At 37.0% G+C, this 72,089-nt stretch overlaps 3 protein-coding genes across 3 annotated transcripts; all 3 read left to right on the top strand.

Annotated features, from left to right (window-relative positions):
- Window positions 1–10,328: 10,328 nt before the first annotated feature.
- LOC309841303 (olfactory receptor 5M11-like) lies at window positions 10,329–22,874 on the top strand (the record flags this gene model as incomplete). Its single annotated transcript, XM_082684192.1, has 3 exons — window positions 10,329–10,574; window positions 21,901–22,618; window positions 22,756–22,874. The coding sequence occupies 3 exons, from the start codon at window positions 10,329–10,331 to the stop codon at window positions 22,872–22,874; spliced, it is 1,083 nt and encodes a 360-aa protein (XP_082540318.1).
- Window positions 22,875–36,594: 13,720 nt separating this feature from the next.
- Window positions 36,595–64,365, top strand: LOC309841302 (uncharacterized protein; the record flags this gene model as incomplete). Its single annotated transcript, XM_082684191.1, has 5 exons — window positions 36,595–37,552; window positions 38,829–38,889; window positions 57,807–57,887; window positions 59,945–60,005; window positions 63,427–64,365. 5 exons carry the CDS (start codon window positions 36,595–36,597, stop codon window positions 64,363–64,365), a joined length of 2,100 nt encoding a protein of 699 aa, XP_082540317.1.
- Window positions 50,814–51,689, top strand: LOC309872989 (olfactory receptor 5M5; the record flags this gene model as incomplete). The annotated part of the gene is made up of 1 exon (XM_082747958.1): window positions 50,814–51,689. One exon carries the CDS (start codon window positions 50,814–50,816, stop codon window positions 51,687–51,689), a length of 876 nt encoding a protein of 291 aa, XP_082604084.1.
- Window positions 64,366–72,089: the final 7,724 nt, after the last annotated feature.

The raw sequence follows: 72,089 nt of genomic DNA, 5'->3' as shown, positions 1-72,089 counted from the left end.
AGATCACAGTCCTTGCCTGTGAGGGTTTGCAGTGTCATGGCAGCAAGAGAGATACTGGCAGGTAATGAAACAGAGTGTGTTAGACAGGGATGGGGGCAGAGCCCTTAAAGCACATGGCAAAGTGCTAAGTTCTTGATTCTGTGAAGGCAGAGAAAGCATCTTTTGAGAGAGATCTATTTGAGCCTTTCCTATTTCTAGGAGCAGCTTGAATCTGATGGGAATGAGGAAGGTGCTGAGTAGAGGGGAAGCTCAGGGGATATTGAAAGCCAGAGATGCACAGGACAAAGTGTGACTGCAGTTTGAGGCACGGCAGCTGCCTACCATTGAAAGAGAGTCCACTGGGCATGTGCAGAGGGGCGTCAACTTCTACCCTTCCATGTGATGGTTCTGTGGCACTGAGGGAGTTAGTCCCTCACTGCTGCTTTAGTGGAGACTCCGTCTCTTCAGCTGGACATTCAGGATGGAGTCCTTGCCTCTTAGGGTTTGAGGACATTCAATTACCTACATAAAAGTTGTCCACACATAGGAAGTACTCACCAACCCATTTGCCAATACCCTGTGCTATTCACAGTGCTACGTATGACTAACTGTCTCCAAGACTCTGATGGTTCTCTCGGCCACATTCTGAGAGCTCTGGAGTTTAGGAGAGAAAACAGTCTTAGTGTGAAAGAAAGAAATGGAAAACTCAGATGATCATCAGAATTTTGAGATGTGGAGCACTGGGTGTGGAGCATAAAGAATGAATCTTGGAGCACTGAAAAAATAAAATCAAATAAAAAAATTTTGAGATGAACATTTTTGGTTTGCCTTCCCCAGAGATCTTAGGGCAAACAGGAAATTTGAAATGATGGAAAACAAGATCTAGACATTTGATTAGCTTTCTGATCCCAGAGTGTCCTAATGAATCTGCAGAGGCCTAATTCCCATGTAACACTCATTGATGTTATTCTCCAGATCTTCTGGGACACCTGGGTGGCTCAGTTAGCTAAACAATTGCCTTCGGCTTGGGTCATGATCTTGGAGTCCCGGGATTGAGTCCCACGTTGGGGTCCCTGCGCAGTGGAGAATCTGCTTCTCCCTCTGACCCTCCCCCTTCTCGCGCTCTCTCTCTCTCATTCTCTCTCTCTCTCTCTCAAATAAATAAATAAAATATTTTTTTTTAAAAGATCTTCTGAGACTTGCTTGATGACCTGTCTGTACCTTTCACATCTTGGTATAAATGCAGCTACATTTCATAGCTTAGAAAGGACTCAGTGAATATCTTTAATCAGAGATGAGAAAATAGGTGCATTTCAGAACCAGAAGTCTGTGTTTGTGTTTTTATGTTCTTTACTTTTAGAACAGAAAACAAGAAGAGATTGCAAAATGTCTCAAACTGAGACACAGTAATTTGCACCTTATTTGTGTGAAATATGCCCAAACAATGTTTTCTGTTCTCAGTTCCTGAGTTTAAACCTCAACTAATTTTCCTTCAAACAGGCTTTTGAAATGTCCATTGATCTCCCTGGAGCATGTGGGTGCAAAAGAAATAAGAAAGGCAAACAATACTGTTATGCTGAAAATAAATAAAAAATAAATTTAAAAAATTATATGACCCACTGGGTTAACAGGACAATTAAGTGATCAATAAAATACCCTTAAAAGCCTTAAAAAAAGGCAACAATAACTCTACTACCATAGAAAGATGCAAGCATGAGATTGAGCTTACCCTAGCAGAAAAGTCCTTATAGTGAGAGCCGGGAGATCTATGAGCCCCTTACAGTTATTTTGGTAGACTTGTGAGTGTATTCATTCAATGTGGTTTAGAATTCTTGGTTTCATTAGTTTTTTCACAGAATACATATAAAAAATAAAGAAGCTGAAAGACCATGCTTACAATGAATACTTGCTAGAAGTTTTTTTTTTTAACTTTTTATTTCTTTTTAGCAGAACACTATTCATTGTTTTTGCACCATACCCAGTGCTCCATGCAATCCGTGCCCTCTCTGATACCCACCACCTGGTTCCCCCAACCTTCCAACCCCCGCCCCTTCAAAACCCTCAGATTGTTTTTCAGAGTCCGTAGTCTCTCATGGTTCACCTCCCCTGCTAGTTTTGTTAATTTTTCTTCCTTTATTTTGGAAACAAAGTCTTTTGTCATTTGGTTATAATTGAATGGACAATAGAATTCATCCAGACAGCTAGTCTTTTGAGCTGTTTTACCCTCTAGCACATTCTTACTGGAGTGTAAGCATTGCATTGTGTTTCTTTCTCCTTCTCATTCTCTTTTTTCCACCCTCATTTTGTAGGGGTTGGATGTTTTCCATCTCCTATATTCCTAGATGACCAATAGGCATATGAAGATGCTCAACATCACTAACCATCAGGGAAATGCAAATCAAAGCTACAATGAGATGTCCCCTTATACCTGTCAGAATGGCTGGAATCCCAAAGCTAGAAAACAGTGTTGGCAAGGATGTGGAGAAAAAGGAACACTTATTTATTGTTGGTGGGTAAGTAATTGGTGCCACCACTGTAGAAAACAGTATGAAGGTTCCTCAAAAAATTAAAGATAAAAATATTGTATAATCTAGTAATTTCACTACTTGGTGTCTCCCAAAGAAAACAAAAGCACTAATTCAAAAACACATATGGATACCTATGTTCATTGTAGCGTTGTTTAAAATAGCCAAAATATGGAAGCAACTCAAGTGTTCATAGATGAATGGTAAAGAAGAAGCATAAATGTATATTATAGAATATTACTTGGCCACTAAAAAGGATGAGATCTTGTCATTTGTGACAACATGGCTGGACCTAGAGGATAATATGCTAGCGAAACAAGTCAGACAAAAAGAGACAAATACCATATGATTTCATTACATGGATCTAAAAAAAAAACAAACAAAAGAAATGAATAAATACACAAACAACAGAGATGGTCCCTTAAAAACAAAGAACAAATTAGTGGTTGCCAGTGGGGTAGGTGGTGGGAGAGGAACCAAATGGGGAAAAGCAAATTGGAGATATAGGCTTCCAGTTATGGAATGAATGAATCATGGGGAAAAGAGGTGCATCATAGGGAACATAGTCAATTATACTATAGTAGTGTTTTATGGTGACAAGAAATGGCTACACTTAGGGTGAGTATGGCATAATGTAGAAAAGCTGTCAAATCAGTATGTTGTATACATGAAACTAATATAACATTGTATCATATTATATGTTCATTACATTATATGTGTCAATCATATAGACATATGTGTATATACATATATATACATAATACACACACATACATACTCATATATATGTAATATAAAATAGTAGAGCAGTATTAATGAATATGTTATTAATGAATACAAGTTATTACTTGCACTAAATATGAGTAACAATTTAAGAAGGAATAACAAAATATGAAAGTACAGTGATGGATATTAAGGAAGTCATGTATTGCAGAGAGCACAGGGTGTTATATGCCAACAGTGAATCATGGGACACTACACTCCACCAAGAAAATGATATTCACTTACTTATGGAGCATAAGGAGTGACATGGAGGACATTAGAAGAAGGAAAGGAAAAGTGAATTGGTGTAAATCGGAGGGGGCGATGCACCATGAGAGACTGTGGACTCTGAGAAACAAACTGAGGGTTTTGGAGAGGAGGCAGTGGTAGGATGGGTGAGCATGGTGGTGAGTATTAAGGAGGACACGTATGGCATGAAGCACTGGGTGTGGTGCATAAATGATGAATCTTGGAACACTGAAAAAAAATAAATTAAGATGTGAAAAAGAAATGAATGATATACTGTGTGGTGACTAACATAACAATATAAAAAAATATTAAAAAAGAGAAAATACCAATTTGAAAGACAAATTTAATTTTGCACTAGCTAGAGATAATTGAAATGCTGTCTTTAGTGGTTTCTGAAAACTAGCAACTAGAGACACCTAGCCATATGGATATGAAAACATCCTTTAATTCACTGTGTGACTTTGAACAATTAACTTTCCCCTCTCAGCCTCAGTTTACCCCTATGCAAGTTGAAGCATTTGACTTAATCTTTTAAAAATATTTATTTATTTATCTATTTATTTGGGGGGGGGCAGAGGGAGAGAACCTTTAAGCAGACTCCCTGCTGAAGTGATCTCATGACCTGAGCTCAAACCAAGAGTTGGACACTCAGCTGACTGAACCACCCAGGTGTGCCTTGGTTCAGTTAATCTTTAAAATATGGAATATTCCATATGGAATATTTTGTGATTGGTGGGATATGGATTTTAGCACATAGAGTCTTTCATGTAGTATTCATTCAATATGTTCTATGAAATAAATGGATTTTTAAAATAGCAAAAATTAAAAGCAGAAATTTTTTTAAGTTATGGAAATGATATTAGGCTCTGGACAAGAGTGAGAATAAGAGCAGGTAGTCAAGGGTAACCAGAAGTTTCTGAAATGCATAAACAGATGAAAGGGGGTGCCACTATGGTAACAAGGATGATGCCTAGTTTCTAGGCAACTTTGGGGTAAAAGTTCTGAAGGACACCACATGCTTATCCAATTAAGGTGAGTGGAGATTGGTGAGATTATGCAAAGGCTCCTTGCTGTGTGCTGTCTGTCCAACAATACAAGTCCTCCAATTCTCTATGTGATTAATGAACATGTATTATCTCCATCAGGTGTGTTGATGGGCCATGGCTCTGGAAAGGGAAGGAAGGACCAAGAGTTATGCTGGTTGACTTCAATTCAGTGGAAAGGAACACATAAGTATGACTCAGCGACACTGTCAAATCCAAGTCTGCCTGTGGTACTTCTAGTAATGACAATATCTCACTCATATGTGTGGCCCTCAGTTGATTCAGGATCCAGAAGCAGAGTACTCAATGGTCCTTTTGAGCTCCAGGCCAGAATCTTCAAAACCCTGATATATCCCAAAACTTTAACGAAAGGATTGATCATTCTTACCACAATTGTTTTTGTTGCTCCTACTCCCAGTGCAACATTATTGAATAGTTACTGTGTGTTGCTCTGGCCTGTGTTTCTCTAGGGACATGGCACAAAATGACATTTTACTCAGACTATTTACATGAGGAAAGTTTAGTGAAAGGATATACAGATTACAGGCAAAATTATAGAAATCAATCAGAGAAGTTGAAGCATCTGGAGGCTAGCAGCAAGAAGTAGTGGCCACCCCTTGTTCTGAAGTGACCAGGCAGTGACTATAATTCCCAGATCCAAGGAGAGCTAGAAGCAGGAAGCGTGTCTGTGACCACCATCTTCCCCAACACACAGCTCAGCAGGAGTTTTGCTTGGAAAGATGCAGCCACTCTAGCACCTTCACTGTGAATCTGGAAGAAAATGAGAAATAAATGGAGCTACTTTTCTCTTTCTCCCACTTCTGATATCCTCTTGGTTTCTCCCATTGGCCAAACTCTGCTGAAACTGGACACCAAAGGAACTCTATTGATGTGATCCATAAGGGTTAAGCTCCAGGGAGACAAAGGAAGGTAGAGAAGAACAGGCAGAAGTCTCGGTGGGGTGCGGTGACAAAGGGAGAATCACCAGCCCATCTGTATTGCCTGTATATCTGTCAAGTTTCCACAGTACATGCATAGCTGTATGCATTATAATTCTTATTAAAAAAAAAAAAAAGCATGTGGCACCTGGAAGGCTCAGTTTGTTAAGCATCTGACTCTTGATTGCAGTTCAGGTTGTGATCTCAAGGTCCTGTAACAGAGCCCCACTTGGGCTCCACTGCTGAGCGTGGAGCCTGTTTGAGATTCTCTCTCTTCCTCTCCTTCTGCCTGTCCCCCTACGCTCTCTGTCTCTGTCTCTCTTTCTTAAAAAAAATAAAAAATAAAGATAAGGCACAAGGCTCAAAATTAGTAGATAACTAGCCCAAGTTCAACAGAAGTCAATTGATCTTCCAATGGCACGCGGGACAGACTGCAAAATTTTCTCTTTTTACCAGCCACCATTCTACCTTACATGTTGTAAACAGAAGAACCTATTATACCCCCAGTGGAAAAATATTAAGATATTCAAGCATAATTTAAAATAAATGATGAATCCCAATCCTTCATGATTCCTGGGAGATTTGATTTCCTGTTGACATTGGGGAATGGGCCAAAATCATGTCCTCAATGAGCTTAGGATTTGCCAGAGGATAAGAGAGTGACTATACGTAGTCTGAATGATTTGTTGCTAGAAATAATTAAACCATAGGGATTTGGTCCCTGTATGACATTTCTATTATAAACTTTTCAGGTTCTTCTATCCATTTTATCATTGGGAAATTGTGCTTCTTTCACAGGTAGGATTTGATATTGTGAAAATATATTTTGAAATGTAGAAGTAAATATTTAGTGAGTAAAAATAAAATTATGGACTGAAGAATTAGCAAATATCTTGATTTAAATTCTAATGATCTTCTAAAAATAAAAGTATTTATAAGTGTTCAATAGAGCAAAAGTTCAAATGGAAACAGAACTAGACTAAAAAGAACACTCATTCCACATTTAATGACTGAGTGTCTCCATTTGGGAAAGCATTGTTCTAGGTGCCACTGAGGCTGTAACTAATGATGAGATAAACTCTGGTCGTTGAGACTCACACGTAGTTGTTGAGTGTCATTTTATTTTATTTTATTTTATTATTATTATTTTAAAGATTTTGTTTATTTATTTGAGAAAGAACAAGCAGGAGCAGTGAGGTAGTAGGACAGAGGGAGAAGGAGAAGCAGATTCCCCACTGAACAGGAATCCCGAATTGGGGCTCGATCCCAGAATCCTGAGATCATGACCTGAGCCAAATGTAGACACTTAAATGGTTAAGACACCCAGGCACAATGATGTTGAGTGCTATTTTAGAATAGACCGGGATTTTCCACCCAATATAATAATGGCTATGACTTATTAAGTGCTTTCTCTATGTCAGGCACATTTTAAAGTTTTTACCTGAATTAAATCCTTCATATGAGGGACTTGGTATGAGAACCAAATTTTATGCATGAGGAAAATTAGACACAGAGAGATAAAGAAACATGGTCAAGCCCCATAGCTAGGAATTGGAGGATGTGGGCTTTCTGGCCAAAAGGTCTCTCTGCAAACTCCCAGTACTTTTTCACATTGATGATTCTTTTTTTTTTTTTTAAGATTTTATTTATTTATTTGACAGAGATCACAAGCAGGCAGAGAAGCAGGCAGAGAGAGAGAGGGGGAAGCAGGCTCCCTGCTGAGCAGAGAGCCCGATGTGGGGCTCGATCCCAGGCCCTTGAGATCATGACCTGAGCTGAAGGCAGAGGCTTTAACCCACTGAGCCACCCAGGTGCCCCTCACATTGATGATTCTTAAGACCTAACCATGTATACTGTCTCTTACTTCATGAAGAAAATTAGTGAGTGATGTTGAATATAGTTCTGGTTCCTTCCAAGTTAACAATGCTACTCTTCATAATTACAAGCATCCTATTGTATAATGCCCTATGTCCCTTCATAGAGAATCAGCCACTCTTAGGTTTATGATCTACATTAGTTATTTAACGTTAATTAAAAATGCATTTCATGCAAATGCCTTCACTAAATCTTTTTCTACTTCAAACTGAATGATGACCACCTATCAGGAGACATCTTCTTAAAATAAAGACCAGGGGTGCCTGGGTGGCTCAGTGGATTAAGCCGCTGCCTTCGGCTCAGGTCATGATCTCAGGGTCCTGGGATCGAGCCCCACACTGGGCTCTCTGCTCCGCAGGAAGCCTGCTTCCTCCTCTCTCTCTGCCTGCCTCTCTGCCTAGTTGTGATTTCTCTCTGTCAAATACATAAAACATTAAAAAAAAATACTACCCCAGAACCAAAGAGTATTTGAAATATACTAAATAAGTATGATTATATTGATTTAGGTGATTAGTCTTGCATTTTATTATCCTGGTCAGTAAGTCCAAAATGCACAAGTGTACAGTAATGCACATGGGACAATGCATGGACAACACAATGGACAAGAATGTCAGAGACATCTATGAAGTGCCTTACAAAATGATCCTTGTCTCCTTGGCCTGACAGCCATCAGTAGGAGGCAGTGTGTGTTATTGAAGGAAGGTGTAGGTTTCCCTTGATGGTCTTTATGTTACATTTATCCTGCAGAAATGTGGAGAGATGCATTTGAGGGTATTTTATGTCTTAACTCAGTGGTATGATCAATGATTATTATTTCAGTAAGATCATTTACATCTATTGAAAAACTTAAATAAACTTTATGTTATATAATTTTTCTTAATTTTTACAAGAGGGAAAAGGAGGCAGAGTTATAATAAAATTATTATACAGTATGAATATGTTTGTCAATCTTTTTTTTTATTTTTATTTTTTTAAAGATTTATTTATTTCTTTATTTATTTGACAGATAGAGATCGTAAGTAGGCAGAGCAGCAGGCAGAGAGAGAGGGCGAAGCAGGCTGCCTGCCAAGCAGAGAGCCCGATGTGGGGCTCGATCCCAGGACCCTGGGATCATGACCTGAGTCGAAGGCAGAGGCTTTAACCCACTGAGCCACCCAGGTGCCCCCAATCTTTTCTTTATTATTGTCTCCTCATCATCATTAGGGAGACTTTTAATACATTGTTTTCCCTTATCTCTCTTTTAATGAATACTTGATATCCCAGATATATATGTATGTGAATATTTTACACATATGTATGTATAAATTCTCTCTGTGTGTGTGTGTGTGTGTGTGTGTGTGTGTGTGTATAGTATGTACTCTACATGTATCTTTTTTATACCAAGAATATGATTGAGTTTTGTGTCTCATGAACCAATTTTTGGCCTTGATATTTGGCATTAATACACAAAGCAGAGGAGATCCTAGGCTAAGCCTTAAAAGTTAAGTAGGTTATAGTCAGGATCTATAATGAACTCCTCAAACTCAACACACACGAAACAGGCAAACATATCAAAAAATGGGCAGAAGATATGAACAGACACTTCTCCAATCAAGACATGCAAATGGCTATCGGACACATGAAAAAATGTTCATCATCACTAGCCATCAGGGAGATTCAAATTAAAACCACATTGAGATATCACCGTACACCAGTTAGAATGGCCAAAGTTAACAAAACAGGAAACAACATGTGTTGGAGGGGATGTGGAGAAAGGGGAACCCTCTTACACTGTTGGTGGGAATGCAGGTTGGTGCAGCCTCTTTGGAGAACAGTGTGGAGATTCCTCAAGAAATTAAAAATAGAGCTTCCCTATGACCCTGCCATTGCACTCCTGGGTATTTACCCCAAAGATAAAGATGTCGTGAAAAGAAGGGCCATGTGTACCCCAATGTTTATAGCAGCAATGGCCACGGTCGCCAAACTATGGAAAGAACCAAGATGCCCTTCAACAGATGAATGGATAAGGAAGATGTGGTCCATATACACTATGGAGTGTGCCTCCATTAGAAAGGACGAATACCCAACTTTTGTAGCAACATGGACAGGACTGGAAGAGATTATGCTGACTGAAATAAGTCAAGCAGGGAGAGTCAATTATCATATGGTTTCACTTATTTGTGGAGCATAACAAATAGCATGGAGCACAAGGGGAGATGGAGAGGAGAAGGGAGCTGAGGGAAATTGGAAGGGGAGGTGAACCATGAAAGACTATGGACTCTGAAAAACAATCTGAGGGGTTTGTAGTTGCGGGGGTTGGGAGGTTGGGGTACCAGGTGGTGGGTATTATAGAGGGCACGGATTGCATGGAGCACTGGGTGTGGTGAAAAAAATGAATAATGTTTTTCTAAAAATAAATAAATTGAAAAAAAAGTTAAGTAGGATTTGGTGATAGGAGGGCCTTGTGAGTAGAGGAGTCACAAGGAGAAAGGACATGAGTTGCAGAGTTAGGGAAAAAATGGCTTGACTTGGTCTTGAGTTCAGAGGGGCAGGAGGACAAGTTCTGCAGGGATGTGTGTCCTTCCATTCAGTTGTGCAAAACAGATGAGGATTTATATACAACGTCAAAAATATACCGAGAAACAAAGGACTGCAATGTTCAAAACACAATAGCATTTAAGGAAATTGTAAGTGAACTAATGTAATAAATCTTGCAGAGAATATAAAGTCTTCTCAACATGAAAAGACTTGCAGAAAAACATTTAAAATATGACTGCCCCCCCTAAAAGGAGCGCTATACTATTTTAGAGGCTTAAAATATCAATTGCTTCCTCAACTATTCCTTTGTGTCACAAGTGTTCTTACAAGTTTTAGAGAAGACTGATCAGATCATATGATGGGGGTAAGGGACACGTGACAAAAGACATACGTTTTTTATTTCCTTTCTTTTAGCCCTCATTTGAAGCAAAAGACACACAATGCTAAAGAAAAACAACACAGTGGTGACTGAGTTTATTCTCCTGGGACTGACAGATCGAGCTGAGTTGCAGCCTGTCCTTTTTGTAGTCTTCCTAGTCATCTACCTTATCACGGTAATCGGCAACGTGAGCATGATTTTGCTGATCAGAAGTGACTCAAAACTTCACACTCCAATGTATTTCTTCCTCAGTCACCTCTCCTTTGTGGATCTCTGCTACACCACCAACGTCAGTCCGCAGATGCTGGTTCATTTCTTATCCAAGAGAAAATCCATTTCCTTTCTTGGTTGCCTTACACAATTCCACTTTTTCATTGCCCTGGTGATCACTGATTATTATATGCTCACAGTGATGGCCTATGACCGCTACATGGCCATCTGCAAACCCTTGTTGTATAGCAGCAAGATGTCCCGATGTGTCTGCTTCTCTCTCGTGGCTACACCTTATGTTTATGGCTTTGCAAATGGTCTGGCACAGACCATTCTGATGCTTCGCCTCTCCTTCTGTGGACCCAATGAAATCAACCACTTTTACTGTGCAGACCCACCTCTCATAGTCCTTGCATGCTCAGATACTTATGTCAAAGAAACTGCCATGTTCGTGGTGGCCGGTTCCAACCTTACTTGTTCACTCACCATCATTCTGATCTCCTACATTTTCATTTTCTCAGCCATTCTGCATATCCGCTCTGCTGAGGGGAGGCGGAAAGCCTTCTCCACCTGCGGGTCCCATTTGACGGCTGTCACCATCTTTTATGGGACACTGTTCTGCATGTACCTGAGACCCCCTTCTGAGACATCTGTAGAACAGGGTAAAATTGTCGCAGTGTTTTATATCTTTGTGAGTCCTATGTTAAACCCTTTGATCTATAGCCTTCGGAACAAAGATGTTAAAAGTGCAATCAGGAAGGTTTTCCAAAAGAAGTTGTTATATTAAGTAGACACTTAGTATATCTTGTTAAGTGACCAACTAATGTGCATTTAAAGTTAGCAAGTCACCTTCTGTCATTATTTTTTTTTTGTCTTTCTTAATTTGTCTATGAGACTTAGAAGTAGTTAGCAAAATATTTGCTGACATTTAAAGTGCCACCTTAGTGAATAATAATAATAATAATAATAAGCATTACATAGAAATTGAAAGGCCAGACTGAGGTCTTTGCTATTGCTCTATATATCAACAAACTACAAGAGTCTATCAATATACTTGTATTGGTACAAAGTTATAAAAGACAGAATATCCAGATGAATTTCGTGTCAACAATCAACTGTTCGATTTTCCTAGTGATTAGTAATTTGAAACTAATATACAGAAACCTTTTTTCTTAAAATTTTTATTTATTTATTTATTTTTAATATACTGAAACTTCTAAACTGTAAGCATTTTTTCTTGTTTCTTTTTGTCTTTATAGAGATCATAGAGTGATGCAGATCTGTGGGTTTCACTTTGTACAGATCATATAGTGATGCAGATCTGTGGGTGCCATAAGAAATATCTTTACAGTGATAATCCTGGCTTGATGGAATCCTCATTCATAAAGGTTTTGATGGAACAACACAGTTTACGTAGACGTTTTTTTAAAGAATCCAAAGTCAGCCTCATGATAAAAGTAGCTTTGTGGTTTCACTTGTTAATTTTTTATTATGGACCATTTCCAACACATATACAAAAATAGAAGATAGTGTAAAGGCCGCCCGTACAAGCATGAGTGATCATCATTAAGTCTTCATTTTTTTCACTTTGCTTCAGACGTTTCCCATACTCAGATCTTCTCAAAGTGAGCCCTCCCTGCCTGATTCTGTTCCTCTCTCCATTGCCTGCATTCAACTGTCATTGAATGTAATGTTTTTATCCCCATGGAGAGTTCTAACAGTTGCTGGTGTTTATGTATTCACAGAATTAAATAATGTTATTTAGCAAGATTTAAAATTTGGTAATAACGAATTATGCTCTCCTTCTGCAAATTATTCTATTTTCAGTAAATATGGTTAGATTCTTCCCTGCTGGTTCATGTAGCATCAGTTTTCACTGAGATAGTCTACGTGAGTGTATACACATACCACACACTATCTATCCATTCTATTATTATTTTTAAAATTTGATTTATTTATTCGACAGAAGGAGATCACAAGTAAGCAGAGAAGCAGGCAGAGAGAGAGGAGGAAGCAGGGTCCCCACTGAGCCGAGAGCCCATGCGGGGCTCGATCCCAGGACCCTGAGACCATGACCTGAGCTGAAGGCAGAGGCTTTAACCCGCTGAGCCACCCAGGTGCCCCTCTATCCATTCCATTATTGATAAATGAATCTATTTTCCTGTTCTGGATAATATGAAAATCTAGCAATGCTTTTTCCTCTGAAATTCTGAGTGTGTATCAGTTCAAGAGATCCTCTCAGGTACACTCCCTGGAGGGTGATTTCTGTGTTATAAGAAAAGAACATCTTTAAATTCAGAGAAAAGGGCCAAATTACTCAATTCATCTGCTCTCCTGCAAACAGTGTGCAAGATTGGTCTTTACTCCATCTTCTTATCAATACTATATATTATCAGACTTCCAAAATGCTTTCAGGTCTGATGGGTTTAAGGGAGTCTCCTTTCTTGTTTTAGCTTTTGCATTGTCATTTTAAGTGGAAAGAAGTGTTTTAAGTGCTTTGATGCTACCTGCAGAGTTTTCTTTTCTTTGGTTGTATGTCTGTATTCTTTGTTCATTGTTCAGCGGGGTTATTTTATCTTTATTTTGTACATTTGTAGTAGCTCTTTATAAATTCTATACTAGATACTAGCCTTTTAATGATTTCTGCAATGTCTATATTTCAACCTGATTTTAGCTAGTACTTTGCTTTTGTCCTGATAGACTTGGTGGGATGGAAATTTTTCATTCTAACATAGTTCAAATTTTAATCTTCTCTTTGTGCTTGTGCTTTGTATGTCTTGTCTAAACAATTCTTTCTTAATATAAAGATGTTCCCTTATATTTTCTTTCAATGGCTTTACAGTTTTGCATATTTGTCTTTATTTTTGTTGATATCCTAAATGTTGCAAAATAATCTTTCATCTTGATTTTTAATGAAAATAATACATTGTATCTTCAATACTGCATCTGTTTCTCATTAAGGTTTTAGTGAAAATTCTGTCATGAATCAAGTTTTGAATTTGTATCAGTCTGGTTCTCTATCATGGGACCAATCTGTCAATTAATAGTCAATTAATAGTCATCAATGCTGACTATTTTTATAAAAATAATTTTACCACCCTTCTTCTCGAAGTTTGAACATTGGAGAATTTTTCTGAAGGGTCTGTGACAGAAGATACGAATAAGATGCATAGAAATACTTTATTTCGCAGAGGTCATGACTGTTATTTTCCCAGAAGGCAGGTGATACCCACTTCAATGAACCAATGGCAGTGGCTGTGAGAATGAGCAAGAGAAAAAGCTATTTATAGTGTAAGCTGAGGTCTGTGCCCACCCTTTTGTTTGGGACTTGCAATTACAAGTGTTTCTGACCTTGATGTTAGCATATGTTGCAATCTGTCATCAGTTCTGTGTGCCATGCTCAGCTTTTCTCTCTTTTGTAAACCAGGTTTTCCCAAACTTCACTCTGCCACATCTAGGTATAAGTGTTCAGAAAGAATGTGGCAAGAAAAGTGGGGCATTATTGTTTTTACCTCCTCAGGTATTACGGGTGGTTCATTTCTTGCTGGACAATTTGCATACTCCTCCGTATCATGATACCCTCCTGCTCACCTTTGGGGTTTATTTCTCACTTATTTATTTTTTTAAGATCTTATTCATTTATTTGTTTTACGGAGAGAGAGATCACAAGTAGGCAGAGAGGCAGGCGGTGAGGGGGGTTGGGGGGGCACAGGCTCCCTGCTGAGCAGAAAGCCCGATGTGGGGCTTGATTCCAGGACCCTGGGATCATGACCTGAGCCAAAGGCAGGGGCTTAACCTACTGAGCTACCCAGGTGCCCCTTAACTAAGTCTTCATTAGTCATATTTGCTTGGAATAATAAAATGGTTATGGAATATTTTATTTTTTTATTTTATTGTATTTTTTAAAGGGTTATGGAATATTTTAATTCTGAGGACTCCTGCTTCTATATCATATGGTATCATAAAGAAGTATATAATATATGGTTGGTAATAAATTATCACTTAATAATAAACTGTTTAAATATTGTTATACATGACTGCAATTATAACTTTACTGAATATTTATTTGTTATTAATGTTCCTTTAATATTAGCCATTTAAAAAAAATTTAAGATTTTATTTATTTATTTGACAGAGATCACAAGTAGACAGAGAGGAAGGCAGAGAGAGAGAGGAGGAAGCAGGCTTCCCACTGAGCAGAGAGCCCCATGCGGGGCTCAATCCCAGGACACTTGAATCATGACCTGAGCTGAAGGCAGAGGCTTTAACCACTGAGTCACCCAGGTGCCCCAATATTAGCCATTTTTGTCAATGACTCTCTCACTATTCCTTTTGCAACCACTTTTCATCCTGGGTCTAGTTTTCTTGTACATGACTTATACCCCTAATTATAAGTTCTCAATGACAGTTTCTGTGAGAGAAAGTCTGTTTTTATTTGTCTGAAACTGTCTCATTTTAACTTTAACTCTCCAAGAGGAATTCATTCAGATATGGATCTAGATAGAGTCGTATTTCCTTTCAATACACATAAAATATTTCATTTACTGGCCTGTATTAATTTGTTTTAGAGAGGAACATATTACTAGATTATCTGTTATTTTTCCATAGGTAAATTTTCTTCTCATCTTAAATTTGGCATATTTTTAGTTTCAGAGTTTGTCTTTTGGTATCAGCTATATTTATCCTGCTCCATCTTTGGTGGCTCCTTGGCTGATTTCTCCAAGTTAGCTCTCTCCTCTGAGATTATGTTTTCATGGTATAATGGAACTTTAATGTAGAGGACTTTTCACAACTGTAAGTTTGCATTTGTATGATATTTGCATGATTTATTCATGATTGTGTCATGCCCAGATTGCCAGCTCCAGAGGGCAAGGTCCATATCTGGTTTTGCTTGCTATTTTAAAGCCAGTATTTTCCCCAAAGCTAGAATATAGATAATTCTCAATAGATAGATATTGAGTTAATAAACTATCATTATGCCCTTGGCATTATAGTTATTTGATGGAAAACACTACTCTGCACTACTTTCCACCATGGTCTTTATGAATCTGACAAATCGGAAACCTTACTGCGAAACTAAACTTTACATATCCTTGCTTCAGAACAGAAACTGTTGAAGGACACAAATCTTTCACTTTCTCTTATACTCTCTATGTTGACAGTACAGTGGTAAATATGAGGCTTTCCCTGAATGTTTTTAACCTTGTGGATGAATGAATGAATGCATGTCAGTAAACCCACAGAATGTTTAGCATGGTGTGAGCTTGTCACATTTCTTTGCTTAATGGTCAACAATGTGGTATCAAGGACTATCCATTGGCCTGTTTGAATCCCAGGCTCACAATTTATAACTTGCCTCAACCAGGGCAAGTTACTTTATCTCTCTTAGCCTCAGTTTCCCATCTCTTAAGTGAAGGTGAGAGTACCCCATGGAGTGGTGTGAGGAATTATTGAACTACTGCTTGCAGGGTGCTAAGCCTAATACCGGGCCCACACTGAGTGTCCAATGCCTGTCACCTATGATTAATCATACCCATTCTGATGTGTTACCTGTGGATTCTTAAACTAATTAGTCACTGATTCCATTTCAACTCCCTACAGATTTCATGTGTGAGGAAGAAAGAACCATGCTTCATAAGACACAAAGTTACTTGGGAGGGGGTTGGATAATCAAGATTTGTTGTGTGTTCACTGAATTAAGCAAACATTTCACACTCCTTATATTATCCAGCAAGTATCTGTTGATAAGCTACCATTGTGCAGGGACTGGACTAGATGCTGAGATTACAGTCCTTGCCTGTGAGGGTTTGCAGTGTCATGGCAGCAGGAGAGATATTGGCAGGTAATGAAACAGAGTGTGTTAGACAGGGATGGGGGCAAAGCCTTTAAAGCACATGGCAAAGCGCTAAGTTCTTGATTCTGTGAAGGCAGAGAAAGCATCTTTTGAGAGAGATCTATTTGAGCCTTTCCTATTTCTAGGAGCAGCTTGAATCTGATGGGAATGAGGAAGGTGCTGAGTAGAGCGGAAGCTCAGGGAATATTGAAAGCCAGAGATGCACAGGACAAAGTGTGACTGCAGGTTGAGGCACGGCAGCTGCCTACCATTGAAAGAGAGTCCACTGGGCATGTGCAGAGGGGGGTCGAGTTCTACCCTTCCATGTGATGGCTCTGTAGCACTGGGGGAGTTAGTCCCTCACTGCTGCTTTAGTGGAGACTCCGTCTCTTTAGCTGGACATTCAGGATGGAGTCCTTGCCTCTTAGGGTTATTCTGAGGACATTCAATTACCTATATGAATGTTGTCCACAGATAAGAAGTGCTCACCAAGCCATTTTCCAATACCCTGTGTTTTTCACAATGTTACCTATGACTAACCATCTCCAAGACTTTGATGTTCCTCTCAGGGCCATTCTGAGAGCTCTGGAGTTTAGGGGAGAAAACAGTCTTAGTGTGAAAGAAAGAAATGGAAAACTCAGATGATCATCAAAATTTTGAGATGGAGATTTTCTGGTGTGCCTTCCCCAGAGATCTTAGGGCAAATAGGAAATTTAAAATGATGGAAAACAATATCAAGGCATTTGATTAGCTTTCTGATCCCAGAGTGTCCTAGTTATTCCACAGAGGCCTGATTCCCCATGTAACACTCATTGAGGATATTCTGAAGATCTTATGAGACTTGCTTGATGACCTGTCTGTGCCTCCCACATCCTAGTATAAAGGTGGCTATATTTCATAGCCTAGAAAGGCTCCAGTGAAGTTCCTTAATGAGAAGTGAGAAAATAGGTGTATTTCAGTATCAGAAGTAAGTGTATGTGTTTTCATGTTCTTTATTTTTAGCCAAGAGGAGATTGCAAAATGTCTCAAATTGAGGCACGGTAATTTGCACCTTGTTTGCGTGAAATATGCCCAAGCAAAGCCTTCTGTTCTCAGTTCCTGAGTTTGAACCTCAACTAATTTCCTTAAAAATTTCTATTGATATCCCTTGATAATATTTTACAGATCTGTCACAGGTACAAAAGAATCAAAAAAAGGCAGAAGTTCTACTTGCTGTAGAAAAACACGAGGACATTTTCAGGCATGTGTGAGCGTTTACCCTATCATAAAGTTCTTAGACTGGAGCCAGGGGATCTAAAAGCCCTTTACTTTTATCTATCACCTATCATCCATCCATCCATCCATCTATCTATCTATCTATCATCATCTATCCTCTATCTATCTATCAACTATCATCTACCCATCTTCCATTTATTTATCATCATCATCTATTATCTATTTATTTATCTATGTATCTATTTATCCAGAATCACCTATCTATCTATCATCTATCTATCTAATCATTTATCACCTATCTATTTCTTTACTTTTTGGTAAGATTTTGAGTGTGTGCATTTATCCCCTTTGTGGATCTATAGTTACATTGGTTTCATTAGATTTTTATGAAATTTGTATTAGAAAAAAAAAGGAGGAAGTCTAAGGACCATTCTTCCACTGAATTCTTGCTGAGGGTTCTTCCTTAACTTACTTCCTTTTTCTTTTTTTTTTTTTTTTTTAATTTTCAGAAACGATATGTTTTCTCATTCTCTTGTAACTGAACAGGCTACAAAATTGATCTAGACAGCAACCCATTGAGTCGTGTTGCCCTCTAGCACATTCTCACCAGGGCTGAATCTTTGACTGACTTTTTCTATTTTTTCCTTTTCTCCTTTTTCTTCTCTTCACTTCTTCTTTTCACCAGGGTGCTACCCTCCTTCTATATCCCCATTATCAGCTCTGTTGTGTTCCAGAAACACCTGGCTTCATGAGCAAGCATCTTGTGCAGTTGAACTCACCTGATTTCAGAAGCATGTTAAGCTAGGTTTCATGCCCAGCTGTCGCCATCCTGAAATGCTTGATAATTTTTGAACACAGATAACTAATAGATAAAACATAGATAACTAATATTCTTATTTTGTACTGGACCCTGTTTATTAGCTAATCCTAGTTCCAGGTTTTACCACTTGCAGCTTTATACTGTCCTTTTGCAACTCCTTTGTTGGTTCTTTCTTCATTAGTTAGGGACTTTGCTTTGTTGTAAACTACTAGAGCCACAACTTGTTCAGAAGATACTCACCTTTCACTCTAGCTTGACACAGGCTGCTGGGTCGTCTGTGATCTTCTTTCTCTGCAAACACATGTTATTCATTGTCTTTTTGGTGCCTGTCTAATAAGGACTTCTGTGCTACTTTTGAGTGGATATTTCTGGATCCCAACAAGTCACTGAGTTCATGGGTCCAGACTATTTCATATCCCACAGGCAGTCATTAAGTGATATGCAATAAATGAGTTTTTCTGCAACGGAGACTTTTAAGTCCAATTTCCTGCCATGCATTTTATAAATCCGAAATTTTGTATGAAATCCTGATCTTTTTCTTTCCTTTTTTCTCTGTCCTGGGAACACTGTCTACACTCTTTCTAGGGTTTCCTGGGTGCAAATGAATATGAAATTATCTCCTTTGCCACCCTTTTGATGTCATTTAAAAAAATATGCTGTTTAATGGGTAATTTCCTGCTAGACACTTCTGGAAGTGTAGCTGCAACTCTCTACTGACTTTTGTTCTGCAGTGAAGGTCATTTTTATTCTTGGTAGAAAATTCATAAGTGGAGATGAATCAGGCTTCCAAAGAAGTGAATCATTTACATTTTAGGGAACATCTAATCTGGGACTTTTGCAACTCCTCTGCATGAAACCTGTACACATACACACATCCTTAGCAGTCCCAAAGAAAGATCACATATGGTGCCTTTGTCTCCGTTCTTTATTCTTCCTAGAATACCTTCTTAAAATAAGTTCACTGCTTGTGCTCATCCTCCTTCAGTTTGTTGCTAAAAAAAGTCACCGTTTCACGAGTACTTCAGTGATGTTACTGTTTAAAAGTTGAACACCCTCTCCACAAAACTCCATTTGCTTTTTTTTTCTTTTTTAAAAATTTTATTTTGTTTTTCAGTGTTCCAAGATTCACTGTTTATGCACCACACCCAGTGCTCCATGCAATCTGTGTCCTCCTTAATACCCACCACCAGGCTCACCCATCCCCCCACTCTCCTCCCCTCCAAAACTCCATTTTCTTAATTTTTCTCTCTAACACTGCCATTTGCATCACCATTTACTTAGTTGCATTCCTCTTTGTCTCCGTCTACTAGATGCGAATGCTAGAAGGGCAGGATTTTTTTTTTTTTAAGATTTTATTTATTTACTTGACAAAGATCACAAGTAGGCAGAGAGGCAGAGAAAGCGAGAGATAGAGAGAGAGAGGGAAGCAGGCTCACCGCTGAGCAGAGAGCCCAATGTGGGGCTCGATCCCAGGACCCTGAGATCATGACCTGAGCCGAAGGCAGAGGCTTAACCCACTGAGCCACCCAGGTGCCCCAAGGGCAGGGATTTTTGAAGGTTCTGTTCATTTTGACATCTGCAGGGTCTTAGCCACATGATGTGTGGAATATCAATAAACACTTACTTTATGAACATCTAGTTTGATGTCCACAATGACTTTAGGGGCAGGCAAAACAGATGTTCTCATTCCCATTTACAAATAAGGAAATGAAAACTCATGCTTAAGGATCGTTGGTCATTATCAGTAGCTTTTACTAGTGCATTCAACCAATGTTAAGTACTTACCCTTCTGGATAAAGGAGATAAAGCACAAAAAGGCACCGTCATTGGCTTTCTAAAACTTAGACTAAACTAAGTTTCAGAGACTCATTTTGAAATGAGATAAGAATCGGGCAAGTTTTTTTTTTTTTTTTTTTAAATTGAATATAAGAGAAGGGAGAAGGCAAACAAGAAAAGGCATTTGAAAGGAAGGAAGAGGAAATTCAACATCAGTAGTGATGTACAGGGAGCTAAAAAGCCATGAGGATTGTTATACTATAGATAGAAAGAAGTTGTGATTAACAACATAAATACGGACTATGCAAAACTTGTTTCTTTATTGGCCCCTTATATCATTACTGTAGACTGTTTGCAAAATACTGAGTGAGCATTAATGTGACCTGATGATTCTTTGTTCATTTATTTGCCGTAAGTTTATGAGAACTCTATGACTGTGCCTTTTAAAATTGTGAATCTGGGAACATCTGCTTCATAATCTCCTGGGTAATTGTTACATATGAAGATACCCATATCCCACATAAGAGGTTCTTAAACAAACTTTCTATGACTTTTCTTGATAGAAGCTTTCTAAGAAATATCTTTGTCCATTAAAATTCAAAAGCTCTTATTTCTCCTAAGGACATGCTGTCATGTCAAGTTCCGTGGGGATACGCAGATGAGTAAAACACTTATAAGTAATTCATTTTTCATGCTTACTCTATTTTTTCTTTTATTTTTAAAATTCAGTACGTTAAAAGTACTTAGAAGTCAAAGTATGCAGGGCATCTGGGCGGCTCTGTTGGTGGAGCATCCAACTCTTGATTTCGGTTCATGTTATGTCTCAGTGTTGTGGGATTAAGCCCTCTATCCAGCTCTCAGCTCAGCACAGAGTCTGACAGAGATTCTTTATCTCCTTCACCCCTCTCCCATTCATTCCCCCACTCACACACATTCTCTCTAAATAAATAAATAAAATCAAAAAAGAAAGAAAGAAAGAGAAAGAAAGAAAGAAAGAAAGAAAGAAAGAAAGAAAGAAAGAAAGAAAGAAAGAAAGAAAAAGAAATCACAGTGCAATAATGAGCTAGACTTTGTCCCTGCCCCTGAGGAAGGAGTATATGAGGAGTAGAAAGTAGACACATTATGGTGATGTAATGTGCTACAGAATGAAAGAGAAGTAGGCAGCTTTTGCTGGAAGCATAAAACATACCAAGCCTTGTAGGATAAGTAGAGTTTGAGAAGCCAAAAATACTGCAGAGAAAAAAAGGATATGTAGCTCAGTTGTATACATGGATATAGGAATAGATATAAATATTGTTATCCTTAGGTATAGCTATAGGTATAAATGTAGGTGTCTATATAGAGAAATATAATAGTAATTCAATACAAAGACAAATGAAATAATGGATTAGTAGAAGTACAGAATCTGTTTAGGGTAGTATAATATGAATGATACATGGAGATAATAAGAAAAATCATTTCAATAGTCAGTAATATGATTTGTACCTTCCTGTCTCCTTTATTTCTATTGTTTCTAGCACAGGTCCAGACCCTGAGAAAATGTCCATCACAAATAAGAGTGTAGTAACAGAATTCATTCTCCTGGGCCTTACAGATAGCCCCAAACTCCAGCCTCTCCTCTTTGTGCTGTTTCTGGGTGTGTACCTCACCACCCTCTTAGGCAACCTGGGCCTGATATTATTGATCAGGCTGGACTCTCACCTTCACACACCCATGTACTTCTTCCTCACTAATTTGGCCTTTGTAGACGTGTGCTACACCTCAAATGCCACCCCGCAGATGTTGAGTAATTTCTTGTCAGAGAAGAAGACCATCACCTTTGCTGGCTGCTTTACACAGTGTTACATTTTCATCGCACTTCTCCTCACTGAGTTTTACATGCTGGCAGCAATGGCCTATGACCGCTATGTGGCCATATGTAACCCTTTGCACTATAGTATGAAAATGTCCAGGCGCGTTTGCATCTGCTTGGCCACATTTCCTTATGTCTATGGTTTCTCAGACGGGCTTTTGCAGGCCATCCTGACCTTCCGCTTGAGCTTCTGTAGATCCAATGTCATCAACCACTTCTACTGTGCTGACCCACCACTCATTAAGCTTTCTTGCTCCGATACTTATGTCAAAGAGCATGCCATGCTCATATCAGCTGGCTTCAACCTCTCCAACTCCCTCTGCATCATCCTGGTGTCCTACACCTTCATTATTGCTGCCATCCTCCGGATCAAATCAGCAGAGGGAAGGCACAAGGCATTCTCCACCTGTGGTTCCCACATGATGGCTGTGACCCTGTTTTATGGGACACTCTTCTGCATGTATGTAAGACCACCTACAGACAAGACTGTTGAGGAATCCAAAATCATAGCTGTCTTCTACACCTTTGTAAGTCCACTGCTTAATCCACTGATATACAGTCTACGGAACAAAGATGTAAAGCGAGCCTTGAAGAATGTCCTCAGAAGAAATATGGTCACTAAGATGGAACTGCCTCCAGTTTCCGGTAAATCATAAGTGAACCTTTGGCTCAAATATCTTTGCATCATGATGATGTATTTTGATATTTTCTATGAATATGTCTCAAATGTCTCAGCTAAAAATCTCAAGTCTGTAAAAAATGAGTTTCACTTATTAATCTAGGCTCTTGTCCCTCAACATGTGCTCCACAGATCAGCAGCAACAACATCACCTTGGGGTTTATTCGAAATTTAGCACCACATTCTGCACTTAGATCCACTACATCCAAATCTGGGTTTTGATTACATTATAGGTGATTTGTAAGCATATTAAATTTGAGAAGCACTGCTCTAAGAGAAAATTCCTACTTAATATGTCATAGGACTTTCCTGTGTTCTTATTGTTTACAACAATAAACAGGATAAAGATGCTCTTAGCTCAGTTCCTTGGATTTATTTTATTCCTATTACCGTCTATCTTTTGGGACTAGGAGTCTTTATGAAGCATCTTTTTGTACTTCTCTGACCTACTAAGTAAAGCTAAAACCACGAGTCACGAGATTGATTCCTGTTTCTTGTGAATGTGCTTTTAGAAAAGGTCAGTAAAGGAATGGGAAGAGAGGAATATAGCTTTTTTTTTTTTTTTTTTTTTTTTTTTTTTCCCTGCTTCAGAGTTTGTGGATCTTGTCTGTGGCCTCTGAACTATAGGGAATGACTTCTTCCTTCTGACCTGCAAGGCTGAATTTACACACTCAGGTCTAAGAAAAGAAAGAATACTTTCTGTGTCACTTGAATTTTAAAAATTGAAAATTTCTTGGCATTATCATTTATCTTCTTTTCCAGAAGATTTTTAAGTGAAGGTTTAGATTATTGATTTGAGTTTCACTTCTTTTCTCAGATAAATGTTTATACAGTTTACCTAAACATGACTTTAGTTGAAAACCACTAAATTCAGTACTTTTTACATTCAGTTTGCAAAATATTCTTATTTTTCCCAATGCGGCCTTCTTTAGCCTATAGGCCATTCAGAAGACCATGCTTAATTACCATGTATTTGGAATTTCAGAAGATATTTCATTGTTATTTATTTGTCATTTAATTTTGTTGTCTGAGAGCATATGCCTTATGATTTGAATCTTGGAAATTTACTAAATCTAGTGCTTTTTTCTAGCTCTATTGAGATATAATTGACATATAACATTGTAGCGGCTTAAGGTGTACAATTTGATGATTTAATACACGTATATGTTGTGAAATGATTATCAAAAGACTATGAGTTAACACATGAATTGTGTCATATAAGCATGATTTGTTTGTATGTAGTGGTGGTAGTGGTGGAAACACTGAAGATCTATTCTCTTAGAACTTTCCAGGATACAGGACAGTATTGTTAACTATAGTCACCATGTAATACATTAGATTCCCCAGAGCTTATTCATCTTATACCTGAAGACTTGTTGCCTTTGACCAACATCTCCCCATTTCTCACGTCCCCAGCCCTGCCACCCAGCATTGTACTGTTTCTGTGATTCTGACATTTTTAGATTCCACATAAAAGTTAAATCATATAGTCTTAGTCTCTCTGACTTATTTCACTTAACCTAATACCCTCAAGGCTCATCCATGCTGACACCAATGGCAATTTACACTTCTTAATGATGGGATAATCTTCCATTGTATATCATCTGTGTTCCTTCATCTGCAAATGGACACTTGTTTCCATGACTTGACTACTGTGATTAATGCTGCAGTGCATGTGAGGGTGCAGACATCTCTACAAGTTCATGATTTCATTTCCTCTGGATATAGCCCCAGAAAGAGGGCTTACTGGATCACATCATAGTTCTATTTTTGATTTTTTGAGCAAGTTCCCTACTGTTTCCATACTGACTGTACTGATTTACATTTCCATCAGCAAATGCACGTGTTGCTTTTTCTCCATGTCTTTTCCAGAACTTGTTATCTTTCATCTTTTTGATAATAGCCATATTAATAGCTGCAAAGTTATAGCTCACTGTGGCTTTCATTTGCATTTCTCTGAAGCACTTTTTCATTACCTGTCAGTTATTTGCATGTTTTCTTGGGAAAATTTTATTCAGATCCCTTGTCCACTTCTTAATTAGTTCTTTGTTTTTTGTATTGAGTTGTATAATTCTTTATATATTTTGGACCTTAACCTCTTCTTGCATATAATGTTTGCAGATATTGTCTCCCAATCCATAGGTTGTGTTTTCATTTTGTTGATTGTTTCTTTTGCTGTGCAGAAGCTTTTAAATTCAATATGGTCTAATTTTCCTTTTGTTGCTTGTGCTTTTGGTGTCATTTACAGAGAACCATTGCCAAGATCAATGTCAAATAACCTATTTCCTATGGCAGGTCTTAGATTTAAGTCCTTAATTCATTTCAAGTTAATCTGTCTGTGTGTGGGATAAGATAGAGATCCAATGTAATTGTTTGGCATGTGGTTATCCAGTTTTCCCATCGCCACTCACTGAAGAAACTATCCTTTCCACATTGAGTATTTTTGACTCCCTTGTCAAATATCAGTTGACCTTACATGCATGGGTTTATTTCTAAGCTCACAATTCTGTTTCATTGGTCTATGTGTCTGTCCCCCCGCCCCCCGGTTTGTTTGTTTTGTTTTATTTTATGCCAGTACCATGCTGTTTTCATTATTATAGCTTTGTAGAATAATATGAAACTAGGAAGTGTGATACCTCTGGCTTTGTCCTTTCTCATGTTTGTCTTGGCTATTTGAGGTCTTTTTGCGGTTCCATATGAATTTTAGGACTCTTTTTTTTTTTTTTTTTTGACTGGTATTGAACTCACAGATGAGTTTTGGGAGTATGGACATTTTAACAATTTTAACTTTCTTTGACTCCATAAATCCTTGGTATTTATTTATTTATTTATTTTTTCAATTTCTTTAAACAAAGACTTGTTTTTAATTTACAGATCTTTATGTATTTAAAAATTATTTATTTATTTGACAGAGAGATCACAATTAGGCAGAGAGGCAGGCAGAGAGAGAGGGGGGAAGTTGGCTTCCTGCCAAGCAGAGAGCCCAATGTGGGCTCGATTCCAGGACCCTGAGATCATGACCTGAACTGAAAGCAAAGGCTTAACCCACTGAGCCATCACCCAGGCGCCCCAAGATCTTTATGTTTTGGTTAAATTTGTTCCTAAGTATTTTATTTTTCTTCATGTTATTTTAAAAGGGATTTTTTTCTTTATTTCTTCATCATATACCATTGTTATTACTATATAAAGCTGTAGCTTGGGTGCCTGGATGACTCGGTTGTTTAAGCAACTGCCTTTGGCTGAGGTCATGATCCTGGAGTCCTGGGATCAAGTCCCACATCAGGCTCCCTGCTCAGCAGGGAGTTTGCTTCTCTCCCATACTCTCTCTCATTCTCTCTCTCTCAAAAAAAAAAAAATAAAATCTAAAAAAAAAAAAGATGTAACTTATTTTTGCATTGTAATTTTTCATTCTGCATAAACTTACTGATTCATTTATTCTAACAGTTGTTTGATACTGTTTTTAGGGTTTTCTGTGTATAAGATCATATCATCTGTAGAGACAATTTTACTTTTTTCTTTCTGACTTCCAGTATTATGTTGAATAAGAGTGGCGATAGTGGTCACCTTTGTCTAATTTCTGACCATAGAGAACTTTCAAGTTTTTACCATGAAGTATGATATTAGTTGTAGGCTTGTCAAATATAGATTCTATTATATTCATGTAGGCTTTTTCTATACCCAATTTGTTTAGAGTTTTTAGGATAGGACGTGAGTATTGTAAAATACATTTTATGCATTTATTGAGATGATCATAGAATTTTAATATTTTATTCTATTAATGGATACATCTTTTCTTCACAAATAACAAACCCCTATAGACAAAGTGTACTATATAATAGATAATGGGTACAAATGAATTTGAATTTTGCTTTTAAAGTTTGATATGTGTAATTTGAACAAGGGTTTTAACTTCTTTTATCCTTAGCTTACTTTTGTTTGATAATAATAATAAAATATTTTAGGTTTTTAAAAATATTACTTTATTATTGTGTAATTTACATGCAATAAAATGTGTCCATTTTAAGCACAACTCAATGTGTTTTGACAAATGTGTATATCTCTATAACTGCAACCACAATTGATACATAGAACATTTCATCACTTACAATACATTTTTTTATCCCTTTGCTGAAAGTTACTTTCTCACATACCTAGCTTTTGATAATCACAATGTACTTTCCTAACTTATTTTTATTTATTATTTCTTAAATATTATTTATTAAATATCATTTATTATATAAATATTTAAATTTATATTTCGTATAAATGGAATGAAACTATATACAGTATATGTGTGTATATTCTTGGACTAAGCAAAATATTTCTGAGAATCATCTAGTTGTTCTATGAATCCATAATTTGATATATTTTCTATTAATGAATAGGATTGCATTTTTAAAATTTACCTCAATGTTTATCCACCCATCCATTATTGGAATCTGAGTCGTTTCATTAAGTATCAGACTTGTCTTCAGTGTCAGTCTTAACAAAGGAGTGATTTCAAGTGCAAACTAAGATTCTCCCACCAACCTGAAATAAATTCACATGGAACTGAGGTGATTCAATTAAAAACCATGACTTTCTATCTTCTTATGTAAAAACTGCTTTTTCTTTCTTCCTCAACTGATCAAGTCACCATGGATATAAAGTCATCACCTCTGAGATACCTTGCTAGACTTTTGTAGGCAGAACTGATCATTTTCCATACGAATGTTCCTATTCTACTTTGTAACTAAAATTTTGGGTGCATTTCTGCTATATTCAATAATAGGGCCAAAAAATTAAATTAGGTTGTGACGTTGGAATGGGTAATTAGAAGATAATAATAAGTTTAGGGATCTTCAGCAAACCACAGAGCACTTGCCCTGTAATGTAGGAAGCTTCTCCTCAGCTCTCATGTGCTTCCATGCTAGAATGCAAGCCATGCAGAGTCGGATTATACTGATCTTAAGAAGAATTTCATGATTTTGTAATTAGTGCAACATGTGTCAATTTAAAAATGCGATGTCATCCAAAGGCATTGGTAGGTGAAATACGGCTCTATTTCTTCAGTAAATTCACTCAAAATTTATGTATGGAGCCCTTAGGATGTTTGAGTCCCTGTGCTAAGTGTTGTGTATAGAGTGAATATAAAATGTCAGTCTCTGATCCTCTCGGAATTCATGGCGTGGAAGGAAAGACAAATCTTGAACCAACAGACATTCCATTTACAATTAGCATTGTAATGAATGCCATAAAGGAACTGAACAAGGTCACATAAGTGAGAATAGTAACTGTGGTGAGGAGGCTTAATGAGGTGGAGGAATTCCTCTCTCAGAAATTGACATGGAGGCTGCCGTCTAAAGTATGAGCAGGCATGAACCCTAGGACGTTTGGAAGAAGTGGTATTCAAAGCAGGGACACGGCTTACCAGAAATTTCTGAATTTGCAAAAAATTTGGTCATGAGACCAGCACGGCTAGACCAGTGAATGAGGGAGAGATTGACAGAGAACATAGAGGAAGATGATATTCGGAACTTTGATTTCAATACATCATTTGCCGAATGTGCCACAACTGAAGACTTCACAGTTGGACTAAGGACTATGAGCACATGGACTGTAACATTTTATCTTTGTATCTCTTCAATGAGTGGATAATTGCACACTTGGTAAATGGTAAGAAAAGAGAGACGTACTATTTTCACATATAGCGTGTTTGTTTTCACTTGTGGGCCGATGAACAACTTGTTGTTAAATGATATGTTCACCAAGTTTTTCATGAAATATTATCTTCTAACACCGGGACTTGACATCTTGAATGAAATCTGCTGTGGCTCATTATGATATCTTATCCTAATGGTTTTACTCACTGGGTTTAATAACCTTACCTCTTTAATCTAGATATCAAAGTCCTTTCAGCAAACGTTCATTCAATAGCAACTATGTGGACAAAACACAATTCAGACTAGGGAAAATCACAAAACATAAATCCCATGGATTATATTATTATTTTATGTCTTTATTAATTGTCCTTTTACCTAACTAGAATAAATGGTGATCCATAACGCAAAGACTCCATGAGAATAAACTTCTGATCACTCAAAGCAATCAGCTCAAAATGATCACAAACTGGGGGTGCCTGGGAGGCTCAGTTGTTTAAACATCCAGCTCTTGATTTTGGCTCAGATCGTGATCTCAGGGTCATGATCCCAGGATTCTGAGATCCAGCCCCACCATGGGACCTGTGCTCAGCAGGGAGTCTGCTGCAGATTTTCTATTTCTCCCCCGCTTTTCTTCTGCCCTTTCCCCACCACGTGATTCTTTCTCCCTCTCTCAAAATAACTAAATATATCTTTAAAAAAAATTACTACTAACTGATGCAAACACATTGTGAAAAATCCCAAGACTCTAATTAGTTATCTACATAAATAACTATTTCCCTGGAGTTTTCTCTTTTAGTAATACTGAAATTATTTATTCAGGGTAGGTAAAAATATTTTAGGAATAAGAGTTTCAAATTACAGTTTGGGTATAAATCACTCCCAGGAACTCATCCCTTGGACCACTAGTTCTCTGAGTCTTTCCTGGGGTCAGGTAGGAATGACAGCTCTGACTTCTATACCTGCACTTTCTCTTCTTGTTTCAGTTTTGGATTTTAATCAGGAAGAGTTAGGTGACAACAAAAGCAACTTTATTTCTTGGCTAGTTAGAAGGAGTTGGTGTGTATTTTTTTTAAATTATTCACTAGAAACATAAAAGTCTCATTGGAATTATGTGTTTACACTGATCATTTTACTTTAAAAATATTGTTCTCCCCAGTCATTCAATAATTTAACACACACTGAATAAGCATATTAGACGAAGCACCTGATAATCTCGTAATTTTGCAAAATAGTATCTGTTGAATGAATACCCTCCCAAAAAACTTAAATCATTGAAAAGAGAGGGATCAGGAATTGTTATACTCATTCTGGAAAAAATAAAGCTCTTATAGAACTTAATAAATCTTTTAAAAAATTATTTGAGAGAGAACTTTTGGGGAAAATTTATATTAACTAAGAGACACATGGCTAGTAATGAGTGTAGGATTTGTAACTACATAAATGCTGAGTCAGAATGTTATCAATGATGGACATTTTAGAATTTATTTAGTCAAAGTCCTGATATTGAATAAATGGGGACTGAAGTCCAAATAAGGAAACTCACTATAACAAGATAAAAAAAAATGTTTTCTAAATGAAGACTCAAAAGAGTTTTTACTGATAGTATTCGTTGGTATGAAGCCATCCTGTGTAACATGATCCAAAATTTAGGTTCATTCATTGTAATCAGGTAATGTATCTTGCTCTTAAATTTGTGATACTTTGGAATGGAAACTGAAGAGGAAGATGCTGGAGTTCATTCTGGTGGAGGAGACAAGGAAGATGCTCCTTCTGGAAAATTAATATTCACACGAGATGATTGACAGCTCCACCAACTAACTGACTTGTTTGCCTGTTTCTTCATTTCCTACCTTAAAATATTACTATTTTTCCAGATATTCCTGAACATTTATCTATCTATATGACCCACTGAGGTTGTCTGTATGCTGGATTACTGATCCTATACTTCAATAATCCTTATTTCTCTTGTCTGTGGGCCTTTCCTTGGCTTCAGTTATCTCCTAGTCTCACACTCAATCCATCTTATAAAACAACAAAATGGTGACTTTATGCACATGGAATAGTTCCTATGTATAACGGCAGCTCAACCTTACCTGCTCCTTTGGACATGTGCGTTTTAAGTGGACCCTGAAGAGGACAAACTTTTCCCCAAATGAACATTTCAACATGCAGAGTGTCAGGAACCAGTGATAACTTACAGAAATGAGCTTTGCACTTTGACTTTAAGTGGGAGAATAGGAAATTCTCGGAACTCCACATTTTTACCATATATTCATCATGTTTACTAATTTACCACATATGGCATAATTTTTTTGCTCAATAATCCCTACTAAATTACAAAGTAATGTTTTGTTTTCTTGCATTTTTATGTAATAAAAATACATATGCATATCCACATCCTTGTGAATCAACTTCAAGTGGGCCTGGAAAAATCTGTGTAGTCTATTATTTTGTTTATCTATGAGCATTCCAATCCAGAGAAAAGCAGATTTACATTATTGAGGCAGTGAAACCTTATGCTGAGTTTTATTTTCATTACATTTTTTTAAAATAAAGGACACAGATTTTTAAAAAATCATTGCTACTTACATTGACTTCTAATTACCCAGAAGTTTCCAATTGGACGCCGATGTCGTAAGGAGACACTTGTTTAGGAGGATGTCTGGTTCCCTTCTTCACTGAAATTTAATTATTTTTCTTGGTGATATTTCTCATACAGGCAGCAAAATATGCATGAGAGACCTCTCCAATAATTCAGTATGAATTAGACGCCGATGTTGTAAGCAGACACTTGTTTAGGAGGATATCTGGTTCCCTTCTTCACTGAAATTTAATGATTTTTCTCGGTGATATTTCTCATACAGGCAGCAAAATATGCATGAGAGATATCTCTAATAATTCAATATGAATTAGTTGGCACTCTATGTTGAAATAGGAGTTAAAAAATGAGAGTCGTGGAGGATAAATTTGCTACTCCTTGAATAATTATCAAATAAATGAACCATCTTTCTACTACGGGGCATCCTGGGTCAAATAAACTTAAAGAGGAAGCTATCTATGGCAGTTCCCACTATCTACAAAATTTTGTTTATAGAAATAGAAATAACATTCAGTTGAATTTCTAGCAAGTCTCCCAAAATCATTCAGGGACTTATTTCCAGTGGAAAAAGGCTTTAGTTCTAAAGCAGCAAATTTGAATTTACCATTGAGGTCTACCAAAGAGATTTTAAATTTGCCAACAGTATTTGTCAAATACACATTTCCAATCTCAAATGTCTTCATTTTTTTGAGATATTGAGAATCATGTTCTCAGATACTTTTGGTCTTCATAAAATTTGAATCAGGCAAGAAACTCAGATTGATTTTGGAAATGAGAGTCATGGATGGCAAGATAGGGTTATAAAAAGACGGGAAGAGCTACTAGGGAGGCATGATTTTAAAAGAACATGTGGTAGTTTCAACACAAAAAAGTTAAAATATGTATAAATTATATACGAGTACTTAAAATATTTGGAACATAGTTTTATCCACATATATGTAAATTACTATATACTTTATCCCAAGCACTTAATAAGCAACCATTATTATTTGTTTGATATGATATAATGTGCAAATAGATGTTCGTGCATAGGGTGCTGCTGTGAAGAATATGCGTTTGGCAGTAGAAAAGTCCTGTGCTACCTGCGATTGATAGACAGAGCTCTGTTGTCACATTGCATTCTATAGCCCTGGGAGCGCTTAGATGTTTTTCTGCTTGTTTCTATTCCTTCCCGTTTATAGAGTTCCTCTTCCATGCTCAGTAGTCCTTCAAACAGTTTTTTCTTTTTTCTTTTCTTTTTCTTTCTTTCTTTTTTTTTTTTTTTGAGACCATGAGTGAATGATAAATTCAAAAGTGCTTTAATAGTGTACCAGGGGCAAATGGCAAGATTTCATTTCTTTTGATGGCTGCATAGTATTCCATTGTGTATATATACCACATCTTCTTGATCCATTCATCTGTTGATGGACATCTAGGTTCTTTCCATAGTTTGGCTATTGTGGACATTGCTGCTATAAACATTCGGGTGCATGTGCCCCTTTGGATCAAGTGGGTAGGAGAAGAATAAATGAAACAAGATGGGATTGGGAGGGAGACAAACCATAAGTGACTCTTAATCTCACAAAACAAACTGAGGGTTGCTGGGGGGAGGGGGTTTGGGAGAAGGGGGTGGGATTATGGACATTGGGGAGGGTATGTGCTTTGGTGAGTGCTGTGAAGTGTGTAAACCTGGTGATTCACAGATCTGTACCCCTGGGGATAAAAATATATGTTTATAAAAAATAAAAAGTTAAAAAAAAAAAAAATTAAAAAAAAATAGTGTACCAGGGGCACTACTGAAGGAAGGTGTTTTCCAAATAGTGCAAAATAGGTCTTACATCCCTGTATTTTGTGTTGCTGCTGAGGTGCAAGGATTCTAGAAATCTCTGGTACTCAGTGTGGAAATTAGGGATTCTAAGAGAACACTCGAGATGCTCCAGGCCCTTTGAACTAGTAAGCTTGGGAAAGGCTGCACGTTCTTGCCCATCCTCAAAGCTTCACAATGCACTGTGGGCATATAAAAGGCTCTGAGATCTGAGATTCCCTGCAATCCAGAAACCCATTTTCCTTTTCTTTTGCAAAACTCAGCATTATATTTTAAATTAAGAATCATTTTATTAAAAATCAAAGCACCACAAACATTTCTTCGTTGGTTGGTTTCATTGTGAGCATATTAATTCATCGAGTCATTCAGATAGGATGATTTTTCTTCAAATACTTAATCTTCTTATGAAAAATGAAGTATAGTTTTTCCTCTCTTTGCATCTTTCCTTCTGTTCCCAGTCATTTCTTATAAAGTATATCTTTTTTTTTGTAATTTATTTTTTTCAGTGTTCCAAGATTCATTGTTTATGTGTCACACCCAGTGCTCCATGCAATACATGCCCTCCTTAATACCTGTCACCTGGCTTGCCCATCCCTCCAACCCTCTCCCCTCCAAAACCCTCAGTTTGTTGCTCAGAGTCCATAGTCTCTCGTGGTTTGTCTCCCTCTCTGATTTACCCCAACTATTTCTCCTCTCCATCTCCGTATGTCTTCCATGTTATTCCTTATGCTCCACAAGTAAGTGAAACCATATGATAATTGACTCTCTCTGCTTGACTTATTTCTATCAGCATTTTTCCAACTTAATTTCACCATAGACCTATTTTGTTGCCTGATATCCAGTTATTCTGCTGCACATAGTTTTGAAAATACTAATCTAAAAATCCAGGTGTCAGCACATTTAAGATTTGTGGGGACCTCATTTGCAATTGTTCTTGCTCTATATGACTTGTAGCATTCTTCTAAAGCTAAAATAAAACAGAATAGCCTCATTGCTTTGAAAACCAGAAGTGCGTATGTGTATAGAAAAAAGTACTGTAATCAGAATGTAGTCCTTTCTTCCTAAATGTAGAATGTGGTTGGTAAACTATTTAAGGGGAACTGAAGCAGACAAGTTAAATTCCATCTCCCCTTATATATATATTTAGAGATTTTATTTATTTATTTGACACAGAGAGAGAGATCATAAGGAGGCAGAGAGGCAGGCAGAGAGAGAGAGGGGCAAGCAGGCTCCCCACGAGCAGAGTACCTTATGCTGGGCTCAATCCCAGGACCCTGAGATCATAACTTGTGCTGAAGGCAGAAGGGTAACCCACTGAGCCACTTAGACACCCCTCTCATTTATCTTTTTATTGTCTTTATTTTTGTTAAATATAATATGATGGCCAAGCAGATGCTAGCATTTAGGGCATAGTTATACAGACTATACAGATTTAAAGATTAGATGAATCTCATAATGCCATCAAAATGGAAGATTTTCCTGTGAAAGTGAATATTTTCCAAGTGGAGTCATATTTCTGGTGAGTGAGGAAAAGCCCTTTTGCTATTTATACAAATCCAGATTCTCAAATTAGAGTGATTTTCTTCTCAACGGCCAAAGTTGTAGACTTAAGCCCTGCAAATTACTTCCACTTCAAATTAACAGGGAATGTTGGTTCCAACCCATCGCCATAATTTAGGTGTGGTGGATATAGACCTACACACCCCCTCAGATATATATCCTAAAGATATGCTACCATGTAGATTTCAGGAGTCATCATACTTTTTGGCTTGGGATAAGGACTTTAGTTTGACTGCTTACCACTTCGTAAATGTTTTATTTGGCACAATAGGAGACCCATCTCTGCATCTATGTGCAATATCTTTGATTTCTCTGGCAAGCCTCCTATCTCTGTATGTAGCATTTACACCCTCTGAAAGTCCTCCCTTCTCTTGCCTTTCTAGAACTTAGTTATCCAGCAAGTGCCGGTTAAGCGTTATCAATCTTTGATGCTATCCTGATTTCTGAACACATTTACTATGTTCAAATATTTATTATCGAGCCCATTATAACCTTAATTTCCTCTTCATATGCCTCCTTTACCATGAAGATACCAACCAGTGCTCTCCTGAGAAGCACTGTTATCCACTACCTCGTCTGCCTAAACATCATTGAGCCAAAGTAGCTAACTTTGGACGGTACTTGCTTCCATCTTCAGGAACAGCTCAGATACTAGAATAGAAATACAGTTGGTGACACTGGCATTGAATGATATTACTATTTGCATCTCAGTGGATCAGTCTTACAGGCTTTTTTTGTAGTACTCTGGTAAGGATAAGTTTACAAATGGAAGTATTTGCCAACATTGCATGTGGTAAGTTTCACATTACATAATGAATTCTGATTCTTGTTTAAATTTGGAACTCTTAAGCTCTTGGCACATGGAGCCCACACCACTGTATAGTAACCTGAGTGGCTGCTGGCTCTTTGATACACTTCTGCTCACCTTCAGACCCAGCCCACGTCACTCATTCTTATTATCCAAATGGCTCCCAGAGTCATTTGAGTTCTGATCCCTTATCTTACTTAGTCTATCAATTTAAAAATAGCACAGGAAAACACAAAGAATCCATGACCCAAATACATTCTCCAGATTCCTGGAAAAATTATTCATCATTTAATTTTTAAATTATAATTCATATTATAATGAACTGATAATTTTATCTAAAAGCGTAATGCTTTTGTTATAATTAGTATCACCTGAACTCTGTGCTAAGAATGATTCTTTCTCTCCTCATTGATTTTTGCTTTATAATTTCTGGGCATTGTAATTCTGTAGTGAAGAAAATTGAACTATTTACATAATGCTGGTAAAAACTTTAGAGTCCAATTTGTGTTGCTTCAGTAGCACACACATGCAACTATGCTGTAAACTTAAATGCTTTCTAAGATAAATTTTAAAAAATGGATAAGCAAACAATTCTATAATCTTAAGTTTTGGCCACTTCTCTTCCCCCCAATACCCATATCTCCCTTTCTTGATTCATACAAGTGCTTCAGAATGAATATCCCTACTTTAGTAATTTATATTGGGCTTTGTTATTTTCAAATTTGGGATCTTTATCTTTGGTCTGCTTGCATAGGAATACCACATTTCCCTGTATTTTATTGATAGAGCAGCAAAACAGGTTCCAGAGAATTTCCTTCAAACCGCTATAATTTGGGGTTCTCTCATACAGCCAGTCGGGGGTGCAAGTCTCAAAAGTTGAGCTTCTAAATATGCAAACACTGTTGACTATTGAGTGTTTTCAAACACATGTCACCATTTTGTCTGGCACCATTCCCAGGATCAATGATGAAGCTTATGATTTTATAGTGAACCATAGGTGACAACTGGTCATTCAGTCCATTCGTAGACAAACTTTTTTTGTCATAAGGCCACCCCGCCCCCATTCCAGAACAGGCTGTGTCACAGGGTCTGTTGTCTTGGGAATCATCTGCACATTACACACCCAGCTCATAAGGGCTCCAAAGTTCTTTTTTTGTTTGTTTGTTTGTTTGTTTATTTGACAGACAGCTAGAGAGAGAGCACAAGTAAGCAGAGCATCAGGGAGAGAGGGAGAGAGAGAAGCAGGCTCTCTGCTGAGTAGGGAGCCCGATGTGGGGCTCGATCCCAGGACCCTAGAATCACGACCCGAGCCGAAGGCAGCCACTTAACCAACTGAGCCACCCAAGCACCGCAGGGCCCCAGCATTCTTAAAAGTCTCACCTCTTCCAACTGCAGACACTGGTAATAGTTTTGTGTAAGGATGATAGAGAGTGTGAGAATGAATGAGAGAGAGAAATATATAATGGATTTCTCACTCACTTCTCACTTTATTTTATTCATCTAAGTGAACACTGCTGGCAGCTAAGAAAATGGTCAGAGGAAATTCCACCCTGGTGACTGAATTTGTTCTCTTGGGATTAACAGATCGTCCAGAGCTTCAGCCCATCCTCTTTGTGCTATTTCTGGGTGTGTACCTCACCACCCTCTTGGGCAACCTGGGCCTGATATTATTGATCAGGCTGGACTCTCACCTTCACACACCCATGTACTTCTTCCTCACTAATTTGGCCTTTGTAGACGTGTGCTACACCTCAAATGCCACCCCGCAGATGTTGAGTAATTTCTTGTCAGAGAAGAAGACCATCACCTTTGCTGGCTGCTTTACACAGTGTTACATTTTCATCGCACTTCTCCTCACTGAGTTTTACATGTTGGCAGCAATGGCCTATGACCGCTATGTGGCCATATGTAACCCTTTGCACTATAATATGAAAATGTCCAGGCGCGTTTGCATCTGCTTGGCCACATTTCCTTATGTCTATGGCTTCTCAGACGGGCTCTTGCAGGCCATCCTGACCTTCCGCTTGAGCTTCTGTAGATCCAATGTCATCAACCACTTCTACTGTGCTGACCCACCACTCATTAAGCTTTCTTGCTCCGATACTTATGTCAAAGAGCATGCCATGCTCATATCAGCTGGCTTCAACCTCTCCAACTCCCTCTGCATCATCCTGGTGTCCTACACCTTCATTATTGCTGCCATCCTCCGGATCAAATCAGCAGAGGGAAGGCACAAGGCATTCTCCACCTGTGGTTCCCACATGATGGCTGTGACCCTGTTTTATGGGACACTCTTCTGCATGTATGTAAGACCACCTACAGACAAGACTGTTGAGGAATCCAAAATCATAGCTGTCTTCTACACCTTTGTAAGTCCACTGCTTAATCCACTGATATACAGTCTACGGAACAAAGATGTAAAGCGAGCCTTGAAGAATGTCCTCAGAAGAAATATGGTCACTAAGATGGAACTGCCTCCAGTTTCCGGTAAATCATAAGTGAACCTTTGGCTCAAATATCTTTGCATCATGATGATGTATTTTGATATTTTCTATGAATATGTCTCAAATGTCTCAGCTAAAAATCTCAAGTCTGTAAAAAATGAGTTTCACTTATTAATCTAGGCTCTTGTCCCCCAACATGTGCTCCACAGATCAGCAGCAACAACATCACCTTGGGGTTTATTCGAAATTTAGCACCACATTCTGCACTTAGATCCACTACATCCAAATCTGGGTTTTGATTACATTATAGGTGATTTGTAAGCATATTAAATTTGAGAAGCACTGCTCTAAGAGAAAATTCCTACTTAATATGTCATAGGACTTTCCTGTGTTCTTATTGTTTACAACAATAAACAGGATAAAGATGCTCTTAGCTCAGTTCCTTGGATTTATTTTATTCCTATTACCGTCTATCTTTTGGGACTAGGAGTCTTTATGAAGCATCTTTTTGTACTTCTCTGACCTACTAAGTAAAGCTAAAACCACGAGTCACGAGATTGATTCCTGTTTCTTGTGAATGTGCTTTTAGAAAAGGTCAGTAAAGGAATGGGAAGAGAGGAATATAGCTTTTTTTTTTTTTTTTTTTTTTTTTTTTTTCCCTGCTTCAGAGTTTGTGGATCTTGTCTGTGGCCTCTGAACTATAGGGAATGACTTCTTCCTTCTGACCTGCAAGGCTGAATTTACACACTCAGGTCTAAGAAAAGAAAGAATACTTTCTGTGTCACTTGAATTTTAAAAATTGAAAATTTCTTGGCATTATCATTTATCTTCTTTTCCAGAAGATTTTTAAGTGAAGGTTTAGATTATTGATTTGAGTTTCACTTCTTTTCTCAGATAAATGTTTATACAGTTTACCTAAACATGACTTTAGTTGAAAACCACTAAATTCAGTACTTTTTACATTCAGTTTGCAAAATATTCTTATTTTTCCCAATGCGGCCTTCTTTAGCCTATAGGCCATTCAGAAGACCATGCTTAATTACCATGTATTTGGAATTTCAGAAGATATTTCATTGTTATTTATTTGTCATTTAATTTTGTTGTCTGAGAGCATATGCCTTATGATTTGAATCTTGGAAATTTACTAAATCTAGTGCTTTTTTCTAGCTCTATTGAGATATAATTGACATATAACATTGTAGCGGCTTAAGGTGTACAATTTGATGATTTAATACACGTATATGTTGTGAAATGATTATCAAAAGACTATGAGTTAACACATGAATTGTGTCATATAAGCATGATTTGTTTGTATGTAGTGGTGGTAGTGGTGGAAACACTGAAGATCTATTCTCTTAGAACTTTCCAGGATACAGGACAGTATTGTTAACTATAGTCACCATGTAATACATTAGATTCCCCAGAGCTTATTCATCTTATACCTGAAGACTTGTTGCCTTTGACCAACATCTCCCCATTTCTCACGTCCCCAGCCCTGCCACCCAGCATTGTACTGTTTCTGTGATTCTGACATTTTTAGATTCCACATAAAAGTTAAATCATATAGTCTTAGTCTCTCTGACTTATTTCACTTAACCTAATACCCTCAAGGCTCATCCATGCTGACACCAATGGCAATTTACACTTCTTAATGATGGGATAATCTTCCATTGTATATCATCTGTGTTCCTTCATCTGCAAATGGACACTTGTTTCCATGACTTGACTACTGTGATTAATGCTGCAGTGCATGTGAGGGTGCAGACATCTCTACAAGTTCATGATTTCATTTCCTCTGGATATAGCCCCAGAAAGAGGGCTTACTGGATCACATCATAGTTCTATTTTTGATTTTTTGAGCAAGTTCCCTACTGTTTCCATACTGACTGTACTGATTTACATTTCCATCAGCAAATGCACGTGTTGCTTTTTCTCCATGTCTTTTCCAGAACTTGTTATCTTTCATCTTTTTGATAATAGCCATATTAATAGCTGCAAAGTTATAGCTCACTGTGGCTTTCATTTGCATTTCTCTGAAGCACTTTTTCATTACCTGTCAGTTATTTGCATGTTTTCTTGGGAAAATTTTATTCAGATCCCTTGTCCACTTCTTAATTAGTTCTTTGTTTTTTGTATTGAGTTGTATAATTCTTTATATATTTTGGACCTTAACCTCTTCTTGCATATAATGTTTGCAGATATTGTCTCCCAATCCATAGGTTGTGTTTTCATTTTGTTGATTGTTTCTTTTGCTGTGCAGAAGCTTTTAAATTCAATATGGTCTAATTTTCCTTTTGTTGCTTGTGCTTTTGGTGTCATTTACAGAGAACCATTGCCAAGATCAATGTCAAATAACCTATTTCCTATGGCAGGTCTTAGATTTAAGTCCTTAATTCATTTCAAGTTAATCTGTCTGTGTGTGGGATAAGATAGAGATCCAATGTAATTGTTTGGCATGTGGTTATCCAGTTTTCCCATCGCCACTCACTGAAGAAACTATCCTTTCCACATTGAGTATTTTTGACTCCCTTGTCAAATATCAGTTGACCTTACATGCATGGGTTTATTTCTAAGCTCACAATTCTGTTTCATTGGTCTATGTGTCTGTCCCCCCGCCCCCCGGTTTGTTTGTTTTGTTTTATTTTATGCCAGTACCATGCTGTTTTCATTATTATAGCTTTGTAGAATAATATGAAACTAGGAAGTGTGATACCTCTGGCTTTGTCCTTTCTCATGTTTGTCTTGGCTATTTGAGGTCTTTTTGCGGTTCCATATGAATTTTAGGACTTTTTTTTTTTTTTTTGACTGGTATTGAACTCACAGATGAGTTTTGGGAGTATGGACATTTTAACAATTTTAACTTTCTTTGACTCCATAAATCCTTGGTATTTATTTATTTATTTATTTTTTCAATTTCTTTAAACAAAGACTTGTTTTTAATTTACAGATCTTTATGTATTTAAAAAAGTATTTATTTATTTGACAGAGAGATCACAATTAGGCAGAGAGGCAGGCAGAGAGAGAGGGGGGAAGTTGGCTTCCTGCCAAGCAGAGAGCCCAATGTGGGCTCGATTCCAGGACCCTGAGATCATGACCTGAACTGAAAGCAAAGGCTTAACCCACTGAGCCATCACCCAGGCGCCCCAAGATCTTTATGTTTTGGTTAAATTTGTTCCTAAGTATTTTATTTTTCTTCATGTTATTTTAAAAGGGATTTTTTTCTTTATTTCTTCATCATATACCATTGTTATTACTATATAAAGCTGTAGCTTGGGTGCCTGGATGGCTCTGTTGTTTAAGCAACTGCCTTTGGCTGAGGTCATGATCCTGGAGTCCTGGGATCAAGTCCCACATCAGGCTCCCTGCTCAGCAGGGAGTTTGCTTCTCTCCCATACTCTCTCTCATTCTCTCTCTCTCAAAAAAAAATAAATAAAATCTAAAAAAAATAAAGATGTAACTTATTTTTGCATTGTAATTTTTCATTCTGCATAAACTTACTGATTCATTTATTCTAACAGTTGTTTGATACTGTTTTTAGGGTTTTCTGTGTATAAGATCATATCATCTGTAGAGACAATTTTACTTTTTTCTTTCTGACTTCCAGTATTATGTTGAATAAGAGTGGCGATAGTGGTCACCTTTGTCTAATTTCTGACCATAGAGAACTTTCAAGTTTTTACCATGAAGTATGATATTAGTTGTAGGCTTGTCAAATATAGATTCTATTATATTCATGTAGGCTTTTTCTATACCCAATTTGTTTAGAGTTTTTAGGATAGGACGTGAGTATTGTAAAATACATTTTATGCATTTATTGAGATGATCATATAATTTTAATATTTTATTCTATTAATGGATACATCTTTTCTTCACAAATAACAAACCCCTATAGACAAAGTGTACTATATAATAGATAATGGGTACAAATGAATTTGAATTTTGCTTTTAAAGTTTGATATGTGTAATTTGAACAAGGGTTTTAACTTCTTTTATCCTTAGCTTACTTTTGTTTGATAATAATAATAAAATATTTTAGGTTTTTAAAAATATTACTTTATTATTGTGTAATTTACATGCAATAAAATGTGTCCATTTTAAGCACAACTCAATGTGTTTTGACAAATGTGTATATCTCTATAACTGCAACCACAATTGATACATAGAACATTTCATCACTTACAATACATTTTTTTATCCCTTTGCTGACAGTTACTTTCTCACATACCTAGCTTTTGATAATCACAATGTACTTTCCTAACTTATTTTTATTTATTATTTCTTAAATATTATTTATTAAATATCATTTATTATATAAATATTTAAATTTATATTTCGTATAAATGGAATGAAACTATATACAGTATATGTGTGTATATTCTTGGACTAAGCAAAATATTTCTGAGAATCATCTAGTTGTTCTATGAATCCATAATTTGATATATTTTCTATTAATGAATAGGATTGCATTTTTAAAATTTACCTCAATGTTTATCCACCCATCCATTATTGGAATCTGAGTCGTTTCATTAAGTATCAGACTTGTCTTCAGTGTCAGTCTTAACAAAGGAGTGATTTCAAGTGCAAACTAAGATTCTCCCACCAACCTGAAATAAATTCACATGGAACTGAGGTGATTCAATTAAAAACCATGACTTTCTATCTTCTTATGTAAAAACTGCTTTTTCTTTCTTCCTCAACTGATCAAATCACCATGGATATAAAGTCATCACCTCTGAGATACCTTGCTAGACTTTTGTAGGCAGAACTGATCATTTTCCATACGAATGTTCCTATTCTACTTTGTAACTAAAATTTTGGGTGCATTTCTGCTATATTCAATAATAGGGCCAAAAAATTAAATTAGGTTGTGACGTTGGAATGGGTAATTAGAAGATAATAATAAGTTTAGGGATCTTCAGCAAACCACAGAGCACTTGCCCTGTAATGTAGGAAGCTTCTCCTCAGCTCTCATGTGCTTCCATGCTAGAATGCAAGCCATGCAGAGTCGGATTATACTGATCTTGAAGAAGAATTTCATGATTTTGTAATTAGTGCAACATGTGTCAATTTAAAAATGCGATGTCATCCAAAGGCATTGGTAGGTGAAATACGGCTCTATTTCTTCAGTAAATTCACTCAAAATTTATGTATGGAGCCCTTAGGATGTTTGAGTCCCTGTGCTAAGTATTGTGTATAGAGTGAATATAAAATGTCAGTCTCTGATCCTCTCGGAATTCATGGCGTGGAAGGAAAGACAAATCTTGAACCAACAGACATTCCATTTACAATTAGCATTGTAATGAATGCCATAAAGGAACTGAACAAGGTCACATAAGTGAGAATAGTAACTGTGGTGAGGAGGCTTAATGAGGTGGAGGAATTCCTCTCTCAGAAATTGACATGGAGGCTGCCGTCTAAAGTATGAGCAGGCATGAACCCTAGGACGTTTGGAAGAAGTGGTATTCAAAGCAGGGACACGGCTTACCAGAAATTTCTGAATTTGCAAAAAATTTGGTCATGAGACCAGCACGGCTAGACCAGTGAATGAGGGAGAGATTGACAGAGAACATAGAGGAAGATGATATTCGGAACTTTGATTTCAATACATCATTTGCCGAATGTGCCACAACTGAAGACTTCACAGTTGGACTAAGGACTATGAGCACATGGACTGTAACATTTTATCTTTGTATTTCTTCAATGAGTGGATAATTGCACACTTGGTAAATGGTAAGAAAAGAGAGACGTACTATTTTCACATATAGCGTGTTTGTTTTCACTTGTGGGCCGATGAACAACTTGTTGTTAAATGATATGTTCACCAAGTTTTTCATGAAATATTATCTTCTAACACCGGGACTTGACATCTTGAATGAAATCTGCTGTGGCTCATTATGATATCTTATCCTAATGGTTTTACTCACTGGGTTTAATAACCTTACCTCGTTAATCTAGATATCAAAGTCCTTTCAGCAAACGTTCATTCAATAGCAACTATGTGGACAAAACACAATTTAGACTAGGGAAAATCACAAAACATAAATCCCATGGATTATATTATTATTTTATGTCTTTATTAATTGTCCTTTTACCTAACTAGAATAAATGGTGATCCATAACGCAAAGACTCCATGAGAATAAACTTCTGATCACTCAAAGCAATCAGCTCAAAATGATCACAAACTGGGGGTGCCTGGGAGGCTCAGTTGTTTAAACATCCAGCTCTTGATTTTGGCTCAGATCGTGATCTCAGGGTCATGATCCCAGGATTCTGAGATCCAGCCCCACCATGGGACCTGTGCTCAGCAGGGAGTCTGCTGCAGATTTTCTATTTCTCCCCCGCTTTTCTTCTGCCCTTTCCCCACCACATGATTCTTTCTCCCTCTCTCAAAATAACTAAATATATCTTTAAAAAAAATTACTACTAACTGATGCAAACACATTGTGAAAAATCCCAAGACTCTAATTAGTTATCTACATAAATAACTATTTCCCTGGAGTTTTCTCTTTTAGTAATACTGAAATTATTTATTCAGGGTAGGTAAAAATATTTTAGGAATAAGAGTTTCAAATTACAGTTTGGGTATAAATCACTCCCAGGAACTCATCCCTTGGACCACTAGTTCTCTGAGTCTTTCCTGGGGTCAGGTAGGAATGACAGCTCTGACTTCTATACCTGCACTTTCTCTTCTTGTTTCAGTTTTGGATTTTAATCAGGAAGAGTTAGGTGACAACAAAAGCAACTTTATTTCTTGGCTAGTTAGAAGGAGTTGGTGTGTATTTTTTTTAAATTATTCACTAGAAAACATAAAAGTCTCATTGGAATTATGTGTTTACACTGATCATTTTACTTTAAAAATATTGTTCTCCCCAGTCATTCAATAATTTAACACACACTGAATAAGCATATTAGACGAAGCACCTGATAATCTCGTAATTTTGCAAAATAGTATCTGTTGAATGAATACCCTCCCAAAAAACTTAAATCATTGAAAAGAGAGGGATCAGGAATTGTTATACTCATTCTGGAAAAAATAAAGCTCTTATAGAACTTAATAAATCTTTTAAAAAATTATTTGAGAGAGAACTTTTGGGGAAAATTTATATTAACTAAGAGACACATGGCTAGTAATGAGTGTAGGATTTGTAACTACATAAATGCTGAGTCAGAATGTTATCAATGATGGACATTTTAGAATTTATTTAGTCAAAGTCCTGATATTGAATAAATGGGTACTGAAGTCCAAATAAGGAAACTCACTATAACAAGATAAAAAAAAAAATGTTTTCTAAATGAAGACTCAAAAGAGTTTTTACTGATAGTATTCGTTGGTATGAAGCCATCCTGTGTAACATGATCCAAAATTTAGGTTCATTCATTGTAATCAGGTAATGTACCTTGCTCTTAAATTTGTGAGACTTTGGAATGGAAACTGAAGAGGAAGATGCTGGAGTTCATTATAGTGGAGGAGACAAAGAAGATGCTCCTTCTGGAAAATTAATATTCACACGAGATGATTGACAGCTCCACCAACTAACTGACTTGTTTGCCTGTTTCTTCATTTCCTACCTTAAAATATTACTATTTTTCCAGATATTCCTGAACATTTATCTATCTATATGACCCATTGAGGTGTCTGTATGCTGGATTACTGATCCTATACTTCAATAATCCTTATTTCTCTTGTCTGTGGGCCTTTCCTTGGCTTCAGTTATCTCCTAGTCTCACACTCAATCCATCTTATAAAACAACAAAATGGTGACTTTATGCACATGGAATAGTTCCTATGTATAACGGCAGCTCAACCTTACCTGCTCCTTTGGACATGTGCATTTTAACTGGACCCTGAAGAGGGCAAACTTTTCCCCAAATGAACATTTCAACATGCAGAGTGTCAGGAACCAGTGATAACTTACAGAAATGAGCTTTGCACTTTGATTTTAAGTGGGAGAATAGGAAATTCTCAGAACTCCACATTTTTACCATATATTCATCATGTTTACTAATTTACCACATATGGCATGATTTTTTTGCTCAATAATCCCTACTAAATTACAAAGTAATGTTTTGTTTTCTTGCATTTTTATGTAATAAAAATACATATGCATATCCACATCCTTGTGAATCAACTTCAAGTGGGCATGGAAAAATCTGTGTAGTCTATTATTTTGTTTATCTATGAGCATTCCAATCCAGAGAAAAGCAGATTTACATTATTGAGGCAGTGAAACCTTATGCTTAATTTTATTTTCATTACATTTTTTTAAAATAAAGGACACAGATTTTTAAAAAATCATTGCTACTTACATTGACTTCTAATTACCCAGAAGTTTCCAATTGGACGCCGATGTCGTAAGGAGACACTTGTTTAGGAGGATGTCTGGTTCCCTTCTTCACTGAAATTTAATTATTTTTCTCGGTGATATTTCTCATACAGGCAGCAAAATATGCATGAGAGACCTCTCCAATAATTCAGTATGAATTAGACGCCGATGTCGTAAGCAGACACTTGTTTAGGAGGATATCTGGTTCCCTTCTTCACTGAAATTTAATTATTTTTCTCGGTGATATTTCTCATACAGGCAGCAAAATATGCATGAGAGATATCTCTAATAATTCAATATGAATTACTTGGCACTCTACGTTGAAATAGGAGTTAAAAAATCAGAGTTGTGGAGGATAAATTTGCTACTCCTTGAATAACTATCAAATAAATGAACCATCTTTCTTTCCACTACGGGGCATCCTGGGTCCAGTAAACTTAAAGAGGAAGCTATCTAAGGCAGTTCCCACTATCTACAAAATTTTGTTTATAGAAATAGAAATAACATTCAGTTGAATTTCTAGCAAGTCTCCCAAAATCATTCAGGGACTTATTTCCAGTGGAAAAAGGCTTTAGTTCTAAAGCAGCAAATTTGAATTTACCATTGAGGTTTACCAAAGAGATTTAAATTTGCCAACAATATTTGTCAAATACACATTTCCGATCTCAAATGTCTTCATTTTTTTGAGATATTGAGAATCATGTTCTCAGATACTTTTGGCCTTCATAAAATTTGAATCAGGCAAGAAACTCAGATTGATTTTGGAAATTAGAGTCATGGATGGCAAGATAGGGTTATAAAAAGACGGGAAGCGCTACTAGGGAGGCATGATTTTAAAAGAAAATGTAGTAGTTTCAACACAAAAAAGTTAAAATATGTATAAATTATATACGAGTACTTAAAATATTTGGAACATAGTTTTATCCACATATATGTAAATTATTATATACTTTATCCCAAACACTTAATAAGCAACCATTATTATTTGTTTGATATGATATAATGTGCAAATAGATGCTCGTGCTTAGTTAGGGTCCTGCTGTAGAGAATATGCGTTTGGCAGTAGAAAAGTCCTGTGCTCACCTGCAATTGATAGAGCTCTGTTGTCACATTGAATTCTATAGCCCTGGGAGCGCTTAGATGTTTTTCTGCTTGTTTCTATTCCTTCCCGTTTATAGAGTTCCTCTTCCATGCTCAGTAGTCCTTCAAACAGTTTTTTCTTTTTTCTTTTTTTTTTTTTTTTTGAGACCATGAGTCAATGATAAATTCAAACGTGCTTTAATAGTGTACCAGGGGCACTACTGAAGGAAGGTGTTTTCCAAATAGTGCTAAATAGGTCTTACATCCCTGTATTTTGTGTTGCTGCTGAGGTGCAAGGATTCTAGCAATCTCTGGTACTCAGTGTGGAATTAGGGATTCTAAGAGAACACTCAAGATGCTCCAGGCCCTTTGAACTAGTAAGCTTGGGAAAGGCTGCACGTTCTTGCCCATCCTCAAAGCTTCACAATGCACTGTGGGCATATAAAAGGCTCTGAGATCTGAGATTCCCTGCAATCCAGAAACCCATTTTCCTTTTCTTTTGCAAAACTCAGCATTTTTTTTAAATAAAAATCATTTTATTAAAAATCAATGCACCACAAACATTTCTTCGTTGGTTCGTTTCATTGTGAGCATATTAATTCATCGAGTCATTCAGATAGGATGATTTTTCTTCAAATACTTAATCTTCTTATGAAAAAGAAAGTATAGTTTTTCCTCTCTTTTCATCTTTCCTTTTTATCCTGGTCATTTCCTAAAAGTATATCTTTTTTTTTTGTAATTTTATTTTTTTCAGTGTTCCAAGATTCATTGTTTATGTGTCACACCCAGTGCTCCATGCAATACGTGCCCTCCTTAATACCTGTCACCTGGCTTGCCCATCCCTCCACCCCTCTCCCCTCCAAAACCCTCAGTTTGTTGCTCAGAGTCCATAGTCTCTCGTGGTTTGTCTCCCTCTTTGATTTACCCCAACTATTTCTCCTCTCCATCTCCGTATGTCTTCCATGTTATTCCTTATGTTCCACAAGTAAGTGAAACCATATGATAATTGACTCTCTCTGCTTGACTTATTTCTCTCAGCATTTTTCCAACTTAATTTCACCATAGACCTATTTTGTTGCCTGATATCCAGTTATTCTGCTGCACATAGTTTTGAAAATACTAATCTAAAAATCCAGGTGTCAGCAAATTTAAGATTTGTGGGGACCTCATTTGCAATTGTTCTTGCTCTATATGACTTGTAGCATTCTTCTAAAGGTAAAATAAAACAGAATAGCCTAATTGCTTTGTAAACCAGAAGTGGGTATGTGTATGGAAAAAAGTACTGTAATCAGAATGTAGTCTTTTCTTCCTAAATTGTAGAACGTGGTTGGTTGCTAAACTATTTAAGGGGAATTGAAGCAGACAAGTTAAATTCCATCTTCCCTTTATATATATATTTAAAGATTTTATTTATTTATTTGACACAGAGAGAGAGAGAGATCACAAGGAGGCAGAGAGGCAGCCAGAGAGAAAGAGGGGGAAGCAGGCTCTCCACTGAGCAGAGAACCTTATGCTGGGCTCAATCCCAGGACCCTGAGATCATAACTTGAGCTAAAGGCAGAAGGTTAATCCACTGAGCCACCTAGGCACCCCTCTCCTTTATGTTTTATTGTCTTTATTAGTTGTAAATGTAATATTATGGCCAAGCAGGTGCTAGCATTTAGGGCATAGTTATACAGACTATACAGATGTAAAGATTAGATGAATCTCATAATGCCATCAAAATGGAAGATTTACCTGTGAAAGTGAATATTTTCCAAGTGGAGTCATATTTCTGGTGAGTGAGGAAAAGCCCTTTTGCTATTTATACAAATCCAGATTCTCAAATTAGAGTGATTTTCTTCTCAACGGCCAAAGTTGTAGACTTAAGCCCTGCAAATTACTTCCACTTCAAATTAACAGGGAATGTTGGTTCCAACCCATCGCCATAATTTAGGTGTGGTGGATATAGACCCACACACACCCTCAGATATATATCCTAAAGATATGCTACCGTGTAGATTTCAGGAGTCATCATACTTTTTGGCTTGGGATAAGGACTTTAGTTTGACTGCTTACCACTTCGTAAATGTTTTATTTGGAACAATAGAAGACCCATCTCTGCATCTATGTGCAATATCTTTGATTTCTCTGACAAGCCTCCTATCTCTGTATGTAGACACCCTCTGAAAGTCCTCCCTTCTCTTGCCTTTCTAGAAACTTAGTTATCCAGCAAGTTCTGGTTAAGCGTTATCAATCTTTGATGCTATCCTGATTTCTGAACACATTTACTATGTTCAAATATTTATTATCGAGCCCATTATAACCTTAATTTCCTCTTCATATGCCTCCTTTACCATGAAGATACCAACCAGTGCTCTCCTGAGAAGCACTGTTACCCACTACCTCGTCTGCCTAAACATCACTGAGCCAAAGTAGCTAACTTTGGAGGGTACTTGCTTCCATCTTCAGGAACAGCTCAGATACTAGAATAGAAATACAGTTGGTGACACTGGCATTGAATGATGTTACTATTTGCATCTCAGTCTTACAGGCTTTTTTTGTGGTACTCTGGTAAGGATAAGTTTACAAATGGAAGTATTTGCCAACATTGCATGTGGTAAGTTTCACATTACATAATGAATTCTGATACCTGTTTAAATTTGGAACTCTTAAGCTCTTGGAACATGGAGCCCACATCACTGTATAGTAACCTGAGTGGCTGCTGGCTCTTTGATTCACTTCTGCTCACCTTCAGACCCAGCCCACGTCACTCATTCTTATTATCCAAATGGCTCCCAGAGTCATTTGAGTTCTGATCCCTTATCTTACTTAGTCTATCAATTTAAAAATAGCACAGGAAAACACAAAGAATCCATGACCCAAATACATTCTCCAGACTCCTGGAAAAATTATTCATCATTTAATTTTAAATTATAATTCATATTATAATGAACTGATAATTTTATCTAAAAGCATAATGCTTTTGTTATAATTAGTATCACCTGAACTCTGTGCTAAGAATAATTCTATCTCTCCCAATTGATTTTTGCTTTATAATTTCTGGGCATTGTAATTCTATAGTGAAGAAATTGAACTATTTACATAATGCTGCTAAAAAGTTTAGAGTCCAATTTGTGTTGTTTCAGTAGCACACACATGCAACTATGCTGTAAACTTAAATGCTTTCTAAGATAAATTTTAAAAAATGGATAAGCAAACAATTCTATAATCTTAAGTTTTGGCCACTTCTCTTCCCCCCAATACCCACATCTCCCTTTCTTGATTCATACAAGTGCTTCAGAATGAATGTCCCTACTTTAGTAATTTATATTGGGCTTTGTTATTTTCAAATTTGGGATCTTTATCTTTGGTCTGCTTGCATAGGAATACCACATTTCCCTGTATTTTATTGATAGAGCAGCAAAACAGGTTCCAGAGAATTTCCTTCAAACCGCTATAATTTGGGGCTCTTTCATACAGCCAGTAGGGGGTGTAAGTCTCAAAAGTTGAGCTTCTAAATATGCAAACACTGTTGACTGTTGAGTGTTTTCAAACACATGTCACCATTTTGTCTGGCACCATTCCCAGGATCAATGATGAAGCCTAAGTGACAACTGGCCATTTAATCCTTTTGTAGACACACTTTTTTGTCATAAGGCCCCCCATTCCAGAACAGGCTGCGTCACAGGGTCTGTTGTCTTGGGAATCATCTGCACATTACACACCCAGCTCAAAAGGGCTCCGACCTTCTTAAAATTCTCAGCTCTTCCAACTGCAAACACTGATACTGTTTTGTGTGAGGATGATAGAGAGTGTGAGAATGGAGAATAAGAGAGAGAGAGAAATATATAATGGATTTCTCACTCACTCTTACTTTATTTTATTTGTCTAAGTGAACACTGCTGGCCGCTAAGAAAATGGTCAAAGGAAATTCCACCCTGGTGACTGAATTTGTTCTCTTGCGATTAACAGATCGTCCAGAGCTTCAGCCCGTCCTCTTTGTGCTGTTTCTGGTGATCTCTTTGATCACCATCGGGGGGAATCTTGGGATGTTGGTATTGATCAGGATAGATTTACGCCTCCATACCCCCATGTACTACTTTCTTGCCAGTTTGTCTTGCTTGGATTTGTGCTATTCCACGAATGTGACTCCCAAGATGTTGGTGAACTTCTTATCAGAGAAGAAAACCATTTTCTATGTTGCTTGTTTAGTCCAGTGTTATTTCTTCATTGCCATGGTTATTACTGAATATTACATGCTAGACGTAATGGCTTATGATAGATACATGGCCATCTGTAATCCTTTGCTTTACAGCAGCAAGATGTCCATAGGGGTATGTATTCGCCTGATTGTTGGTCCATATGTCTATGGGTTCCTTAGTGGTCTGATGGAAACCATGTGGACCTACCACTTGACCTTCTGTGACTCCAATATTGTTAATCACTTCTACTGTGCTGATCCTCCTCTTATCCAGCTCTCCTGCTCTGACACTTTCATTAAGGAGACATCCATGTTTGTGGTAGCAGGATTTAACCTCTCCAACTCCCTCCTTACAATCCTCATCTCCTATATCTTCATACTCATCGCCATCCTGAGGATGCAGTCTGCTGAAGGCAGGCACAAAGCTTTTTCCACCTGTGGGTCCCATCTGGTGGCAGTGACTGTATTTTATGGGACACTGTTCTGCATGTATGTTAGACCTCCCACGGACAAGTCAGTGGAACAGTCTAAAGTTATTGCTGTTTTCTACACTTTTATAAGCCCTATGTTGAACCCCATCATTATAGTCTGAGGAACAAGAATGTGAAACAAGCTTTTTGGAAACTGATCAGAAAAAATGTACTTTTGAAGTAAAATTACAATGTATCTTTCTTTATAAATTAAATAAAAGCTATATTCATAAGAACTGGATCCAACTTTAACTGCATTTACAGTAAAGTTATTTTAAATCTTTAATGAAAAGCTAAAATTTAATGACAAAACATTCAAGACATAGGTACAGGAGATTTATAGTTTTACAGGTGATGTGTGAGTGTGTATCGAGTGTGCAAAGGGTTGGAGGTTGGATATGTAGGTATAATGGATAATTTCTCTTAAACACTTTTACATCGTTTGTTACTTTCACACTATAAAAATTATACATTCTTATAGTAAAATATTTAATCTCTATAGAAGAGTCCAAAGTAAAAGATTTTTCCCTTTTTCTTCTCCCTCCCTGATCTTCCACTGTCTCCTTTTAAGGTTACTATTATTAACAGTTTCTTATGTTTGTGGAAAATTTCTCTGCATCTACAAAGCAGTGTATGGCTATATATGCACACACACATACACACACACACATTTGCCAATACACACGTTGACTGTTAGGAGCTAACTTTTAGTAGTTTGTAATTCTGTAGCATTTGCTATGCAGTGGTTTCCACTGCATGGTCTAGAGCAATGTGACCATAACCACTGATTGAGACTTGCTGTCACCTCTGGTAGAAAAAAGTCAAGATATCAGCTCCATGTCCATACCTGATGTCCATTTATTCCTCCCTGCTTATAAGAATCATTTTTAATAAGACACTTTCTTCCTTCTGCCATAACAGTACACACAAATTTCCAATTAGTTTTTAGATATTAACTCCTGAAGCAGGCAACGGATGTCTTTTACAAAAACACGTGGTTTGCCTCAAAAGAAATTGTGACTCTGTGGAGTTTATCTGTGACATCACAGACTCTTAGGCTCTGCAGTTTTCATGCTTTCCTTCATCTTTGCCTGTTAACATATTTTCAGGATGGGACAGAATTTTTTTTAAATTTTTTTGGTAACGTAATGCTAATTTTATCCACAAAAGTTGCCCTTTGTCACAATTAGGTACTATATATCTAACTTTAGATTTCAACATTGTGACTTATTTGTAAATATTTTGATGCTAAAGAATTCAAAAGACAAGTTAATTTTAAGATGTTAACATTTCAGGTGACTTTGCAGCTACAAAGCATAAGCAGAGTTGATGAAATGTTTACAGAGTAATAAGCCAAGTACTGATCCATTACCAAAGATTCCCCAAGGAGCTCTAGGATTGTATAGTTTTGTAGAGTTCATGAAACTGTAAAGAGAAGAATCAATACAATTTGTTAAGTGCTGCAATATAAGAAAATGAAATTGCTAATGCAACAGAGGAAAGAAGGAATGCATTCTAAGGTGAAGTTGGTCTCATATGATTGTACAAGAAGAGAACTTGTTCATCCTTTGTGCACCTGCTCCAGCATACTCAAAGCTACTAGTACAACGTGATGTCAGAACAGGCAGGTTTGAACAAAATAAGTATTAGACGTGATTTGTGATCACATATGTACATGTTACTTTCAATGAAAAAGGAAAAGCCACAGAACTGTAATTAGTCACTCACCCTTGGACACATATTTCTCAGTTGTATTTCAAAGCTTCTTTTCTACCCAAGAGCTTATTTCTTTTCAATGTTTTCTACAAGGTAACATTTTCATATTTACTGATTCTCTGTTATTCCACATAATTATTGCAACTTTTCTATTACTAGATATTGTTCTTTAAGTATTTTTTATTTTAAAAGTCAAATTGTCGGGGCATCTGGGTGTCTCAATGGGTTAAGCATCTGCCTTCAGTTCAAGTCATGATCCCAGAGTCCTGGGATGTGCCCTGCATCAGGCTTCCTGCTTAGTGGGAGTCTGCTTCCACCTCTCCTCCTTGCTTGTGCTCTCTTGCTATCTCGTCACTGTCTCTCTCTCTCTCAAATAAATAAATAAATAAAAATCTTAAAAAAAAAATAAAGGAAAGTCAAATTGTCTGCGAATGCTGGTAAAATGCACATCTATACAAATTGTTATTTTTGTAAATTTTAACATTCAATTAATAGCGCGTTGGATTTTACTTAAACAAATACCCAGGATCTATTGCTGTTTAAGCACACACACATATACAATTATACAGAAGTAGCTCCCTTATTTTTCCAGTATTCTAATTTCAGGGTCCATGTCTGTAATTTTACAGACTAGCTTGGCAGTAAATGAAGCTTTCTTAATGATTGCAGCATAGAAAAAAATTAAGCAAACTTCCATTTTGAACGTGAACAAAGTACCTCCAGTTTGCATATGTCAGAGAATGTCTTTGAATGAACCAACAAAGGACTTTGTGGAAATATATGAGCTATAAGCTAACAATATTGTTCAGAAATACCTGTGACCATGATGCCATTGACATTTATGATTGGTATTAGCAATATGAAGCCATAGTTTTGGCCACATGTATGAACATCTAAAATAAAAAGGGATTTCACTAAGTGCCTTCATGAATTGGTTGGTTGTTAGGAATTACACCATAGAAAGTCTATTTTTTAGTTCATATTGTGCTGTGCTGGAGATTGAGTAAGTATGTGCTTCTGCAGTGCTTTGTGTATTAATGATTTGAGTTCCCTTATTAATGAAAACATCTCCCATGAGGAATTTTAAGAACAAGCTCTTAAGCTCTTGCTCTTCTTCTTTTAAAATTGATCTTGCTGGATTCTAGATTTATTGAACAAATTAAGCAAGGTGATATTGGAAGAATCTATGAGAAAACAGAGAATATTTTCCACACTTCCTTAAGGAACAATAATTATAAGATGTTTTATACTTTTCTTCCGACCTTTCTAAAAGGTCATGAATCCAATTGGTCATTTTCTCAGGAAATCTGATCCATGTGTACTTAAAAAAATTTAAAAAAATCCCAGGGAATGATAATGCTGTAAATCTAATATTTTTCTTCATATATCATATATTTCCTTGGAGTGATGGATATCTGAAGAATGTTAAGACTCTCACACTCATATACACACACATGAAGGGGAGAGAAGGGAATGATAATGTTCAGCAAAGTTCAGACACTGTTTTAACATATGTTGTTTCACTTAATCTGCCCATCAATATTATGATTATAGAATTGTCATACCATTTTAAAGTTGAGCAGAGACTCACAATTACTTGCTTACCTAAAATCACATAGCTGTGAAGAGAAGTCCAAATGTGTCTGGCTTTGACGTTTATTGTTTCTTTTTTCTACTATGATATGCTGTTTTCACTATACTTTTTTGAAGGGAAAAGCCATGGAATGGGTAAAACTATCATTTTCTGTATTCCAAAAATACTGTTGATCGGGTATTTGAAAACTGAATGCACACTGACCAATATAATCTACTATGAGAAAAGATCTTATTTTATAGTGTTTATAAAAATTCATATTTTTCAATAAAGTGAGCTTTGTAGTCAGATCCTGACTCCATCATTTATCAGCCAAATTAATAGTCATGAACATAAACTCTAGGTTCAGATTTATTGATCAAATTAATCTCTCTCTGCCTCAGTATTTTCTTTTGTAAGATAAATATATATAGTACTTTCTCATAGAAAAGCTGGGTAGAAAAATGGATTAATACCTATGTTGTGCACCTTAAACTAAGGTAACAGTGTGTGTCAACTATGCTTAAGTAAAAACATTTAAGAAATACCCATAAAGTATTTAGCACAATGTTCGATACATAGTATTCACTTAATAAAAGTGAACTGCTTTTTATTATTAACTAGAAAGTTCCTTCACCTATTTGAGACTTGGTTTACTCTCATAGCTTTCAATATTTTTCTGTTATTACTTTTATCATTCTTCAGATATAATGTCCTTATAGTTTTGGTTAATTAATTAATTCCTGCGTTCCACATCTTGTAAATACCACAAGGTCCTATCTAAAATTTGAAAGCAATTATTTCTCTGTTGTTCAACTTGGTACATTGTCTGTGCCCCCTTAAAAACTAGAAAGGTGATTGACAGATAATAGATGATAGATAGATAGATAGATAGATAGATAGATAGATAGATGATAGATAGATAGAAATTAGAGGATTCTTTCAAATTGGAAATTAGATCAGTTGTGGAAGGTGACAGCAATTAGAAAACATGACACACACTGATGGAATCTTAACTGTGTATGATTTACTCATGTACAATTAGTCAATCTGTTTTTATTTTCTCCAACAGAAGAATTCATCTGGCATGTTCAGGATAAATCAGACCAGAGAGAAGGAATTTATTCTCCTGGGGTGGACCAGTTATCCAGTGTGGCTGCTTTTCTTTTTTGTCTTGTTTCTAGTTATCTATATTCTCTTTCTTCTGGAAATCTTGAGCCTAACACTGTGGATCACATCCTCATACTATCTCTTTACTGATCTGCCAATCCCACATACTCTGGTTAACTTTTTATTTAAGAAGGTCATTTCCTTGGGGCGCCTGGGCGGCTCAGTGAGTTAAGCCGCTGCCTTCGGCTCAGGTCATGATCTCAGGGTCCTGGGATCAAGTCCCACATTGGGCTCTCTGCTCAGCAGGGAGCCTGCTTCCTCCTCTCTCTCTGCCTGCCTCTGCCTACTTGTGATCTCTGTCTGTCAAATAAATAAATAAAAATCTTAAAAAAAAAAAACCCATAAAATAGGAATCCTAACAGCACATCTTTAAAAAAAAAAAAAAAAGAAGAAGGTCATTTCCTTGATCAATTTATTTGAACAGTATAACATGCTCACTTTCCTGTTAACTCGATATTTTGTCTCTGATGCTATCTCTGACAATCACAGCCACATGATCATTTGCTCTTCATGTATTTACAGTATGAGATTCAAAGTGCTCTATATTTATATAGCTGCCATTGTCTATATATCAGTTTCATATAGATTTGTGTAACATCACAGTTGTTTTCTCAAGTGCTTGCAACATGGAAGATTATCATCATATCCAGCTGCTTTGTAGCTTCTGAAAAAAATTAGATTTTACTATAGACCAAATGGAAACTCCAGAACATGCTTAGGAGTATATGGGAGTCTCAAGTTATCACTTTTATGAGCAAATTTTCAATCTTTTCAGTCACTGTAAGCCAGAGAAACCTCTCTGCTTTTGAATTCTATTTTAGAATTACTCTGGGCAATGGCACCTCCTTGAAAAAATCAGTAGCAAAATTAAAACTGTATCTCTCTTATACACTTATATGTTGTGACTCTTCTTTTGAGCTATCAAATAATAAAGAGAAAGAATGTAATATTTGAAAATATGAGGAAATCTAAAGTTTAATTACTACACAAATCTTTTTTTTTTTTTCATAGCATGAAAAGTCACCAAATGAATAATGTGAAAAGCTTATATGGGTTGAATTTTTATTATGTAATGTATAAAAGTGTTTTCTGTTTGCCTTTCTTCAGGGAAAGTGATTTAATTTTTTTTTTTTTTTTTTTTTGAGTGAGAGAGAAAAAGAACATGAGCAGGGGTAGGGGCACAGGGAGAGAGAAAAAAATCTCAAATAGACCCCAAGCACAGCATGGAGCCCTGCATAGGGCTTGATCCCAGGACCCTGAGATCATGACCTGAGCTGAAATCAAGTGTTGGATGCTCAACTGACTGAGCCACCCAGGTGTCCTGGGGTTATGACACCTTTAAAATCATTACTTATTCTGATGATCTTGGATTGGAAAATCTGTTATAGTAAAATGGACTTTTTTCCTCCTAGAAGACTTCCTCCATTTAGTGACCTTATTGGTAATCTTCTCACACAAGCAAGACAATGTTGAGGACAAGTTACCTCTTGCTTTACACTTCAACTGATAGAAATATCTTAGTGATTTAAAAAAAAAAATCTTAAAAAAAAAAAAAGAAATATCTTAGTGTATCTGTGGTCACATGTTAATTTAACTCAGCTCAACAAAAAGTTATTGAGGCCTATCAAAGGCAAGGCCTGGGAGGTTTTAAAAATATATTTCCACTCCTTCTGAAGAGTGACACTTATTTATGGAGAAACTTCACAACTATTTTACCATAAGACTTGCTTCAATAAGGGAAACAGTTGAAGTATTTGTTTAAATTGTTTTCTGGGCACAGAGGAAGAGAAGTATCCATTCTGCTTAAGGCGATTAAGGTAGTTCTCCCACAGGAAGTAACCGTTGATCTGAGCTCTGGAAGGTGAGTAGAACTTCAAAGGGCAGAGAATGGGGAAAGTCATTTCCTGAAGAAGGAACCAGCTGGTCCAGGGAGGATAACTTGGTTGTACCTGGGACACCAGTCATGGATAAAAAAGTGAGAAAAGATGAGGTTGAATAGTAAACTAGATTAGATGAGGAGAGAAGGAATGCTTTGCTAATGTACTTAGATGAGGAAGCACGAACACTTCATAATCTTAGTGATATGAAGGAAATATGACTTCCAGTCATGACTCAGCATGTGACTTGGAGTCAAGAATTCTGTGAAGAGCAATAATCTTGTTTTAACCAAGGTAGAGGGAGACTGCATGACTGGACATGATCATTGTCAATCCAGCAAATCAGAGTCTTCTTCCAAAACCAAAATTTTTAGCTTTTTCCTTCCATCTTGAGATTGACTTTAGGAGAAATATTTGAACTGGCCATGAATTTATCTATTCCTATGTCCTTGCTACCTTCCTAGCACCCTATTTCCTTATGCACTTAGTGTTCTCCTGTGCATTTCCCTACTATCAAGATCCCAAAGTGCATGGGGCTAAATCGCTCCTTGTTCCCCAAGTTGCTGAGCAAAAGCTGAGTTTCATTAAGCTCTCAGGGGGAAAAAAGAAAAGAAGAAGCTTTCTAATGAAGTCATTTGCATATGATTTTCTCAATTTTATCAATATTGTGATATTCAAAGTGCAGAACATTTGAATTGGAAGTGACCTAGGATATACTGTAGTATACACTCATGCATTTTATTTTTTAAAGAAGATTATATTTATTTATTGAGAGAAAAAGAGAGAGAGAGAGAGAGAGAATGAGTGGGGGAGGGGTGGAGAGAGAGGGATAAGCAGACTCCACTGAGCATGGAACCTGATGTGGGACTCAATCCCAGGGCCCTGACATTCATGTGTTTTAAAGATGAAGAACTCAAAGAACAATAACTTGCCTAGCACTAAAGGACTAACCTTTTTTTTTTTTTTTTAAATAATTTTAATTATTTATTTGACAGACAGAGAGCACAAGTAGGCAGAGAGACAGGCAGAGAGGGGTGGGGGAAGCAGGTTCCCTGCTGAACAGAGAGTCCCATGTGGGGCTCAATCCCAGGACCCTGGGACCATGACTGGAGCTGAAGGCAGAGGCTTTAACCCACTGAGCCACTCAAGCACCCCAGGACTAACCTTTGTAAACAGAATTCCTCAGTGGAACTAAACCCACTTTACTTGGTTCTCTCTCTAGCCAAATGTTGTAATAAATGTATTAGAAATTGCTTCCATTAACCTAAAAAGCATGGGCATTTTTGAGGCATCGTTGTAGATGTTTAATCCCTTTGTGAAATGAGATGATGCTCAATCCACCTCATGAAACGACATGAGCTAAACGTGAGGAAAGCCACCAAGGTTAGTGGTTAAGGACAGAGAGCTGCAGTCAGATCTGCTTTCTCATCTTATCCTGGTCACTTAGTAGCTCTTTTATTTTGAGAAAAGTAATTATCTTTTCTAAGGCTCAGTTCCTTCAGCTGTGAAATAGTTTTAAGAATATTAACAAAAAAATCTAAAAAAAAAAAAAAAAACAAAAAGAAAAATAAATAAATAAAAAAGGGTAAAACTCTTAAAAAAAAAAAAAAGAATATTAACCTGATATTTTTAAATGAGTTTTTGAAAAAGTCTTACATGACAAAGGTTCAGTATGTCAAGTTTAATGAATTTAGTTACTTTATTAATCAAACATATGAAAAACACTTAAGCGCTAAGAAATTCAACAGCTAAACAAAGTACATCATGGCCTAGAAAAGTAAGGAATTGGAAGCACTATCCATCCTGTGAATTGGTGTCTCCAATTACTTTCATTTCCTCTCAGGCTTTTCTAAAGAACAAAAAACCAACAAAACAAACACACACACACAAAAACAATATAAAACAACCAAAAAAGGGGTCTAATATACCCCTTTTAATCAAAGGAATGTATGATTGCTGCAGTAATACCGTATGGTAGAATGTGCCTGTGCCACATCGGTGGGAAGGTGCAATTAATGAGTAACTAACTGGCTTTCTTTAGAGTGCAACTTGTTCTGCTGAGTCTCGGAGTCAGTGAGGGAGACAGGACCGAGCAATACGTGGTAAGTAGGCAGACACAGAAAGGAAGCGTACACTATTCCTAGCTCCCCTGTTGCTAATCCTTGAGTTGTCTTCAGGAAACTTTTAATTAGCAGAATTGATTGCTTCATCTTGATATTTTAAAAATACTATAGGGAAAAATAATCACCCTTATAAATACAAGAAACAATTCCCCTTCTTTATTTTTTGAAGGTGTACTGGTTTTCCAACTTCTTTGTAGGTAGGGCTGTTTATTTTGTGTTTTACGAGTGAGCAAAATGTTCTTATTTATACTTGGAATCCACTTTCTTATTTAGTAGGGATAAGTGCATGGTTAGAAATAGGTAAATGGCTACCTAGGCAAAAACTAGAGCTGGTCATATGAAAGATACCAATGTGCAAAATTGGGGAATATTTTATTTTTCTCAATAATAAACAAAGGGGTGGTAGACACTAAAATTTTCTTGTGATAGACTTACATGCCTCCCACATGGCCAGGTATTAACATGCATTCTAAGTTATAAAATCGTCAGAGAGCAATCATGGTGCAATATTTTCAATGTGAGAAAACTCAGGCTCATAAAGATTAAGATATCTGTCATCACAGAATAAATAGGCAGCACAGTTATATTTTTTCAAATTGAATCTGCCCAGTTGCAAAACCTGTGAGATGAACATCAGTATTAAGGATACTGGGAATATTTTAGCATAAAATCATTTTTTAAAGTTTGAAAAGCCCAAAGATACCTTAGCAGATTATTTTTACAGAAGACAGGAGGGGTGGAAAGGGCATGAATACATAGAAGGATGTAACATGATGTTTCACTGTTCTCCAGTAAAAGATGAGAAAAAGATTATGAGCCACCCTATACCTATATACAACAAATAACCATTTTTCTACCCCCTCTCTCTTTTTACAAACATTTACTTATTTATTTTAGAGAGAGAAAGTGCAGGGCAGAGAAGCAGAGGGAGACAGAGAAAGAATCTCAAGCAGACTCCACGCTGAGCACAGTGCCCAATGGGGAGCTTGATCTCACGATCCTGAGATTGCCACCGGAGCTGAAATCAAGAATCCGATGCGCAACCAACTGTGTCACCCAGGTGCTTCCAAATAACTACCTTTCTCTAGATGATGTTTCCTATTTTATGAAAAGCCTTTTAGCTTTGCAAAACATCTTAATGTATTCACTAGGTAACCATCAGTTTAGAGTTGAGCGCAAGGATAGGAGCCAGCAAAAGGTGGACCGCTCAGGAAAAATGGAGTTCCTGAGGTCATTCCAGGAGAGAAGTGGTAGAGCTGAGAAATATGAATAGGAAAGAAATTAGAGAAACCAGACCTGTGTTGGGAAGCTGGGGATTAAATGCTGTACAATAGTTCTGGAAAAAATCCTCTGTGGTTAGGGTGCAGGAGGACAGCTTAAAAAATACATATAACTAATTATATTGTTAAATTATTTTGTATTAAATAGTTTCCATCTGCTTTTGATAGAGTTGTGATGTGTGTGTGTGTGTGTGTGATCACGGAATGGATGCGGAGGAGGTCTATGACAAATTTAAAAGGTCTCAAGAGGCTTGTGATTATTTAAACACTGTCACCACAGTTTTTGTCATAAAATCATCTTTGGGCATAACCTCTGAGGAATTAATTAAATTCTAACTAATAATTATCACCTCATATAGTTTTTTCTTATACAGATAAAACTTTCTTTTTCCAAGAAGGATCTTGTTGATTGAGTGGAAAATAAAACTCAAAATTACATATAGATTTGCCTGGAGATCTATATTTCTGAATAGTTATTTTTTTTAAATTGTGGAAGCAAAAGTTTTTCAATGCATTTGGATTGGAATAATAAGGACTGATGTTTCCAACTCAGGGTTGTGTTTGACACAGATTTTAAGTAAGTTTGGTCCAACAAGAGTATAGATTCTAGACTGGCTGTACCTTAAAAACCTACAAGAAAGAAGTAGTGATGAATGCAAATCTGAAAACCAGGACAAGCTCTATAGAGACTTACAGTAATCTTGGGCACTGATCCTAGAGGTCTCAATTAGTTGGATAATGATTTCAACTCCTGCAACAGCAAAACAAATTAAGTTAGAAGTCCAACTCTCACTCCTATCAAATTCTGAGCTGGTATGTCAGTTGAGGTCGGCCACGATTTTTGTAGTCATGACTCACTCATTTTTCTGCCATCTCCTCTGTGGGTTCCCAGGTAGTTCAGCACTACGTCCACATGAACTGCCAGTAGGAAGGAGAAAAAAAGAAGGGAAGGGCAATCCTATGTCATAAAGGGATGGATTAGAAATTGTACACTTCTCTTTCACCACATTCTCTTGCCTAGAACAGACTCTTTGGTTGTAGAAAATCTAGTCTGAGAATAAACGAAGAGAAGGGAAGCTTTGTGGTTGTGCTCTTTTGTTTACTTTGGTCTTGCTTTGTTTTTGTTTGTTTGTTTTAAGTGCTGTTCTATAAAGACCCACTCTGGCTCCAAAGGCACTAACATGGATAGAGGAGAGGTACCGCTTCTAGCCCAGGCTCTGTCAAAGCCGTCTCTGCCTCAGGGCTGTCACTTTGCTCTTCCATCTGCTTTCTCAAATGTAGACAAACATACTGGACCAAGTCATTTCTATTATCTAATTCAGGTCTGATAGACTGAAAAATCAGCTTCTCTAAATGTATTGAATTGACTGGAAAATGTTAGGAGACTTTCTGAAAGCTTTCCTGTGCATTATACCTGTGGCCATACATGGTAAAATATTTACCATCATTCAACTTCTCAAAGATTTCTTTCCTTTCATAACCCCCTAAAGAACATCTAGTTTAAAGCAGGAAGTACTGATTTCTTTTATCTCACAAAGAATGAATTAAGATGCATCTCTAATGTATCACTTAGTTCCCTTTTACAAAGAACCTAAGGAATTAAAGTGGCATCTTCCGGAAGAAATCATTTGTTATCAGGAAAAGAACTTCTGGTACAAGATTCTCAACTTCTAATTAAGTTATCGGGTAAATTCATTTTTCAGTGGTGGATTTCTGTTTGTTTCTTGGTACCGATTGGCAAAATCTGGGGTGAAAAAAAGTAATGTGAGGTTAGGTAAAGTATTGAAAAATAGACAAAGTAGAAGTGCAGGTGGGTACGAAATATCCTGAAAGAATCCAAAAATGTAAGTAGACAAAGAGAAATAAGAGGATAATTAGCAAAGGAAAAGTCTTCAAGCCCACTAATGACTGGAACCCAGAAGTTTGCACTCACTAATGTTTAATTGGATACTGTTTCAAGTAAAATACTATTTCTAGTGTTCCCAGGGACAAAGAGTCATAGAAAAGGAAAGAAAAAACAGAAGAAAACGGTCCAAAATGATGTTCTAAGAAATGTGACTTTTTCTTTTGCCTTAAAAAAATTTTTCTTACTGATCGAATGTTCTCATTTCCCATTGAAGGAAACGATGAGAAACTTCACCTCAGTGACTGAGTTCATTCTCCTTGGACTGACCAGTCGCCTGGAACTGCAGATTGTCCTCTTCCTGCTGTTTCTGGCCATTTACATGGTCACGGTCGCAGGGAATGTTGGCATGATTGTCCTCATCCAGGTCAATGCCCGGCTCCACAAACCCATGTACTTTTTCCTGAGCCACTTGTCCTTTGTGGATCTGTGTTTCTCTTCCAACGTGACTCCCAAGATGCTGGCGATCTTCTTGTCGGAGAAGGAAACCATTTCCTATCCTGCTTGTCTGGTGCAGTGTTACTTCTTTATCGCCTTGGTCCACGTGGAGATGTACATCCTGGCTGCGATGGCCTTTGATCGGTATATGGCCATCTGCAACCCTCTGCTGTATGGCAGCAAGATGTCCAAGAGAGTGTGCACCACCCTCATCATGGGGTCTTACATGTATGGGGCACTCACAGGCCTCATGGAGACCATGTGGACATACAACCTTGCCTTCTGTGGCCCCAATGAAATTAACCACTTCTACTGTGCTGACCCACCACTAATTAAGCTGGCCTGTTCTGACACTTCCAACAAGGAGCTGTCGATGTTTGTTGTGGCTGGATGTAACCTTTCTTTTTCTCTGCTCATCATCCTGATTTCCTATCTTTATATTTTTCCTACTATCCTAAGAATTCGTTCCACAGAAGGCAGGCACAAAGCTTTCTCTACCTGTGGCTCCCATCTCACAGCTGTCACCATATTCTATGTGACCCTGTTCGTCATGTATCTCAGACGTCCCTCAAAGGAATCTGTGGAACAAGGTAAAATGGTAGCTGTGTTTTATACAACAGTCATCCCCATGTTGAACCCTATGATTTATAGCCTTAGGAATAAGGATGTGAAAGAAGCATTGACCAAAGAGTTGTTAAAAAAACAAAGATTTTCATAGAATCTACCACTATTCTTTTGGTTCCCAAACTTTTTCTAAAACTTTTTCCAAAGTTACAGGGTAGAATTGATGACAAAATGAGAAATATGGTGCATCAAATGGGGACATTGAATTTTTAAAACTTCTAATAATTTTTAGAGATTTAAACATGAGAAGTAAAATTTCATTACCAAAATTGGCATGTTGGTACTTATTCATTATGCTCACTAATTATTGTAATTTCTTTGTCTTTTGTGCACATGGTGGCATTTTAATTCTCCTGTTTTGGGTTTAGGTGGAAGTATTTCTAGACAGTGAGTTAGATTAGAATTCATACATATCACTTCTAAGCTGAGCATTTAATTGTTCATGAGAAAACCCTTCAGTGGGTTTTTTTTCCCTTGTCCTGGTGACCAGCAATATTTAATATTTAAGATAGGTTTTTGAGTGAGGACATGTGGAAATGCTCCCTCCACCATCTCACACTAGAAGTGTGGAATGAGAAGTGCCCTCTGTCTTACGACATACGCTTAACTACAATGATATGTTGAGTTATATTTCCATGGCAAGGAGGCCCCTCTTCTGACTGACACTACAGTAACTATACAAAATTTAAACATGTGAATGCATACAACAGAAGTTAAGCCCCACAACCCTCAAAAAATCATATTTGAGATTTTGTGTTATTGGTTTTTTCTGTTTCTACAAATATGTGTGTTTGAATTAAAATTTCTTATTGTAATTATTTAAAATTGTTAATATAAAGCATAAATGTTGTTTAAAATGTCAAATACTACTATAGGCTTATTCACACTCCTCTCTCACTTCTCCCCTCCCTATCTCCCCATAGATAAACACTTTGTTCCTGTCTTTGAGCATTAACTCATTTTACATTGTAGGTTTAGATGTCTATGTATTGATTTTCAAACTTGTGCATGATTTATTTATTTATTTATTTATTTTTAATTTATTTTAAATTTATTTTCAGCATAACAGTATTCATTATTTTTGCACCACACCCAGTACTCCATGCAATCCGTGCCCTTTATAATATCCACCACCTGTACCCTGACCTCCCACCCCCGCCCCTTAAAACCCACAGATTGTTTTTCAGAGTCCATAGTCTCTCATGGTTCACCTCCCCTTCCAATTTCCCCCAACTCCCTTCTCCTCTTTATCTCTCCATGTCCTCCATGCTATTTGGTATGCTCCACAAATAAGTGAAACCATATGATAATTGACTCTCTCTGCTTGACTTATTTCACTCAGCATAATCTCTTCCAGTCCCATCCATGTTGCTACAAAAGTTGAATATTCATCCTTTCTGATGGAGGCATCATACTTCATAGTGTATATGGACCACATCTTCCTTATCCATTCGTCTGTTGAAGGGCATCTTGGTTCTTTCCACAGTTAGGCAACTGTGGCCATTGCTGCTATAAACATTGGGGTACAGATGGCCCTTCTTTTCATGACATCTGTATCTTTGGGGTAAATACCCAGTAGTGCAATTGCAGATTCATAGGGAAGTTCTATTTTTAATTTCTTGAGGAGTCTCCACACTGTTCTCCAAAGAGGCTGCACCAACTTGTATTCCCACCAGCAGTGTAAGAGGGTTCCCCTTTCTCCACATCCTCTCCAACACATGTTGTTTCGTGTCTTGCTAATTTTGGCCATTCTAACTAGTGTAAGATGATATCTCAATGTGGTTTTAATTTGAATCTCCCTGAGGGCTAATGATGATGAACATTTTTTCATGTGTCTGATAGCCGTTTGTATTTCTTCATGTGTCTGATAGCCGTTTGTATTTCTTCAAGGAGAAGTGTCTGTTCATATCTTCTGCACATTTTTTTGATATGATTGTCTGTTTTGTGTATGTTGAGTTTGAGGAGTTCTTTATAGATCCTGGATATCAACCTTTTGTCTGTACTGTCATTTGCAAATATCTTCTCCCATTCCATGGGTTGCCTCTTTGTTTTCTTGACTGTCAAACTTGTGCATGATTTATTGATGTCTTTTTACTAAAAAAAGTATAAAACTTCTTCCACTAATCCCTGCAATCCTACCCAAGAACCACCACTTCTTTCTCCTCATCTTTCCAATATGGTCACATTTGAAGTTTTCCTTCAATGGAAATGTGTGGTTAAAATATCTCTAAGTATATCGCTAGTAGTATTGGAAGATCATAAGAGTAGCACTATGAACATTATAAAAAACTGATTACCAACACTATGAGTAACATTATAAATGGCTCCCATAATACAAATTTTGCACAATTGTTTGATTTTCAAAGTTATTAGTTGTTTTTGCTTTCTTTAAAAATTTGCTATTTCTATCCAAATTCACACTGAACTAGAAAGCCCCTTTTACAGAGAAAAACCATAGGTGATTTATAATTTACTCATTTTCTTCCTAGAAAGTTTCTGTCCTTGTGTTGGATTCTGCAGTGGTTGCTCTCTAGGTTTGTTGCAGAGCTGTTATCTGGAGATAGTGATTGCTAGGCTTGGTTTAAAATGTCTCATTCATTCAACCTATGTTGATTACTGGGCAAAATGTTACAGACTAGAGATTGAGGTATACACAAGGCAGGAAACATCCCTCATTATGTTTTAGAGGTGGGGTTATTTCAAAAGCAAAGCATGCACACAGATAAAGTATTTCAGGCACTGGTAAGCCCAATGGAGAAAGTACAGCAAGGCAATGTGCAAGACAGTGAGTTGCAGCTTCAGAAGTGAGGGTTGTTGCTTATGTGGCAGTTTCAGGGGCTGGGAAAGGACCCTTGGAAAAGGGGACACTTTGAATCTCAGCCTCTTGGATCAGAAGAAGATAAACATACACAGATTGTTGGGAACTGTAACCTGGAGAATCACTAACAAGTACAAAGTTTCATGATGAAGCCTGGCATGTTGAAGACACAGAAGGAAAGCCATGTGTCTGAAGCGTAATAAATGGGAGAAACGATGGGAAAAGCTGATGCCAAATAAGTGGTTCCTTTATTTACTGGAAGGCACTGTGCATTGTCATAGTTGACAAGGCAAACAGAATGCACCAGTTTGTATTCATGTCCACACTTTGGTTGCTGCCATGTGTTAGGTGGCCCATGTCGCCTCAGGTAAGACAGAATGGGAAGTAGTAGTTTGGTTCATCGAGTTTTTTTCTTTTTTCTATTTTTAAAATTAATATTGTGTTGAGTCAACAAATATCAGTTTATGGAACACATAATGGACTTTTCTGCTATCCAGCTCAATGTTTCCTGCATACATTTCTCTCACCTTATAACTTACAACTTAGGTGAAAACTTTTTGACTGATAAATGCACAACTTTCATTCCTAAACCAGGAAACTCTTGAACAAACTTGGTGACAGTTGATCCTGCTACATATATCCCACTACAGACTGAGTTGGCAGACATAGATGGATGTCCTTAGTATTAACAATTTGAATCTCATTCTGTCCAAATTTGACATTAAACAGCTACCAAAATCTGAGACCTTTTGGAGCTGGAGACTTAGCTCATATGGTATGACTTACTCACTGATACGCTCCTCACTTCCTAAAATGATTTCTCTTTTTCTTCCATGTCTTGGTTACATTTGCCATAAGTTAAAAAGAAGCAATTAAAATGTTTTCATTATATATTAATCATGTGGTTTATTTATCATCCAGTAAACCAATAACTTTGATTTAAATAACAGTATTCATTGTTTTTGCACCACACCCAGTGCTCTATGCAATCCGTGTCCTCTCCAATACCCACTACCTGGTTCCCCCAACCTCCCACCCCCCCTTCAAAACCCTCAGATTGTTTTTCAGAGTCCATAGTCTCTCACGGTTCACCTCCCCCTCCAATTTCCCTCAACTCCCTTCTCCTCTCCATCTCCCCTTGTCCTCCATGCTATTTGTTATGCTCCACAAATAAGTGAAACCATATGATAATTGACTCTCCCTGCTTGACTTATTTCACTCAGCATAATCTCTTCCAGTTTGGTCCATGTTGCTACAAAAGTTGAGTATTCATCCTTTCTGATGGAGGCATCATACTTCATAGTGTATATGGACCACATCTTCCTTATCCATTTGTCCGTTGAAGGGCATCTTGGTTCTTTCCACAGTTAGGCAACTGTGGCCATTGCTGCTATAAACATTGGGGTACAGATGGCCCTTCTTTTCATGACATCTGTATCTTTGGGGTAAATACCCATAGTGCAATGGCAGGGTCATATGGAAGTTCTATTTTTAATTTCTTGAGGAGTCTCCGCAATGTTTTCCAAAGTGGCTGCACCAACTTGCATTCCCACCAACAGTGTAAGAGGGTTCCCCTTTCTCCACATCCCCTCCAACACATGTTTTTTAAGAATGCTTGTGTAGTTAGGCTGAGAGCATAAACAGTTTTCTTACCTAATGTGTGAAAAATGACTAATTATTTGGAAGAAGGTGAGTGGATCATGTAAATCTCCCTGCAGAACAAAGACAATTGCCTACAGAGCTGATAATGCCTTCTATTCCTCTTTTACAAATTTGTAGTTATATGAAGTAACACCTCTCTCAAAATGCCATTTTGGCAGAGAGGACATATCGTGCAACCCCTTATCCTTTGCCTCAGTCTCTCCCAATAGTCTAGGAAGGACGAAACCCATCTCTTCTGTTGTCCCTCTCCATCTGATTTCTATCACGTAAATTTCAACGAGGAGATGAGCAGTGTGGCAGGCACAGGTCTCATTAGGCTTGTACTCTTGTGGTGTGAGATATGCATACACAATTATCACAATACACAAGTGAATCACATGTTAGTGACTGCATGGCAAAATCTGAAAAAAAAATACTGTAGGATAAAGGAGCACAGGTGGGTCTCTGGCTCAGGCATAGAATGAGGGTAAATTTTATTGAGAAGGTGATAGTAAACAAAAACTTCATGGAGGTTGTCTTGATATTAGCCAAGCACGTGTGTGTTGTGTGTATGGGGGGGGAGGGATGCTGTAGGCACAGAGAACAGCTGGTGAAAAGGGCTGTGTTTCAACGACAGATTAGAAGGCATTGGTGCTGAAACCCAGGTCAATGAGATAATTGATGGAATATGAGATCAAAGGCGGAATAGGGTCGCACTGGTCAATTATTTAAGATGTGTGTGCCAGGGGCACCTGGGTGGCTCAGTGGTTTAAGCCTCTGCCTTCAGCTCAGGTCATGATCTCAGGGTCCTGGGATCGAGCCCCACATTAGGCTCTCTGCTCAGCGGGGAGCCTGCTCCCCCCTCTCTCTCTGCCTGCCTCTCTGCCTACTTGTGATCTCTCTCTATCAAAGGAAAAAAAAAAAAAAAGATGTGTGTGCCATTGGGAGGTTTCTTCCTTTGAGGAAAAATGAGAAGCTGTGGAAGGGCTCCATGTTCAGTAGCAATATGATGACTTGCATTTTAAAACATCCACTTCTGTTTTTGGATTTAGAATGGAGTGTAGAGGCACTTGGACAGGGGGACGTTACATAATTCAGGCAAGAGAGATGGTTGCTAGGACCAGGGTAGAGCAGGAAAGGTAGGGAGAGGTCCTCAGATTTGGGGAATATGTTCAGTATAGATCTCTGGGTCCTTAAGGTGGGGTTATTGCTTGGAAGTTAGAGCACCACCAATTCTGGTTTAGGTGCTACAACATGACTAGTTCTCACCAATGGATTGGAAGTGTGCAAGCCAGAGATTGTTTTAAAAAGGTATGGATGGCTTTCCTATTATTTCTCCAACTTCTGACAGTTGCATCTAGATGCTTAAAGTGACTTAGTTGAGGGCAGAGGACCTGACAGTTGGAAACCCTGCCTGACTGCATGAAAAGGAGCCTCCTGCTGTGAATTGGAATACCTCTTTCAAATTTTATGAAAGAAGCAAAATTTCTAATATTATGCTTCATAATTTCACTTAATGTTTATAATCCTACCTGGTAATTTGTCCCTATGTGCAAATGTCCAATGCCAGATTCTCAGAAACAAGATTTTTTATTTCATCAATTATCAATCCTAGTCTTTCCCTTATCAATTTTTGCTTTTATGTTTGTGAATCTCATTTTATTTGTTTTATATAAAACAAATATATAAAACAAAATTGCTTTATATAAAAAAATATGTTTTATATTTACTTTTTCTTCTTTCTAACACTTGGAATTATGTGCTTAATTGATCAATTTATATTTTTTCCTATTTAGTAATGATAACTGTTTGAAATTATAGTTCAGATTTGGATCCTATCATATATCTTGAAATGCATCATTCCTTTTATGTTATGTTTTAAATTTAATTTTAGCTTTTACTTCACCTTAGATCTAAGAATTATATATGTAACTATTTTCATTTATGAATTCCTTTTATAATTTAATGCTAATTTAAAGATGTATTCCTTGCTATTTTCAAAAACCTTGTACTCCTTTATACCTCCGAGATGTTATCATGTTATTTTTGCACTTTTCCACTATGAATTTTGACAAATAATCAGAGGTTGTTCTGAATATAATATATTAATATCATATATTAATATAGTTATATTATATATTATATTCATTTATAATGTGTATTATATATTATGTTTATACATATTATATTGTAATATATAAAAATATAATTATGCCTTCTGAAAAATCTAGATTTCTATATTAAAATCCACATAAGTTCTCATATTCTCTTTATAGTTATTCTTATTTTTTCTGTTTGCTTTTGTAAAAAGATTCAAATTTAAATTAAAGATTCAAATTTAATCTTAATTTGCATTATTCTTTTCCAATACTCTGTTTTATAATTCATCTATTATATAATATAATTGCATCTTCACTATGGATGATACCCTTCATCAGTTAAGTAACATTTTCCCTCTTATTAAATGATTTTTAATTACATATGCTTAAATTCAACTTTGCTTCATATTAATATTACAAACTCCTCTTCTCATGATTTTGAATTCACTTGTGCCTTTTAATCTTACAGAGTTCTATGTGCATCATCGGTGGGCAAAAACAACAACTTGTTGTTTCTCTCATTGTTCAAAGTGGAAACACTTCAATCAGATGATTTACATGAGGGTTGTCTTCATTTGGGGCAGTGACCTCTCAGGGAGAAGAGCTAGCATATCCCAGGTTTTGCTATGTTTTGATTATTACCTTATAGACTCTCCATTTATTCTGGTGTCAAATATTGTGGAAACACCCATATGATTTTCTCATAGCTAAAGATCCTTTATTTTCAGTCTGTTTCATGATGCCCTCTTGAAGATGCATTGAAATGAGGCTGTAACCTGTTTTGCCTATGCAAATGACATGGAGATTTAGATTTAAGTGGATCTTCAATATGTTAACTCCCTCATTTTTGCTGTTTTTTAGCTTGGGCTTGTGAAGCAACACCAATAAATCGAACATGGCAGTGTGTTTTTATTCTGCATCATATTCTTTCCTTTATGTGGTTGTTCTTTCTTTCATACTTTAAAAAGAAACATTCCAAGTGCCCCAATGACAAAGTCAAATGAAGATTTATTGTTGTATAATAATTTCGTCGCAAGAAGAAAAATGGAAGTTGTCCTAGTTTGCCTGTGTCAACTCGATTAAGGCAGAGCACTAGAGACTGTAGAGTCTTTTCCTCATTGGAACCCAAATTATATTGACACAAAGAGGAATTTGGAAGGTAGAAGAAGAGAAAAAGCCAGTACTCTGTGATTGGCAGAACCAAGGCTCCCGAAGATATCCACATCCTCATCCCTAAAACCTGTGAATATTGCACTGCAT

This window comes from Mustela nivalis (genome assembly GCF_964662115.1).
Source record: "Mustela nivalis genome assembly, chromosome: 9".
Classification (NCBI taxonomy): Eukaryota; Metazoa; Chordata; class Mammalia; order Carnivora; family Mustelidae; genus Mustela; species Mustela nivalis.
This window is presented reverse-complemented; position numbering and strand designations above follow the sequence as displayed.